Consider the following 68,982-nt stretch of genomic DNA (forward strand, 5'->3'; position numbering starts at 1 on the left):
ACAATAAACCAATCTTGTAAATGGGGTATATAAAATTTTGCAAAATCTTGGGTTCGGTTCTTAGACAAAATTGTAAACCGTCCAAATAGTAAGTTTTGGGCTAAAATTAACCTTTCCGTTAAATTTCCCCGGGGAATGAGGAAATTAAAGGGGGACAAACTGATGGAATGGAATGAAAACAAATTTAAGAAGAAATCATAAACCAATGTGTTTGGAGAAAGTTAAAAAACATTAAAAAAAGTAGTAAGAAAAATCTCCAAATATCCATTGAACGATTCCCATCCTGACCGTGTGACCCATTAATCAAAAAAAGTTGTCTACTAAAAATAAATACATGTATCAGCATAAGTTTCAAGGTTCCTGATCAAGTGGTTCACAAAAACTAGAAATAAAGTTGAGTTACACAAGTGCACTTGAAGTGCTACAACTTCCCCAGTTTATATTCAAAATGATCCCAAAAGCCCCGCTTTTGGGTCCCTTTTCCATGTAAATGTATAAGCGACAATGACCCTCAACTTAAATGCCCTTTGGCCCAAATGTTTAAAAATAGAAAACAAAAAACCCTCCCGAAAATGACTAATGGTCTTTAAAAAAAACATTATTTTTTCCTTTTGGCACCAAAAACACCCTAATTTTTTTGCTCAAGGGGGGAAGAAAAGGTTTAAACCTTTACTCCCCCCCGCCCAGACTAAATTAAAAAAGCATTTTACCCGGGTTCAAAAAATGGTTTTTTAAAAAGGGTTCCCCCTCCAAAATAAATTTCCAATTTCCAAAGATTTTTTCCTATCAACCCGAGCCCCGTTTTCTCACTCCCAAATCCATAAATTACCAAAAAAAATAGTTTCTATAATTTTGGCAAGTGAAACCTCTTAATAGTGTTTAAAACAAAACTGTAGGGAACCACATTTCTTCTAAACGTCATTGGCAGTTCCCGTGTGAATATTGTCCTCTGCGTAAAGAAAAACAAAATTTTTTTAAATAGGCAAACGCTAGTTTGTTTAAATAGTCAGATGAAATACTTGAAATTATAATAAAGTTCCAGATTTCCTTATTTCCCCCTCCCTTTTTAAAAAATAAGCTCCGTGAAGAAAGGAGAATAAATACGTGGTTTTAAGAAGCTAAACACCCTTGCCTCGGGTCCTCTTCATCAAAACGTTTCCAGGGCAGGTTCCCTGGACATCCTAATGTATCCCATGGGTTACAACTGAAATAAAATATTAAATTTTATGAGAGAATCTTAATAATGAATTAAAAGCAATAAAACAAAAATGAAAAGAAAAATGTCCATAATAGGGTCAAGACCTGCGGGGATGATTTACAATGATTCAGTAATTTGAATTTTGTAATTGATTTTGGATTGACTGTAATAGATTACATTCCCAAATGTAAAACTGGTAACCCCATAACAAAAAAATTAAAACTGTAATGCAAATGAAAAATAAAGGCATCCTTTGACAATTCAAATTTGTTTCCTGTTTAAATATCTGATAGTCAATGCGAAAATGTCAATCCAATTGTATCATAATTACTTTGACTGAAATTTAAAAGCGGCTGTAATTGATTAAATTTTTACAAATTAAAATTATAAAAATATAAAAATTTTTATTTGGTGGGCAAAAGGTAATTCAATTAACATGATTACGTGTAATCATGCCAAATCGAATTTAAAAAATCAAAGGGAATTTGTATTTAACAATTACCTCCGGGCTGATAAAAAGGTTTGAAAAATTTTTTACGAGGGGTTCCCCTTTTTTGAAAAAAGGGTTTTTAATTGGGCCTCCCGGGGTTAATTTTAAATAAGCAAGGCCCGGTAATACTTTGAAATAGTAATTAGGTTGATAATAAAATTTAAAAATTTATGATGAAAAAAACAAAAAGGAAAGAATTAAATTTAAAGGGCGGTTTTTGGGAAATGCTAGATTTTCTTGATTCCTATCAACAATCTTAAAAATGTATTTGCAAAAATAATAGTGGGTTTTAGATTTTTTAAAACATCAAAATCAATACCCCGGGGAATGAAACCCCCTATGTATCTCAAAAATTGGGGCATTGGTAAAAATTAAATATGTGAATTTTTCCGGGTGCACCAGATGGGGAAACATAACACCCAGATGTTTACTGGGAAAAAAAAAGGGCAATCGCAGGTAAAATTTTCATCTTTTTAAAACATTTAGATAAAAAATTTAATCCCTTTTTTAAAAAAATCGAAATGTGGAATTCTAAAACCCTCCTTTACCCCTCCTCTATATTACCCCAAATTTTTTTTTTGGACTTCATCGAGGGTATTCTTTTTCCTCGTGGGGGTTTTCTTTTTTTCCCCAAAACAATGCAATGTGAAGAAAGAAAATGTAAAATAAAAAGAACTAAAAAAAAAACCCCGATTTTTCGAAAAACTTCACTACCCGACCGGGTGCTTAAAAATTCCCGAAAAAAATCCTGATTTAAGGTACCCGGGGTCCCAAACACTAAAAATTAAAACCAAAAATTTTTTGCAAAGTAAAATTTTAAAAATTTTTTGAAAAAACATTTTTGAATTTTAAAATTTTAAGCATTAGTGCCCGAAAATTGTTTTTAAAAATAATAATTTTTACGAAAATAAAATTATTTTTTTTTATTTGCTATGCGGGTTAAAACCCGTTTAAAATTATCCCAAAACGTGCCGCCCCCAAATTTAGGCATCAATGAAACCACAATAAATCTTGAAAATTTCCGGATTGTATTTTAAATCGAAAAATACCCAGTTTAAGTTAAAATGTACAATAAAAATTTCTGGTACCCTTTTTTTAAAGAAAAAATTTCAAAACCCTTTGTATGTTAAAAAACCCTTTAAAATATCCCTTTCAAAAATTAAAGGGAAATTGGGCCCGCTAAAAGGTTTTAACATTTTAATTTTACATTTGCGGTTGAAGAATGATATCAGCCAAAAGGGTTTAAAAACCAATAAAGTAGCGCCTTTTATTCCAAAAGTGTGGGGGAAAATTTTTTTTCTCCAACCGTAACTGTTAGAAAATTTTATATTGGGGTTTAAAAGAAATTAAGTAAGATTCAAGGGGCCCTTGCCTTTTCCCCAATTTCCCAAAATTTGGTTTTCTAACAATGGTCAAAAGAAACAGACAAAACACTTTTTATGTGAACGCCTATATATGACAGGTGTCAAGTGTCCCTTACAAATTTCTAAAATATTTTTATGATAGTCGTTTCGGATGATTAATTCTTTATGAATCAATGAAAATGATATGAAAATATATTTTCAGTGAATGGTTTTTTGAATATCTTTGTTCACTAGTAAATCGAACACAATTTATTGTAAACTATGTCCCAGAAGAAAACTGAATCTATTTATGCTGTCATAGATAAAATTCAGGATAATAAAAAGTCAAGAACATCATCATCATATTGATTGAGAAATACCTTTTATTTCTATTAAATTATATCAAGCATTTTATATGAACTGATCAGACAAAAAATATATAACATCCCGTTCTTATTAATGCAACAAGGTTACATGCACAGACTTTAAAAACAAAGTCCTGTCAGGAGCACAGCTTTCCGTTCATCTTAATTTATATTTTAACGGAATTTCATACACGAATACACAGGCAGAGTGACACTGATATAATATTATAATAATAATGATGATAATAATAATAACATCAAAAGTGAAACAATATGATTACGGATAGCAGTACGAACGTTAAATGCATTCCATTTTATCCCACTGAGTGCCTCAAATTTTAACGATAGTCACGTGACATGTGCGACAGATACCAGATGGACAGTAAATCACGTTAAGATTTGAAGGAATTCTGCTATAAAATGATATTTATCAGCTGCTTTTTAATTGGTCAGATGTCACTGGGTCATAAAAGTTGTTAGAGTATGTATTACCACATCGTGTCACCCCCTTTGGTGTGATATTTGCGTGTTATACAATAATTTAACGGAAAACGTAGGGGTCTGACAGAGAACAGCCGATTTATGACTCTTCGTTTGATGCGCGTCAGACTAACTTTGAATCGGCATAACTTTTTTAATAAACAAGCAATTGTCATGCGGTTTAAAGCACATGAAAGGGAATTCAATTACGGAGGGAATCGTGTCAGGGATTTTTGTTTGCTCAATCAGCGACTTTATAATCTTTAATTACGTAATATGTATGGTGAAAAAAGTCGCATAAATTGTTTGATGTTACGTAATATTTTTTTGGGAAAAGATAGAAAAAATCTGAGACACGGTTCCCCAGATATCATAATTATATTCTAAGAGTTTGATGACAAATAAATAAAAAATGACTTTGAAATGACGGTTTAAAATTATAGAATTTTTTTATCAAAATCAATAATTTACAAAGGCATTTTTTCAAAAATGATATTTTGTATGAAGATCAAAGACACTTAATGCACAAAATTTAAATAAATAAGTTGGTTTAAATGACATTTATGGTATACCACGGAAAGTGTCCGTTGTCGCCTTAAACATTTATTGAGATTTAGCTACAAACGAAGGGAATCGCTGCTCAAAATTGCATTTGAGCTCCATATGTGCTGAAGAGATCCATATGTGCATAATATTAAAAATTAGCAACATAATTACGCATCACTTTCATAAAGCAATCTATATTTTATTCTAGTGTGTATCATTCTGTAATAAAACATTATTATCCAAAATAGACACATTTTCACGAGACGAGCTTGAATAACATAGTATCAATATAGAAAGAGATAAAAGACATTCTGCATACGTAAAGGTTTTGAAAATACGTAGATATGGTGGGATGGCCTTGCTTATTTTGATTTATTGACGTCATGTGTACTGCAATCATTCCTTTTTTATGCCGTCATGCATTAATCAATTTACTAATTATTCACTCGACTGCACTGTCTGCTAAATAGGGGAGTAATGTGAAGCATATTTGAATTTGTTAGGACGCTGTAAGAAAGCTATTGATAAACTTTTTGAAAATGATCAAAGAAACTTTGCATATTTATTTTCCACATCAAGGAACGTCCTTGCATAATATTTACATGGTTCACTTCATGCCCATAGTCCCAATTATGGGTCAATGCCTATTTGACTTATTTTATGCCTGCTCTGTAACTGATATAAATTTAAAAATCCATCTTTTGGCATGCCATTCAAAATGCTGATGAAACGGTCGTTACTGTAATACTGGCGCGTCCCAATTATTTACAGCAATGCAATTTAGAAACACCCAACTACTTCTGATTGGCTAATATGGTGTGGGGTTTACAATAACGGTCATTGACACTTACATAAAAAGTAACCGAGGTTCCGATTGGGGAATTAAATTAATGAAGAGAAGCCAATTATAAATTGAAATTTTATGTTTATTAAAATTCTAATTTCTGTTAATCATGCGATAAAACAGTTATAATATATCGAACTCGACTATTATTTCATGTACTCGGGCCTTTCAGTATTTCTAATGAGCGTAAGCTAATGAGCCGTCAATGTGGTGATCAAACACACTAATGTTAAAATTGAACTTTCGGCCAAAGCTACGATACCTTAATTGTTTCTATACATTTGCTATTTAATGACTATATAGAAGTGGTCCGTAGTTTTGTAGATGGTTTTCTACATCACTTATGGATCTCTTCAGCACATATGGAGCTCAAATGCAATTTTGAGCAGTTATTCCTTCGTTTGTAGCCAAATCTCAATAAATGTTTAAATCAGGATTTGTCTGAATGTTAAGCATTGGTCTGTAGTGAGATTTTGTAAAATCTCTGTTTTTTGAGTCTGTTTAGTGACACTTCTTCTTTCACATTGCATGTTTTGGACACATCAGAACCCACATGTGAAAGAATATCTCGATAAAGACTGCATAGAAATCCAAAACAAAAATGGGTAATATAGAAGAGAATCAGGAGGGTAGAATCATATTTCGATTTTCTTAAAAAATGGATTTAATTTTAAATAAATGTTTAAAAAGATGAAAACTTACCCTGCGATTGACCTATTTTTACAGTCACATCTGGTGTTATGCTTCACATCTGGTGCAGCGGAAATTCACATATAATTTTTACCGATGCTCATTTTTGAGATTCATATGGGGTTCCACCCCCGTAATATATATATATATAATTTTCATACTAAATCACTTCAAAACTATACACACATTTTTTTTTCAAAAACTATTTCATAAGAATATCCAAATGATACATTTATGTTGTTTTTATCACCATTTGGAATACATATGAAAAATGAGCCCATTGTAGACCAATTCACTTTAACCAAACTAAAAGTGATAAACCTTTGTCACCAGTGAAGTACCAGGTGCTTTAAAATATGTTGAAAGAAATTGTTGATAAAGGAAACACATCATGCGATCACAAGGGCTCACCAAGTCTTTGAGCACAGGATATGTTAATGAAAGTTACCTTTCATCTGCAAGTATGCAATTATCTTTCCAATCAAATTTCACTGGTAGAGAAGTTGTTGTGTTGTAAGCAGTGTTTATTTCTGGTTCAGTGGATTGTATGTCATCAGAGTCACGGTCCTCCTGTAAGTCATCTGTGTCAATACCTTCCCCTTGATTGTTGTCTATGTCAATACCTTCCCCTTGATTGTTGTCTATGTCAATACCTTCCCCTTGATTGTTGTCTATGTCAATACCTTCCCCTTGATTGTTGTCTATGTCAATACCTTCCCCTTGATTGTCGTCTATGTCAATACCTTCCCCTTGATTGTTGTCTATGTCAATACCTTCCCCTTGATTGTCGTCTATGTCAATACCTTCCCCTTGATTGTCGTCTGTGTCAATGCTTTCCTCTTCCTTGTCATCTGTTCCTAACTTGTTATCATTTTCTGTGTTTCTTTTAGCCTTCTTATTGTTTATCACTGTAACATTGTTGTTAGACCTCTTTACCTAAAAATATGATATTTTATTTAATTTTACCCATGCAATATGGTGTTATATCAGTCAAATATATTTCATATTTGTAAAAGATAAATATGAAATATAAATATGAAACTGGGTGGAGTCAAAATCATATTTATTTTAAGGGACTTCTTTTGCCATTTTGTTTAAAAAATCTGATATGTAAAAAACAACTTTTGTTGAATTTGGTTTTGAAAACTATCACAGTCATAGAAGTGGTCTAACTAAGAAAATAAATCTGAAAATCAATATCTTTTATTCAGTCATTAACGCTGTATAGACCTTGTTTATGTGATGCCACAATGTAATGCCAAACAGTGCGTGCAAATACAGGCAAAACAAGACAAAATTTGCATGATTAACAGTCTGAATGTAGACCTTAATGAAAAGTTCTGGAATATTAACAAAATGAATAGTCCATCATATAACCGCCTCCGTGGTCGAGGGGTTAGAGTCGATGACTTCTAATCCAGTTACCTCTCTGGCATAGGTTCGATCCCTGGGAGATAATTTGGTAGTTAAGCGTGGAGGAAGGTAGTCTAGTACTGGTGTAACTCTCCAGGAACGATGGTTAGGAAACTACCCGCCTATATGACTGAAATACTGTTGGAAAAAGGCGTAAAAAGAAACAAACAAACAAAACAAGTCCATCATATTTTAAAAGCAGATGAATGGATAAAGTACAACAGTAAGGATAAATGATCTGCTTATTTTGGTAATAATTGAAATGACAGCACATTTTAAGCAAAAAGAAAAGAAACTATAAGTCTGACATAATCTCCCCAACTTCTGGTACATGTAATATTAAATTCATTCTGCATTTTTAATAATCAAGTTCGTTATTGTTTAAAACTGTTTAGGTGCAGGTTTTAGATACTAAATATTGGGGAAACATACTGAACTTCCAAAATGAAACATTCAAAATGGCAAATAAAATACTTTCATATTGACAGCATTATTTAATTTCCATCCTTAAATTAATATGATTTAGAAGCTTTTTTTCAGTAAGACTCAGTACCTGGGCAGATCTGTTATCACTTGTAGCATAGAATGACTCCTGGCTAAGAGTTGTAATATATCCTTTCTTTTCTTTGTAATACTGAAATGAGCTGCAAAGAAAATAAAACATGTATGTATCTTAAACAAGATGGCCTAGATTGCTCACCTGACCAATCAAACTAATTTGAGCAATGACTTAGACAAGCATCCTGACCAAGTTTGATGTCAATTGAGTTAAAAATGTGACCACTAGAGTGTTCACAAGGTTTTACCATATGTGGGCCATACATGCCGTATCCCCCGCCAGGGGACAAAAACCCCGATTTTCAACAGTGTCTCCCGATCTCCCGCCGTGGGATCAAAATCCCCCGATTTTCAATTTGAAGTTGATAAGAAGTAGATAAAAAAAATAATGATCAGGTAATAGAAACTCAAAGAATCACAGATTAGCAATGTTTGAAACTATTATTTTTTATATTAAGTATTTCTTATTATGTAACTGTGATCTATGTTGTTGCAAAAATAAAATAAACTAGAACTATCACTAAATGTGATTAATACCCCCACAAGACTGCTTCGGAAATGAGGATGTTACTAGTAACAGAATACCTTGTAAAAGAATTGAAATATAGAGTTATGGTTGTGGGCAATTAAAGATAGTTATGGTTCTTGTATGTTACATTTCCTTTCAATGTGGTTGGCCATTGATGAAGTTTTATTTAATTACTCTGTAATAAGTCCAGAAAGACAAAGAAAAGGAACAAAGGGCAATAACTCTATAAATACTGAAGATGGAGTTATAGTTCTTGTGCACTACACTTCCTCTTATTGTGCTTGACCATTGTATGAAGTTGTTTCGAATTCCAACCAGTACCTTTTCAGTTATTCTCCGGACAAGTAAAAGTATGAAAGGGCAGTTACTCTGTATTTTGTCAAAATGGAGTTATAACTCTTGTGCACAGCACTTTATTTTAATGGCCCTGACATCTGTATGAAGTTGTATTGAATTCCAAACAGTAGTTTTCAAGTTATGCTCTGGACAAGGAAAGGTAACAAAGGGCAATAACTCTGTAATTAGTCAAGATGGAGTTATAGTTCTTGTGCACTGCACTTCCTCTCAATGTACTTGACCATTGTATGAAATTTATTGAATTCCAACCGTTAGTCTTCAAGTTATGCTCCGGACAAAAAAGCAATGGAAAAATAACTAAGGGCAATAACTCTGTAATTACTTTAGATAGAGTTATGATTCTTGTGCCCTGCACTTCCTTTTAATGTCCTTGACAACTGTATGAAGTTGTATTGAATTCCAACCAGTAGTTTTCAAGTTATGCCCCGGACAAGGAAAAGTAACAAAGGGCAATAACTCTGTAATTAGTCAAGATAGAGTTATGGTTCTTATGCACTGCACTTCCTCTCAATGTGCTTGACCATTGTATGTAGTTATATTGAATTCCAACCATTAGTCTTCAAGTTATGGTCCGGACAAAAAAGGCAATGGAAAAGTAACAAAGGGCAATAACTCTGTAATTACTTTAGATAGAGTTATGATTCTTGTGCCCTGCACTTCCCCTTATTGTGTTTGACAATTGTATGAAGTTGTTTTGAATTCCAACCAGTAGTTTTCAAGTTATGCCCTGGACAAGGAAAAGTAACAAAGGGCAATCACTCTGTAATTAGTCAAGATAGAGTTATGGTTCTTATGCACTGCACTTCCTCTCAATGTGCTTGACCATTGTATGTAGTTATATTGAATTCCAACCATTAGTCTTCAAGTTATGGTCCGGACAAAAAAATCAATGGAAAAGTAACAAAGGGCAATAACTCTGTGATTACTTTGGATAGTTATGGTTCTTGTGCACTGCACTTCCCCTTATTGTGTTTGACAATTGTATGAAGTTGTTTTGAATTCCAACCAGTAGTTTTCAAGTTATGCCCCGGACAAGGAAAATTAACAAAGGGCAATAACTCTGTAATTAGTCAAGGTAGAGTTATGGTTCTTATGCACTGCACTTTCTCTCAATGTGCTTGACCATTGTATGTAGTTATATTGAATTCCAACCATTAGTCTTCAAGTTATGCTCCGGACAAGGAAAATGCAACGGACGTCTGGACCGACCGACCGACCGACCACCGGGTGACTCCTATATACCCCCCCCCCCCCAAACTTCGTTTTTGGGGGTATAACTAGCTTTGTCTCACTGTAACCAACAAACACTGAGGGGTAAAAATCCATTTCAATCAGATAAATAATAAATAATACCTGTTTTAACACCCAAAGGGCCAAAATAATTAAGTCCAATTATTATCCAGTAGTCAGTATACTCCAAACAACCTTTACACAACCCTTCATCAATTACATAGTTTACATGTATACAGTACAGGTATCAAGTGACGTACTGCAGTAGCGTATAGACTTCCTACTGCCATATATGGTAAGCATGATGTAATCGATGTGTGTTAACAAATTGAGGTGTGAAGTACATAATGACCTGAGTAAACTGGATTAAGATTTGTGTCAGATTTTTTTCAAAAATTCTCCATGAAAATGTTGATACCTTTCATTTAAAGAGAAAAAACTTTACCTTTCATTTAAAGAGAAAAAACTTTGGCTGTTAAAGTATATTTATTGTAAGGATTTTGAATGCATCAAATTCAAGTTTATTTGTACTAAAATGATTCAATATTTATCTGATATAAAAATAAAAATGTATTTTATATGATATACATGCAATTAATTATATTTGTTTTACAGGGATTCTTATTTTATTTACATCAAATATTTAAGTACCTATGTTTATTTGCAATTGTTTACATATTATTCCTTCACACCGTCATGTATGTTAAAACTTGAAAATATCAAATGATCTTGTAAAAATGTTCATTTTCATAATACAAGAGCGATCAGTAATCACATGTGTCGCCTCATGATGGCCAATTTCATGTTGGGTCAAATTTTGTGACAGACGGACAGACAGATGGACAGTGCACAACTAGACTTGGTACTGATCATTCCTGTAAAGTTTGGATAAAATTGCACCAGTAGTTTATGAGGAGTAGTCCGGAAAACCTTTTGCGTATCTGGCAACACACAGAAAAAAAACACCTTTTTATCAAAGGGCCATAACTCGGCCAAAAATCATTCAACCGGAAAACCCGTGCAATATGCGCAAGGACTTAAGCTACAGATCTATCCTGTAAAGTTTCATTGAAATTGCATTAGTGGTATAAGAGAAGTTAGTCCGGACAAACTTTAAAAATAAAAATTATTAAAGGGCCATAAGTCTGACAAAAATCATTGAACCGGAAAATGCTGACAATATGCACAACTAGACTTGGTACTGATCATTCCTGTAAAGTTTGGATGAAATTGCACCAGTAGTTTATGAGGAGTAGTCCGGACAAGCTTTTGTGTATCTGGCAACACACAGAAAAAAACACCTTTTTATCAAAGGGCCATAACTCGGCCAAAAATCATTCAACCGGAAAACCCGTGCAATATGCGCAAGGACTTGAGCTACAGATCAATCCTGTAAAGATTCATTGAAATTGCATTAGTGGTATAAGAGAAGTAGTCTGGACAAACTTTAAAATTAAAAATTATTAAAGGGCTATAACTCTGACAAAAATCATTGAACCGGAAAATGCTGACAATATGCACAACTAGACTTGGTACTGATCATTCCTGTAAAGTTTGGATGAAATTGCACCAGTAGTTTATGAGGAGTAGTCCGGACAAGTTTTGTGACGGACGGACGGACGGACAGACAGACGACGGAGAAGTGATCCCTATATGTCGCCACTACTCCGTAGAGGCGACACAAAAATGGGGGAAATTTAATTATATGTTTGCATCGTTTTAAGATTACGACTGGTTTGTGCTTGCTTAAAAATCCCCCTACTTTTGGTCCAAATCCCCTGCTTTTTAAAGCCAAATCCCCCTATCTGGGTGGCTGGAAATATGGCATGTGACCTACTTTTTGACCCCAGGTGATCCAAATTCAAACTTGACCTAGAAATCATCAAAACAAACTTGCAGACATTTGGATAACAACAGTTGCCACTAGAGAGTAAACAAGATTTTCCTATTTTTAACTTCTGTGATCTAGTTTTTCATCACAGATGAGCCATGTTAAAACTCATCCAAGCAATTACCTAGACAAGCATCCTGGTGAAGTTTGATGACAACTGAGTCAAAGATGTGACCACAAGAGTGTTAACAAGGATTTTTCATCCAAAGATTTTAAGTAGTTGTGTGGATGTTGTTAACAGCTTATTTTCCTTTTTTTAGCTCTTGATGCCATTTTGTTCAGTGAAGAGCCATCATCATTCCAAATGACTTTCATAAAAGTCTGTGAAGCGATGTAATAAGGCAGAAATATTTATTGATAAATGATTTCATTATTTTTAGCTTGTACAGCTTATACTATAAATGTTATTCAGTAAAGGAAATTAAAAAAGAAGGGCCAATTTTCAACCCAATGATATAATGTGACGTATTTGGTAGTGGAAAAAAGACAATGCAACATGTCAAATATCAAATAGCTAAGCTAAACAAGAGCTGTCACAGGAGAGAGCTAAGCTCGACTAATAAAATACTGGACGCAGTAAGGAATACAAAACTATAAAAGAAAAATCATTTATGATATAAATATACTTCTTCTTATCACAAGAAGTTATTGTTGTTAACATGAATTCCAAGTTCAAGGGGGGGGGGGGGGAATTCTGGAAATAGTCACACTAGAGTTATGTATTTGAAGTTTGAGGAACATACCTTTAAAACTAAAGAAGTTATAGTAAAAAACATTTTTTAAGTAAAAAAATCTTAGTTAACTCGGAGATAATTCTTGCAACATTGGTACTAGTTATAAACCTTGTCATATAAGACGTGGTGAATGATAAGGAACATATAATTGAAGTATGAAGTTGATCCCTCCAATTTTATAAAAATAACAGTAAAATATAATATTTAATAATAATATTTAAGGAAAATTCTAAGTTCAAGGGGAGATAAATCTGAAAATATTGGAGCTAGAGTCACATAAGATGTGGTTGATGATGAAAAACATATATTTGAAGTGTGAAGTTGATCCCTTAAGAAATAAAGAAGCTACAGTCAAAAATAATATTTTTTAAGGAAAATTCTAAGTTCAAGGGGAGATAAATCTAAAAATATTGGTGCTAGAGTTATGAACCTTATCACATAAGATGTGGTTGATGATAAGGAACATATATTTGAAGTATGAAGTTGATCCCTTGAGTAATAAAGAAGTAACAGTAAAAAATAATATTTTTTTAAGGAAAATTCTAAGTTCAAGGGGAGATAAATCTGAAAATATTGGTGCTAGAGTTATGAACCTTGTCACATAAGATGTCGTTGATGATAAGGAACATATATTTGAATCCCTTAAGTAATAAAGAAGTTACAGTAAAAAATAATATTTTTTAAGGAAAATTCTAAGTTCTAGGGGAGATAAATCTGAAAATATTGGTGCTAGAGTTATGAACCTTGTCACATAAGATGTGGTTGATGATAAGGAACATATATTTGAAGTTGATACCTTAAGAAATGAAAAAGTTATAGTGAAAAATATTTTACTATAATTTTACTTTAATAAGAATTTTGTTTACAAGTTACAGAAATACCATACCTGTATAAGGAAGGAATATTTCCCCAATAAAACTTGGGATTATAAACACTTGGTAAGAAAAACTGTGTATCCCACATGCATGGTTCTCTCTGAAACAAACAAGACAAAATGAAAAAAATACATCTGGGTTAGTCTTAGAAATTCGACTCCTGGGAAAACCTAAAGTTATACTTATTTTATCCTTAGCATCATTTTCATACATAATTCTTTTACTTTGTCCAGTAAATATCTGGCAGTTGGATAATTTTTGTTTGTTTATTTGGTTGGTTTTTACAGCCATTTTTTATTTGTTTGGGTCGTCAGACCAAACAAATAATGGTAGCGAAATTTCAGAGTCTGATGCTGTTAATTGCAAATGCCGAAAGTAGGCCGCTTTTTTGAAGCGGTTACTTCCCTTTATATGTACACTAACGCCGAAAAAATTCAGGGGAGATCACTGCGTAAAGGGCGCATTAATTTTCAAGCAAAATAATTCCCGAATATTCTAATATTGTTTTATCCTTTATAGATATACATGCTTATAATAAGCTCCATGATTATTAACATCTGTGTTGAACAACAGTTAGCATCGAAATAATAAGAGTAACAAACCCTAATTTAGAATAATATGGTTTTCTTCAGACCCATTACATATAAGTTCACCGTGGCCGAGGGGTCTGGAGTTCAAATCCAGGAAGGCAACTCTTTTTTTTTCAAATTGTTTAAATCAAATAAACATTGAATTGAATATCAGTGTTGCAATTAGTCTTAAAGCCAATTAACTACAATTAAAACGCTGGAAAGCACTGGTGGCACTATACAAAAACAAATTGGTTTATAATCTCACAACCTTCACCTTTCTGACATTCTGAGACCCAAACAAATTCAGCGCCTTCTGTGCTTTGATTTAAATACATTTTTGGTCAACTCTCAGTAATCCACACCTAACTGAGGTTTCCAGGTAACCTAAACTAATAACCAGCTACTAATTGAATAAGTGAGAGACAAATGATCATTGAGGCAGTTAGATAAAAACATCAGCAGTAGTTATTCTGTCCAAGAGAAAAGTTGTATTCAGCACATAGCTGTATTTTATCTATTTGTGAGGGTGATGAAGGCACCCCTATAAAAAATGTTGAGCGTTCTTTACGTAAGTTATTCTTTGCAGTAATTTGGCGCAGTCACAGCCATGTTTTAATGAGAAAGAATAAAGGCACTGAATTAGCAACATATTCTTTTCTTTTTACTAATAGGTAAGTTTTTACAAGTAAGAGAAAGAAAAAGACTTTCCCCAATAGGTTTATGCATTGATATTTTCGTTTATCATAACTGTTATCACTGACATGGTATTGTTTAGCTTGCAATCATTTTTTAAGTTTAGAGTCATAATGTTTTCCCAGATAAATGTTTTACATACGTATTTTAATATTCAACTTTTATATCATTAAAACTTTAGTGTTTATTGTTAATAAGCATTTTACACGATAATTATGAACTTTTTATAAGTGAAATACAGTTTAATAATTGTTTAGACAATTATTTAGAAAAACATGTATTATGCCATATTTGGAAAGAGCTCGGTAAATGAACCCAAAGGCGAATAAACAACTTAAAGTCGAACATATAAAATATTGTTTTGAACATTGTTTATATGCTATTTTTTCAAGTTGAACATATAAAATTTCATTATTATCTTTCATCTACTGTTAAGTATAGACAGTTGTAAGTGCCAAATATATTGATTGTCAGTATTATCATTTATGCCAATAATTTATGTTGTTATTGTTTTATGCATAACAGTGAAGAGTAACAGTTTTGTAATCATCAGTTTAATATGTTCGAATGTAAATCAGATATATAAATAACAAGATATGTTTGTAGAACATGTATTCCCCTATCGACAGCCAATTAGTCATGTGATCAGGTTATTATGACTGACTTTTGACCTAGTGACCAAAAAATCAATAAGGGTTAATTACTGGTCATGACTAGTCACTAGGTAATTGTGACCGCAAAGGTTGTGTGCAGCAATTTTATGACAAAGTTATTTCAAATCTTACCAAATAATATATGCATAAATTTTATGAATCATGTAGGCCTCATTAATGACAGGCAAGTTGCTATACTACATAAGACCTTGAAATGTGTATACCAAAAGGATTTTAAAATTTAATAAAAAAGATATCAACCAAGGCAACTTGAGTTGTTGAGTTATTGGTCAGAAACAGTCTTTACATACAAGGTCAATACGACATTGACCTTTGACCCTTAAATCAATAGGGGTTATCTACTGGCCAAGACCAATGCACCTGTGAAGTTTGAAGGAAAGGGCCCATGAGTTGGGATTTTGATCAGAAAGCGTTGTTACCTATAAGGTCAATGTGATCTTGACCTCTGGCCCCTTAACGCCAAAAATACATTGAGGTCATCTTCTGACCAAAAGCAATGCATCTGTAAAGCTTGAAGAACAAGGGTCCATGTGTTGTCCAATTATTGATAGAAAACCATTTTGAAATACAAGGTCAATGCAACCTTGATCTTTGTTCCCCTGACCTCAAAATCAATAGGGGTCATCTTCTGATCAAGTCTAATGCATCTACCAAGTTTGAGGGCCAACAGCCCATGGGTCGTTAATTAATGATCTTAAACTGTTTTTGCCTACAAGGTTAATGTGACCTTAACAATTGACCCCAAAATCTATAGGGGTCATCTGCTGGTCATGAACAATCATCATATCAAGTTTGAAGTTCCTAGGCCTTAGGGTTCTTCAGTTATAGATCAGAAACTGTTTTTACCTACAAGGCCAATGTGACCTTGACCTTTGATCCCAAAACCAATAGGTGTCATCAGCTGGTCATGAACAATCATCATACCAAGTTTGAAGTTCCTAGGCCTAAGCGTTCTTTAGTTATGATTGGAAACCGTTTTTACCTACAAGGTCAATGACCTTGACCTTTGACCCCAAAATCAATAGGGGTCATCTGCTGGTCATGAACAATCATCATACCAAGTTTGGTTTGAAGTTCTTAGGCCTAAGGGTTCTTCAGTTATTGATCGGAAACCATTTTTACCAACAAGGTCAATGTGACCTTGACCTTTGACCCATTAATCCCTAAATCAATAAGGATTATCTGCTGGTCATGAACAATCATCAAACCAAGTATGAAGTTCCTAGGCCTAAGCGTTCTTTAGTTATTGATCAGAAACTGTTTTACCTACAAGGTCAATGTGTCCTTGACCTTTGACCCATTAACCCAAAAATCAATAGGGGTCATCTGCTGGTCATGAACAATCATCATACCAAGTTTGAAGTTCCTAGGCCTAAGTGTTCTTTAGTTATCACTCTGAAACAGTTTTTGCCTACAAGGTCAATGTGACCTTGACCTTTGACTCCAAAATCAATAGGGGGCATCTGATGGTCATGAACAATCATCATACCATGTTTGAAGTTCCTAGGCCTAAGCGTTCTTTAGTTATCTCTCAAAAACCGTTTTTACCTACAAGGTCAATGTGACCTTGACCTTTGACCCCAAAATCAATAGGGGTCATCTACTGGTCATGAACAATCATCATACTAAGTTTGAAGTTCCTAGGCCTAAGCGTTCTTTAGTTATCACTTGGAAACCATTTGGTCTACGGACCGACAGACCGACCGACAGACATGCAAAGCAATATACCCCCACTTCTTTGAAGGGGGGCATAAATTAGGTTGTGTTGTTAATCAGGTTATTATTATTCATTACGAACATTTTACATTGCAGTATTATCATTATAATGATTTATATTTTAATACTCTTTACATGTACCCCTAGACATGAGTAAAGTTGAAACATTGGTATTTTTTTGTTGTGAACAATAAGTTAAATGTTATTATGCCACATGTTGTTATGCAACGGCAGTCTCCGCCATGTTTTAATGAGAAAGAATAAAGGCAATGAATTAACAACATATTCTTTTCTCTTTAGACTCCCGTATCATATCTGCAATTTGACCCGGCTAACATATTTCAGGGTTCACTTAATTACTATTTGAAAACAAAACTGCCAAACAAACCTCAAAGAAGTTGGACAAGAGTTCTCTATACTTGGTCCTCATTGATGCCTTGCATTCTACTAACCAGTATACATCATTCATGCCCTTACACATTACTTCAATGTCCTGTACAATCAACCAGAACTTTATCATCATACTCCCTGTTTCATCTGTGAATATATCAATAAGTTGCTGAACAAATTTCAGGTTTCAACTAGCTATTGATACTAAGCTGGGAAATCAATTTTCACAACTGATTCACAAATAATGAATTAACTAGGTAACATCATTACTACTTGAACTACTTGAAGCTTATCAAATTTCTTTTAAAACCAAGCATGCTGGGGGGGGATGATTCTACCCATCAGTGGTGACCTTGAAGATCTGCCAGCACATCTGTGCCTTCTGGTCACATGACAGCACTTGTGATTTGCTAATTCAACCTGTACATAATTTGAAAAATTTCCTGTTAATGATGAATGCTTTTGTTGTCCAAATTGAAAAATGGAAAGTCCATTTAAAATATTTTGTGTAGTAAAGGTTTAAATATGTACTTGGGGCAAGGTTTAAATATGTACTTGGGGCATAACATAAAGCGGCATTAGTGTCTAGTTGCCTGTCCCGTTATTGTATGCCCAGTACATACACAGATGACATGTTGGACAAAATTCAATGGTTTACTGTCTTAAATCTTAACTGGCATAATTTTTTGTGTTTTAATGTGTATGTGTGTGCGTGCATGTGATATTGTAAGTTTGTTTTACTACAAAGTAATTGTTTGCTAGAAAAATAACTTACTGAACCCTGTTTGTTCCTTGTTAGTAACATCCAGATCATGACACGGTGGAAATGCCACAACAAGATCTATTGGACATAACTGTTTTAGCTGAAGCAAAATCAAACAGCATTAAATTCATTAATTGAATTCAATATGATATTTATTAGTAATAATATTATCACATGAATAAATTTATTACTGTTCCATGTTGGAACGAACCCCTTTAATGTTTTGCAGGAGAAATCGACGAAATATGGTAATTATAACAGCTTAACACTTAACAAACTAGAACTGCCACTGTCATGGCGTGAACCACATACCACCTTGTCAGACTCAACAGTGGTCATTTAGAGCTCAAGGACAACCTCCCAGCCAAATCTGAGGGAAGTAAGCCAGTGCATTGTTAAGTTATGTATTCTACATGTTTTTAGTGGCAAAGATCAAAGTGACCTTTACCTTTGACCTACTGACCTCAAAACTGAAACTGCCACTGAATGACTTCAATACCCCCCCCCCCCATTCATGCAGCTTTGCCTGGAGGTGTTTTATGATGAATATATGAGAACATAATTATATGCTTCAAATGTGAAAATGTCAAAATCAATACACTGTGGACAGGCATTCTTAAGCATTTGAGCAGACAAGCTTATTGTAATAAAAGCCCCTGTGACCTTGACCTTTGACACAGTCACCTAAAAATCAAAAGGGGTCATCTAATAGTCATAACCAACCTCAATACTAAATATGATTGAGCAAAGCATTCTTATGCAATTGAGCAGAAAAGCTTTTGAACTAAAGGCCCCTGTGACCTTGACCTTTGACCCAGTGACCTCAAATCAATAGGGGTCATCTACTTATCATGACCAACTTCCAAGCCAAATATGAAGACTGTGGGTCAAAGGATTCTAAGGTAATTGGGCGGACAAGCTTTTATTAGTCAAGGCCCCTGTGACGTTTACCTTTGACCTTAAAATCAATAAGGGTCATCTACTAATCATGACTAACCTCCATGCCAAATATGTAGACTGTAGGTCAAAGGATTCTTAAGTAATTGGGCGGACAATATCTTTTCACTCAAGGCCCGTGACCTTTGTCCTGGTGACCTCAAAATGAATAGGGGTCATCTACTTATCATGACTAACCTCCATGCCAAATATGTAGACTGTATGTCAAAGGATTCTTAAGTTATTGGGCGGACAATATCTTTTCACTCAAGGCTCCTGTGACCTTGACCTTTGACCTGGTGACCTCAAAATAAATAGGGGTCATCTACTTATCATGACTAACCTCCATGCCAAATATGAAGACTGTGGGTCAAAGGAATCTTAAGTTATTGGGAAGACAAGCTTTTTCCATTCAATGCCCCCGTGACCTAGACCTTTGACCTGGTGACCTCAAAATTAATAGGGGTCATCTACTACTCATGACTAACCTACATGCCAAATATGAAGACTGTGGGTCAAAGGAATCTTAAGTTTTGGGGCGGACAAGCATTATGAAGTCAAGGCCCCTGTGACCTAGACCTTTGACCTGGTGACCTCAAAATCAATAGGGGTCATCTACTACTCATGACTAACCTACATGCCAAATATGAAGACTGTGGGTCAAAGGAATCTTAAGTTTTGGGGCGGACAAGCATTATGAAGTCAAGGCCCCTGTGACCTTGACCTTTGACCTCAAAATCAATAGGGGTCATCTACTAATCATGACTAACCTCCATGCCAAATATGAAGACTGTGGGTCAAAGGAATCTTAAGTTATTGGGCAGACAAGCATTTTGAAGTCAAGGCACCCGTGTCCTTGATCTTTGACCTGGTGACCTCAAAATGAATAGGGGTCATCTACTTATCATGACTAACCTCCATGCCAAATATGAAGACTGTGGGTCAAAGGAATCTTAAGTTATTGGGAAGACAAGCTTTTTCCATTCAAGGCCCCTGTGACCTTGACCTTTTACCTGGTGACCTCAAAATCAATAGGGGTCATCTACTACTCATGACTAACCTACATGCCAAATATGAAGACTGTGGGTCAAAGGAATCTTTAGTTATTGGGCGGACAAGCATTTTGAAGTCAAGGTCCCTGTGACCTTGACCTTTGACCTGGTGACCTCAAAATCAATAGGGGTCATCTACCAATCATGACTAACCTCCATGCCAAATATGAAGACTTCGGGTCAAAGGAATCTTAAGTTATTGGGCGGACAATCTTTTTGAAGTCAAGGCCCCTGTGACCTTGACCTTTGGCTTGGTGACCTAAAAATCAAGTAGGGTCATCTACTAATTATGACTAACCTACATGCCAAATATGAAGACTAGGAATGAAAGGAATCATAAGTTATTTGACCGACAACCATTTTGAAGTCAAGGCCCCTGTGACCTTTGACCTGGTGACCTCAAAATCAATAGGGGGTCATCTACTAATCATGACTAACCTGTATGCAAATATGAAGACTTTGGGTCAAAGGAATCTTAAGTTATTCGGAGGACAAGCATTTTGAAGTCAAGGCCCCTGTGACCTTGACCTTTTACCTGGTGTCCTCAAAATCAATAGGGGTCATTTTCTAATAATGACTAACCTCCATGCCAAATATGAAGACTGTGGGTCAAAGAAATCTTTAGTAATTGGGCAGACACGCTTTTTGAAATCAAGGCCCCTATGACCTTGACCTTTGACCTGGTGACCTAAAAATCAATAAGGGTCATCTACTAATCATGACTAACCTCCATGCCAAATATGAAGACTGTGGGTCAAAGGAATCTTAAGTTATTTGGCGGACAAGCATTTTGAAGTCAAGGCCCCTGTGACCTTGACCTTTGACCTGGTGACCTCAAAATGAATAGGGGTCACTAATCATGACTAACCTGTATGCCAAATATGAAGAATGTGGGTCAAAGGAATCATAAGTTATTGGGCGGACAAGCATTTTGAAGTCAAGTCCCCTGTGACCTTGACCTTGGACCTGGTGACCTCAAAATCAATAGGGGTCATCTACTAACCATGACTAACCTACATGCCAAATATGAAGACTGTGGGTCAAAGGAATCTTAAGTTATTGGGCGGACAAGCAAAAACCGACGGACAGCCGGACGGACAAGCTTATTCCAGTATACCCCCCTTACAACTTTGTTGTGCAGGGGTATAATAAACTTTGTTGTACTAAATCATGGCCACTTTGAGCTAGGCTAAAGGCATTTTAACTAAATCTGTTAGCCTAAGCTGCAGGCATTTTAACTAAATTTGTTAGCCATGTTATGATAGTTAACTCAAGGCAGCAAATTATGGCATTTGTATTATGACAACATTTCTTATGGTTGTAGGTGTCCTTTTGCTGACACAGTAGCTGGACCATTTGTCAATGTGCAAATCAATATACACATATGTACCACCACTTTGAAAGTGGGGAATAATAAAGTCACTGTTTTCCTCCTGAGTCTCATCAAAATCTATCAGATGGTAGGCAAAGGACAAGATGTCATTTAAAAGTTTGTTTACTGTTGGCCCTTTCTATAATCTTGTTCAGCCTACCAAAACAATTTCTTGCTTTTTCAGTAAAGATCACTAAGGGATCATAGCTTTTCATCACAAGAAGCTATTTAGTGATTTAGACGAGACTACAGATTCTGAATAAGCCTGAACACTCACACTACTACAAAATGTATACCTTAAAGGCACATTATGCCTCAGAAATCTGTATTAATTAAATTCTTTATAATATTTGATTATTTGTTTGACAATTGATTTAAAGCATGTTTGATGTTTAACAGCTGAGAAAAGTAGCACTGAATGTGCAATATTATATGTCGTAAAGTTAGCAAAATGTAAACAAATGTATTTTGACTTCCATACAAAATACTAATTCACTATAACTAACAATTGCCAACATAGCAAAAGGAGCAAATACTAGGTCAATTATATGGCAAATGAGTATTTGTTTTGGAAAGTGAACAAGATACCAAAAATATAAAGTTTTTGAGAAATAAAAATGATAGCATTCCTGAAGCATACTGGGGTCCTACATAGTTACCGGACAATCAGTTTACCGGACAAATTCTATTCCTGTCAAATAAGGCTTTATTTTTTGTTTCGATTAAAAAATCATCTGGTCTGAATCCTACACACTTTCTATTTCAAAGTAAATAACAACAAAACCACTCTCAGGCAAATATTGTTGATTCAGTTCTTTATTTACTAACATACCCTTTTGTTTACTAATTATTCCATGACCTGGTCATGCGGGGAAATAATCTGTTCTGCGCATGCCCAAATATTGTGGCCCTTAATGGGTTATTTTAGATAGGTTTTACTTTTAATTCTTCTCAACATTAACTTAGGAGACAATCATAACATATTCTAATGATAAATTTAGTTCAAACAGCATCTCGTTGTTGTCTTTTACAAAGAAATTCAAATTAAAAAATATATGAGGAAACGGGTTACGCCCATAGGAGGAAACTCTACATGATATGTAAATAAAATAGATTTTATGGCTTTTGTAACACACTACATGATGACCAAAAGGAAACTTTATGACAAAGAACAGAATTCCATTTGAATATCAAAATGTTTCATACGTTTAAGATTCATGAAGAATCAATACGTTAGTTGAGTGTATAGTGTTAATTTCAATTACACCCCATATATTGGCTTCTTTGTAACAAGCATGGCTGCCGTGTCTAGTTTTGTTGACATACTGGTTTTTTCCAATAAATTTACCTTGCCTTTCAATAGTCGAAGTTTCTTTGCTGATTATTTAAAGATTAATTACAATTCAATACTTCAAAAATGTTGAAACGCAATGTCCGGTAAATTGAGCTGTCTACACGATTTTTTCTCTCTTATAATGCCCTACTTTAAAGACACATTTCTACGGTCAAATGTTTAATTTCATGATTGTTAAAGTAATGTTTTCTTGTATTAAGAACTCAAAATTATTGGGTCAAATTCCATTCTTTTTTTATTATTTTAAATAAAAGTTACAGCAAAAAAACATCATATTTTGTCCGGATATACGTAGGATCCCAGTACTGGGCATTTAAATACAAGTACAATGTGATAAGACGAGCTGATCTATAATCCAGTTTGTGTGACGTGACGTTTACACCATTTAACCAAGTTACCTTATCTTTCCTGAGAGCATACACATTGTCAACTACACAAAACAACTCAACATTGATGTCAAGTTCATCAAGTACACGTCTCACACGTTCCGCTCCATTAAACAAGACCAACACTCTCATCTTCCTTCTACTGACATCTCCATGCATCACAGTGACCTTAGAACAAAAATATTGCTGTTTAATGTTATTTACAGTAGAACTTCTTTCGGTATAATACCCAAGGCAAAATCTTGACATTGCAACATCTTAGGTGACCTTAACCTCTGACCTGGTGGCCTGGATCATGTGCATGAAACAAAGTCTCATGGTGAACATTTTTGTAAAAAAGAATCATGTTATTTGAAAAATAATCCTTGCACGAAGAAGTAATGGTATGGACAAATTTGGAGGCACATACAAATACAAAACAGCCATTTTGACAACTGTGTGGAGCTCAGTCAAGCGGACTTGACAAAAGTCCTCTTTCAACTAAGCATAATACTTCAAAGCATAAGCAAGATACAGTGCGGAGAAACAAATTTTGGTATTTTTATTTGACCTTTTGAGACCTTGACCTTCAATTTGCAAAAGACAACTCAACTCAACATGGAGAACATTTATTTTAAGTTATATTAAAATCAATCCATGCATATACACTGTAGAAGTTATACTTGCAAATGAATGTTTTATTTTTCATTTGACCTTAACCTTTGCTATAGACACCCGGAATTTTCGCGCTATTTTCCACCTCAATATGGAGAATATTTGTCCAAAGCTGTATGAAAATCCCTTCACGCGTGTAAAGTTACACTCAGGACACAGGTTTTGTGCTAAACCCCAAGTGTGACCATGACATTTGAGCGGCAGGCCTGGATTTTCTATCATGGTAAACATTTGCACCAAATTATTTTTTCATCCTTCAAAGAATGAGCTAGATATAGACTGGACAAAATCTTAACATTTTATTTGACCTTTGACCTCTTGTGACATTGACCTTCATTTTGCACAAGACAACTGTTTAGTTATATTAAAATCCATCTATGTATGTAGAAGTTATACTTGCAAATGAATGGGTTTTTTGTTATTTGACCTTGACCTTTGCCGTAGACACCTGAATTTTTCTCATGACACACGGCCTCTCTATAGAGAATATTTGGGCTACAGGTGCCATAAGTTAAAAATTTAAAATCTTTTACATTTGTACTAAGTAAAGGGCAAGAACTTTACAAATCCTGAATAAATCCACAAACAAACCCCAAGGTGCATAAGTACACATGCAGACATTCTTGTAAACTTTCAGGCCTACAGGTCAAATACTTTTTGAGCTATGCATAAACAAGTTGAAAATTACAAATTTATACTATGTCAAGGGCAATAAGTTATTAACTCTAACAAAACTGAAAAAAATCAACATGCCAAACCCCAGGTGCATAGCCTCACAGTGATGTTGATCATTACTCCAGTAAAGTTGGTTGATTCTATCTCAAACACTCAAGGAACAAATAACACAACATAATGGAATGGCTTTAACTAAGTCAAGGGTAATAACTCTAGAAATACTATATAAATCCACAAGTGAAACCCTAAGTGTCGAACTGAACATGCTGACCAACATTCTTGTTGAGTTTCATGACTCTAGGTTAAATACTTTTTTTGAGCTCTGCTCGACACAAATTGAAAATTGCAAATTTTTAGTAAGTCAATGGCAATAACTTTGACAAAACTAAACTAGAACTATCGCTGAATGCGATTCATACCCCCACCAAATCCTTGACAGAAGACCACTTGGAAAGGTGGTTAAGGGAATAACTTATGTGGCACAAATGGTGAAAAAAAGACTAATTGTACAGGTAATAGTATAAATATATATTATCAAATCATGTTCGAAACAGTTACAAATAACCTTTCATTTTCCCAATGTATTAAACATTTATTTATAAGTCAATTTTTGACCTTCAAGTGTGGCCTTGACCTTAATCTGGCACAAGGGTAAGATGGGTTTTGCACATCACCCAGTTTGGTTGAACATTTGAGTAAAGTTTGAAGAAAATCCTTCCATTAGTATAGAATTTATAGAGTAGACACAATATATTGTCTAGTATTGGTTGTATGTAAATTTGAAGACTTAAAAAGGGGCATAACTTTGTCAAAATGCAATACAGAGTAATGAAACTTGACCTGCATATCTTATTTGCCACACCTCATATATCTTTTAAGTTTCAAGCAAATGCCTGCGCTTAAGTTTCAGAATTATTCAAGTACATGTTAAAATTTAAGAACATTTTCTAAGTCAATTTCTGACTTTCAAGTGTGACCTTGACCTTTAGCCGGCACAAAGGTGACATGGATTCTGCACATAACCTTGTTGAGGTGAAAATTTGAGTAAGGTTTGAAGAAAATTCTTCCATTAGTATAGGATTTATAGAGCGGACACAACATATTGTCTAATATTTGATTGTATGTCAATTTGAAGACTTAAAAAGGGGCATAACTTTCGTAAAATGCAATACAGAGTTATGAAACTTGAACGAACAGCATATCGGAATTGTGACCCTTCAAAAATATTTTAAGTTTCAAGCAAATACCTTTTCTAGATTTAGAAATATTCAAATAAATGTTAAAATTTAAGAATATTTTCTAAGTCAATTTTTGACCTTAAAGTGTGACCTTGACCTTAAGCCAGCAAAAGAGTGACATCAGTTCTGCACATCCCCTGGTTGAGATGAACATTTGAGCCAAGATTGAAGAAAATCTTTCAATTAGTGTAGGACTTACAGAGCGGAAATGACATACTGTGTAATATTCGATTGTTTGATATTAGACCTTCAATTGTGACCTTGACCATAAGCTGACACATGGGCAACATGGATTCTGCACATCCCCTTGTTGAGGTGAATATTTGAGTTAAGTTTGAAGAAAATCTTTCAATTAGTATAGGACTTACAGTGCGGACACAACATACTCAGTAATATTTGATTGTTTGATATTTGACCTTCAATTGTGACCTTGATCTTGAGCTGGCACATGGGCAACATGGGTTCTGCATATACCCTTGTTGAGGTGAACATTTGAGCCAAGTTTGAAGAAAATCTTTCAAGTAGTGTAGGACTTACAGAGCGGACACAACATACTGTGTAATTGTGTAATATTTAATTGTTTGATATTTGACCTTCAATTGTTTGATATTTGACCTTCAATTGTGACCTTGACCGTGAGCCGACACATGGGCGACATGGGTTCTGCACATCCCCTGGTTGAGGTGAACATTTGAGCCAAGTTTGAAGAAAACCTATCAAGTAGTGTAGGACTTACAGAGCGGACACGACATACTGTGTAATATTTGATAGTGTTTGATATTTGACCTTCAATTGTGACCTTGACCTTGAACTGATACATGGGCAATATGGGTTCTGCACATCACCTTGTTGAGGTGAACATTTGAGCCAAGTTTGAAGGAAATCCTTCAATTGGTATAGGAGTTATAGAGCGGACACGAAAATGGAGACGGACGGACGGACCGACAGACGGACCGACCGACGCGACAAAGCGAATCCATTATAGCCCCCCCCCACATTTTGTGGTGGGGGTATAATAAATCCACAAGTGAACCCCAGGTGCACAATTTCACATGCTGATCAACATTCCTGTAGTTTCATGACCCTAGGTCAAAAAAACTTTTTGAGCTACATGCAAGTTGAACATTTCAAATTTCAAAAAATGTACAAGAGAAACTTAAGGTGCACAACCTCATATGCTCAGCAACATTCCAGTTTCATGACTCTAGGTTAATATTTTTTGAGATACGTGCAACACAAGTTAAAAATTGCAACTTTTTGGTAAGTCAAGGGCAATAACTCTGACAAATCAGAAGAAAATCTACAAGGGTAACCCCAGGTGCACAACTTCACATGCTGAGCAATATTCCTGTAAAGAGTTTCATGACTCTAGATCAAATACTTTTTGAGCTATGTGCGACACAAGTTGAAAATTGCAAATTTTTACCAAGTCAAGGGCAATAATTCTACAAATACTGAATAAATCCCCAAAAACACTCAACTACACATGTTGAGCAACATTTCTGTAAAGTAATATGACTCTACTATGTGTGACATAAAATGGACAGACGGAAGGACGAACGTCCTTAAAGTTTGGTATTCAAGTGGCTACTCTTTTGTTCTCTCTTGTTCTTTTAGCCATGTAAGAGAAAAAGTAACCACATAAGAGCTTACGGAATGAATAGCATCAAAGGAAAATTACTATAACCTATTCATTGTTCCCATAGCCACCTAAGTATCTATACAGACGGACGGACAGAAGGGTAAATCTAAATACCCCCCCCCCCTAAAGTGGGGGCACAAAAAGGCCAAGTTCAAGTTCAAGTTATAATAAAATTCATGCATACCATTCAATTATTACAATTTGTATGTCACCATAGAGAAGTATTTAGGACCAATCAAGAGATCATACCATTTAGAGGCAACAAAATTAAAGGCCACAATAACATTTTTATCATAATATGAAAGTGAATCAAAGAAAATGCACAGGAAAACAAACCTGATCAGACACTGGATTGAAAAATTTCACCAGCTCTTCTCTCCAATTATCTCTTGGAACAAGTTTTCCATGGTTGTATGTTTTATACTGGGTGCACAGCATACATAGCCAAGGATTTCTGTCCCCACAAATTCTGTCCCTCCCTTGAACCTGTTGTAATATATAAATCAATATCACCCTATTGGATATAAGCTTTTAGCTTAACGGGCAATCCTAGGGTAACATAAAACATACAGTCCGTCCCCAGTTATTCAACAGTTACCCTTTATTGGAATACCTGGCATTATCAGAAGTAGATTGCAGTCCCCCTTTTATCTCTATATAAATCTATATAAAACAAACATATTTTTCGAAATGCATTATCCAAATACCTCCTATTTTTCGAAGTTAAATTTCTGTCCCTATTATACAATTATGAAAGAATTTCACACCTATTATTCGAAGCTAGACTTATTGGCGCTGATCCACTAGCTGACAGTCCCTGGACTAACAACCCTGCATGCATTAAGACAATTGTAATAATTACACATTCTTTTTTTAAATTTTCTTTAATTACCGAAAATTACTTGCATGTGAGTGATTTCTCGTTTAATTATTGGACAGTTAAAATTCATTTTAATAATTTTAATGAAAGAAAGTAAACAATCTAAATAAAGAAATAAATAAAGAAGCAAACACTACCATGTATATTGGTTATGAATGCTGGAGAAAAAAAAATTCTATTTTAAATCAGTGCATTTTAAGCACAAGATGTCCTTAGATGTTGTGATGCTGTAATCCTGATGTGAATACATGTCTATCTTACCTATGATTAAAATTCTGCACCGTGTCCGATGTTGTGACAGTAAATGCTTGAAGATGTAACAGCGATAATGTTCATGTATGCGTTATATGTGCTACATAATATGGAATAAAATGCATATTAGTATTGATGTCTTGTATACCAATATTTTTTTATGCATCTTTTGTTTTTTCATTATTTTTTTCGATTGCTTAATTGAAACAAGGGTGTTGTAAACGGTACTTTTGCTATGATTAACGTATGGCCAAAGTTGAATAGTTGTCGTCTGTCACTATATTTCGGATTTAGGTTATTCGAACCCATCAATTATTCGAAGTAAATTTTCAGTCCCCAGCAATTTGAATTATTGAGATTCGACTATACTTCTTAGTTCTATCGTTATTTTTATTGCATTTATATGTGTTTTATATGCATGTTCATATATGTGACAATACAGTATGTGTTTATGTATACTTCTCTGAATAAATCAATACTCAAATACAAAATTAATGAGATGTATCAAGCAACTTTATAATTGCAACTAAATATGCATAATGATATGTACATTAAACACTACAATCAATCTGAATCTGTTTTTTCCATAGCAAGTTTTTGTTTTGTTTGTTTGGTTGTACAGCACACCAACAAAATTTGGGTCATTGGCGCCAAAATAGGAAAAATGACTTTGGCTAATCTAGGGTGTTACAAATTTAAAGCATCATCAGGGGTCAAAACCACCTCACCAGTGTTGCATAGAGATGCATAGACTTCAGTAATTTGAACCCATTTAGTCAACTCTTACAATCACACAAGATTAAATGGTGCTGATGCAATTCTGATGCCTCACCCGTAGAGGCAACCCCTCAGCCACAAGAGGCCCCAATTAGCAAGTGCTTCTAGCTAGAGGCCTCATATAGGTGAAATAGTTGATGCTGTAGTGTTTCCTTATTCACTGTATACGAAAATTGGGGATTGAATGTTCCTGATTGAGAATTTCTACAAAATAGATATTTATTCTGTTATTCATTGTGTCCCAGGAATTCTTGGTGATATATAACCTTAAGAAATAACAATACTAGTATCAAATGTTCACAGGCATATATACAAAAAGTGAGAGAATAAAAGTTACAACAGTTACTGAATAATATTTTTCGCTATTGTATTTTATATTTAAATGACTCACCATGTTGACACTCACATTCTCTTTCAGACATCTTTTACAGAATAATCTAAAACAATCAAAATTTAGTATATTGAGGCAACTCAATATTCTGGCATTACTATACCAGTTGGGCAAATTATTGTTTGAAATGTTACTGAAATGTTCTGTCAAAACAGAGCCTGATCTTAAAATATATCATTTTATTGTAAAGTTATGGCAGCATTTCTATAAGAGTGAAATATTAGCCTTCATTATAATATACAATATGATGTTACCTCCCACATGTCATGTCAGCACATCTATACATCTTGCAGCCTTTACCACACACACAACAGAACATCTGTGAACAAAAGTATACAATACGCTCACCTGTATATAGGCCTCCGCCCAACCCCCCCCCCCCCCGGGCCAATTTTAACCCAAGGGCTTTTATTTGAACAAACTAGGTAGACACCAATAAGATGTTTCATGCTAAACATCTAAACTCTAGCTCATTGGGTTTTTTCAAAGAAGATTTTTTAAGTTTTTCCTATACACATATAGTTAAAAACAATGACACCCCTTGGGCGGGGCCAGTTTTGACCCCAGGGCTTTTATTTGAACAAACTTTGTAGACACTCACTAGATGATGTTTCATGCTTAACATCTAAACTCTAGCTATTTGGGTTTTTTCAAAGAAGATTTTTTAAGTTTTTGCTTTACACATATAAGGAAAATCAATGACCCCCGGGCGGGTCCAATTTTGACCCCAGGGCTTTTATTTGAACAAACTTTGTAGACACTCACTAGAAGATGTTTCATGCTTAATATCTAAACTCTAGCTATTTGGGATTGTTCAAAGAAGATTTTTTAAGTTTTTGCTATACACATATAAAGAAAATCAATGACCCCCGGGGCGGGGCCAATTTTGACCCCAGGGCTTTTATTTGAACAAACTTGGTAGACACCCATTAGAACATGTTTCATGCTAAATATCTAAGCTCTAGCTCTTTGAGTTCTTTAAAAGAAGATTTTTTTAAGTTTTTACTTAATATATAGGGTCAAAATCAATGACCCCCTGGGGCGGGGCCAATTTTGACCCCAGGGCTTTTATTTGAACAAACTTGGTAGACAGTCATAAGAAGATATTTCATGCTAAATATCTTAGCTCTAGCTCTTTGGGTTCTTTAAAAGAAGATTTTCAAAGTTTTTACTATATGCATATAGGGAAAATCATTGACCCCCTAATGCGGGGCCAATTTTGACCCCAGGGCTTTTATTTGAACAAACTTGATAGACACTCACTAGAAGATATTTCATGCCAAATATCTTAGCTCTAGCTCTTAGGGTTTTTTAAAAGAAGATATTAAAGTTTTTTCTTTCGGTTGCCATGGCAACCAGAGTTCTTCATGGAATTAAATTCTTTGAACAATTTTTAAAGGTGACCACCAAAGGAACATTCCTGTGAAGTTTGGATGAAATTGGCTGAGAGGTTTATGAGGAGATGTCATTTAAAGTAAAAGTTTACGGGCGGACGCCGGACGAAAAGCGATCACAAAAGCTCACCCTGTCACTTTGTGACAGGTGAGCTAAAAATAGTAGAAATATGATGATAAATACTGCATAATCAGTCATTTATCGCACATATAACAGGTATTTTATTACTTGGATCTGAGAGGTGTCTGTCGACGAGTGGTTAAGGTCGTTGACTTCAAACCACTTGCCCCTCACCACTGTGGGTTCGAATTCCCAACAGGGTTTTGGATTCTTTCATGTGAGGAAGCTTAGTAATTCATCTAGCTAAAAATATGGAACGTCGGTGGTTCTACTCAGGTGTCCGTTCATGCCTGAAATAATTCACGGAAGAGCATCTGAGGTCTTCCTCCACCAGTGAAGCTGGAACATCACCAAATTAAACAAACAATAAACAAACATTACTTGGATCTTGAATCGTTACTTTTCTTAAAATCTTAGTACAGTCTGACCCCGGTTATTCGACAACCCTTTATTCAAATACCCGGCATTATCCGAAGTAGATTTGCTGTCCTGTTTTTATCTCTATATACATTAATATAAATTCAATCGATTATTAGAAATGCATTATCCAAAAACCTCCTCTTTTTCAAAGTAAAATGTCGGTCCCGATTATACAATTATGACAGAATTTTACACCTATTATTCATAGCCAGACTAATTGCCGCTGATCCACTCGCTGACCGTCAAAACATGTGAAAAATTTCTAAAAGCCATGCGTGTATTTTGACTATTGTAATAATTCCACATGTTTTTTAATTAACTTTAATTACCGAAAATTGAGTGTATGCGAGTGATTTCTCTTTTAATTATTGGACGGTTATTCAATTTAATAATTTTGATTAAAAGTAAACAATTTAAGTAAAGAAATAAATAATCATTAGCAAACACTACCATATTTTGTATACATTCTTTTTCAAAAGGGTGCATTTTATTAATGTCCATTATGTCTTAATAATGATTGTCAATGCCTGAAGACAACAGCGGTAATTTTATGTATATGTGCTACATAATGTGAAATAAAAGGCAAGTATTTACATCTTCGGTATCAATAAACTTATTTTTTATGCATCCTTTGTTGTTTATTTATTTTTCTCAGTAAATTAATGAAAACAAGTGTGTTTTTAATGGGACTTTTGCTATGTTTGGCGTATGGCTTAAGTTGAATAGTTTTCATCCATTACTATATTTTGATTTCGATTATGCGAACCCATCAATTCGTAAATTTTCAGTCCCCAGCACTTCAAATAACCAAGGTTGGACTGTATATTTTTAATCTTCATGAAATATTTTTGCTTATCTGAAGGCATGCAGCTTTAAGCTCTTACAGTCTGTTAATATATCAACAAACCTCTTTTAGATGGACACACTAATGTAAGTAATTCAAATTTACAGCTCAATATTTATAAATTTTCAAACATTTAAACTCAGGTTTCATAGTTTAACCCATAATGTTATATACACACCTTTTAACGCCTTTTTCACCCCCCCCCTTTTTGTTGTCTCAAATGGTGAAAAAATGCCTTATTTAGGCCCCAAACACTTGTTTTTGTTTGAGAAATGTTGTTAAAAAAAGTGACTTCTTTTTCGGCGCGGCCCCCCAACCAAAAGATTTGGGGGGTTTGAAGGGGGTGGAGTCCCCCTCATCGCCAAGAAAATTTTGGACTTGTGAGAGGCTATAAATGACCCCAGATTGATCATAAGGTAACGTGTAACCAACTCTGAAAAGCATTTGACTCTATCTCAATCCATTGAGAAGTTGCAGCACTTTGAAATCAATTTTGATGGTAATAATCAACACAAAATAGTGATTTTTGGCAATTTTGAGATGTCCCCTCGTTGCCATGGTAACAGAAAATTTAAGCGTGAGCATGTTGTTGCAAGGGCAATGGTCCAGTCAACATTTGTGCCAAGTTTGATTAGTGTTGAAGCAGTTTTTATAGTATTATAGCAATTTGAACTTGTAACGGGAGACTTTTCAATGAAAACAGCCATTTTTCACAAAATGCTCATGAAGTAATGGGTTAAGAATTATATTTGTAAACTTACATATGTTCCATCTCTATTCTTTGTAAGGAGACTTTCCATCAGTTTGCCCTGAAAAAGATGGAATCATAAACTTACATATCCTTCTCTTGTAGTAATGTTGTTATCAATACAGTTATCAATACAGTTTACAAAAATATTTCATAAGGTAATATTATTATTCCCTGTAAGGAAATAATTTTTTTTTGATTAACCTATAGACTCTGCATGATACAAATCACTAGATAATTACTTATTTAGATGAAAACACACACACAAACACACAATATTAGGCTTTATAAGTACTGGACAATATAGACTGGATGAAAAAACTAATACTGTTTCACTTTATTCCCTGTACCTTGTCCCCCAGCAAAGGTGAACCGAAAATAGTCTATTTCAATATCCCTTATCTGATTTTTCCAGTTAGGGATAATGAAATCATTCAAACCCACCCTTAGAACTATAAATATAGGGTCAGTGACATGACCATTTCTCTAAAGACTGATAAACCATGCTACTAGATGCATCTGTACTATCCTACACGCTCAAATGCATCCATTAAATTTCCATTCATTCTATGTAATAATAAAACAGATATTTAGAAAATATTTACCTTGCATTTACTGCAAACATATCCTTCAAACAAAGGATGGTGACAGATAGCTTTCTCTTTAGCACAGGACAAACAAACTTCTGTCAAAGAAATCAGAACAATAACTCTTATTCAACTAATATCCAAGATTATTGTCAGGTCATTCATTTACCAACTTTTATACTGATCATTTTACTCTATTTATGCATTATATATATTGAACATTTTTAAGTATTCATGTAATTAAAATTAAAAGTCAAAATTAAGCAAGGTAAAATTAAGAAATAATAATATTGGTCTCATTAGTGTTCATCAACTTTTTAACACCGGTTTGGTGTTAAGATGCCTAGGCATTGACCACGAAGGTGCCTTTATGAATGAGTTGCAAACTTAGGTTGAAGTCATTATGCTGATTTGTCCAATATAAACTAGAACTATCACTAAATGTGATTAATACCCCCACAAGTCTGCTTCGGAAATGAGGATGTTACTAGTAACAGAATACCTTGTAATAGAATTGAAACATAGAGATATGGTTGTGGGCAATTAAAGATAATTGTGGTTCATGTATGTTGCATTTACTTTCAATGTGGTTGGCCATTGATGAAGTTTAATTGAATTACTCTGTAATAAGTCCAGAAAGACAAAGAAAAAGAACAAAGGGCAATAACTCTATAAATACTGAAGATAGAGTTATAGTTCTTGTGCACTGCACTTCCTCTTATTGTGCTTGACCATTGTATGAAGTTGTTTCCAACCAGTACGTTTTAAGTTATGCTCCGGAAGAGGAAAAGTATCAAAGGGCAGTAACTCTGTATTTTGTCAAAATGGAGTTATGGCTCTTGTGCACTGCACTTCCTTTTAATGTCCTTGACAACTGTATGAAGTTGTAATGAATTCCAAACAGTAGTTTTCAAGTTATGCTCTGGACAAGGAAAAGTAACAAAGGGCAATTACCCTGTAATTAGTCAAGATGGAGTTATGGTTCTTGTGCACTGCACTTCCCCTTATTGTGCTTGACCATTGTATGAAGTTGTTTTGAATTCCAACCAGTAGTTTTCAAGTCATGCTCTGGACAAGGAAAAGTAACAAAGGGCAGTAACTCTGTAATTAGTAAAGATGGAGTTATGGTTCTTATGCACTGCACTTCCTCTCAATGTGCTTGACCATTGTATGAAGTTATAATGAATTCCAACAATAAGTCTTCAAGTTATGGTCCGGACAAAAGAAAGCAATGGAAAAGTAACAAAGGGCAATAAATCTGTAATTAGTCAAGTCAAGATGGAGTTATGGTTCTTGTGCACTGCACTTCCCCTTATTGTGCTTGGCCATTGTATGAAGTTTTTTGAATTCCAACCAGCAGTTTTAAAGTCATGCTCTGGACAAGGAAAAGAAACAAAGGGCAGTAACTCTGTAATAAGTCAAAATGGAGTTATGGTTCTTGTGCACTGCACTTCCTCTCATGTGCTGGACCATTGTATGAAGTTATAATGAATTGCAACAATTAGTCTTCAAGTTATGGTCCGGACAAAGAAAGCAATGGAAAAGTAATAAAGGGCAATAACTCTGTAATTACTTTAGACAGAGTTATGGTTCTTATGCACTGCACTTCCTCTCAATGTGCTTGACCATTGTATGTAGTTATATTGAATTCCAACCATTAGTCTTCAAGTTATGGTCCGGACAAAATAAAGAAAGCAATGGAAAAGCAACAAAGGGCAATAACTCTGTAATTACTTTAGATAAAGTTATGGTTCTTGTGCACTGCACTTCCCCTTATTGTGTTTGACAATTGTATGAAGTTGTTTTGAATTCCAACCAGTAGTTTTCAAGTTATGCCACGGACAAGGATAAGTAACAAAGGGCAATAACTCTGTAATTAGTCAAGATAGAGTTATGTTTCTTACGCACTGCACTTCCTCTCAATGTGCTTGACCATTGTATGTAGTTATATTGAATTCCAACCATTAGTCTTCAAGTTATGCTCCGGACAAGGAAAATGCAACGGACAAAAAAAAAAAAGCAATGGAAAAGCAACAAAGGGCAATAACTCTGTAATTACTTTAGATAGAGTTATGGTTCTTGTGCACTGCACTTCCCCTTATTGTGTTTGACAATTGTATGAAGTTGTTTTGAATTCCAACCAGTAGTTTTCAAGTTATGCCCCGGACAAGGAAAAGTAACAAAGGGCAATAACTCTGTAATTAGTCAAGATAGAGTTATGGTTCTTGTGCACTGCACTTCCTCTCAATGTGCTTGACCATTGTATGTAGTTATATTGAATTCCAACCATTAGTTTTCAAGTTATGCTCCGGACAAGGAAAATGCAACGGACGTCTGGACCGACCGACCAACCGACCACCGGGTGACTCCTATATACCCCCCCAAACTTCGTTTTTGGGGGTATAATAATATCGACTGATATTGATCAAACCTGTGGCATTTCTGTATGTGAGATGTTAATTTAGCATAATGAAAAGAAAACATAATAAAAACGGAAAATAACTTAAAAAGCTATGTATTGACGGAGAAAATTTTTTTAAGACAGCTGCATGCACATGTAGTCCCTAACCTAAGTGTTTACTGGCAATTTAATGTCAGTCTTTAAAATAAAAACAAGAGCTGTCACAGAACGTGACAAATGCCCCCAAAGGATTTTTAGGTTATAAACCACCTATTACATGTTAAGTATGGTGGTAAAAATTGACAAAGTTCAAACCCCAGCAGTGACCTTTAAGTGAGACAAAGAAACCTGGGTCTTGTTCACAACACATTGTTCATCTATGGTGACTTTAATAATATTTCTAAATAAAAATAAAAAGAGCGGACACAACAACCACCATTTATATGTATATAACATAAATATTGAAAAGGTTTTAACTCCAGCAGTGAGCTTGAACTAAGGCGTAGGAGCACGGGTCTGAACACATCATACATTTATGATAATTTCATATTTGAAATAAAAAAAATAAAATCCTTTCATTCATATAAGTTTCAGAGCAGACAAGACCATCTCTGCCTATATGTATAGTAACATCAAAATTGACAAAGTTTGAACCCTCACAGTGACCTTGACCTATATGCATACTGAAGTCATCGAAACCAGTCTTGTTTGCAACACCATACATCTATGGTTATTTCATATATGAAGAAAAATTAAAATCCTTTCATGCATACTGAAGTTTCAGAGCAGACATGATCACCACCATCTGTATCTTTATAACATAACAAATGACAAAGTTTGAACCTCCACAGTGACCTTGACCTTAGTTGTAAAAACTGGAGTCTTATTCGTGGCACACCATATATCTATGATTATTTAATATGTGAAAGAAAAATTAAAATCCCCTCATGCATGCTGACAGGACCACCACCTTCTATATTTGTATAACATAAAAAAGAAAAATTAAAATCCTTTGATGCATACTGAAGTTTCAGAGCAGACACGACTACCACTGTCTATATGTATAAAGCGGGATGGAATGACGGACTGAAAAACTTCCTTACACCAAACAAAAGAAAATAGCCACATAAAAGCATTACGGAATGAATGACATCAAAGAGAAAGAACAGTTACCTATTGTCCCTCTAGCCACATAATAACTGTCCTGTGAGTGCGGACGGACAGACTGACGGACGGAGGGTAAACCTAAAGTCCCTCCGGTTAAACCGGTAGGGAACTAATAAAACGAAAAATATGTCATTATCAGTTAAACTTAACATTCTGGTTATAAAACATGGACTGGAATTATTTCAGTCAGGATTATGTCTTTTACATGACTGTAAAAAGCCGTTTTTTTTTAAATTACTTAAAAAAACATGCTAAAGAATTATATTGAATGAGGTTAGAAATGTATATTCTTTGTATAAAAATTTAAGGGGTCATTTATTAGGTGATGAATATTTGTTGGAAGGTATAAGGTATTTACACATTGTGATATGACAACAAAACTAGCAACAAACCATTTATCATCACATTTTCATGTTCCCGACTTCCCGCAGCAGTATCATTTAGTACCACTATCTGTTCTTCTTTTTGCTGTTCTTTCTTCTCCTGTTCACCTTTCTGTCCTTTCTCTCCCTTTTTTAGTTTATCTATCTCCAACTTTTTCTTCTTCTCTACTTCAAGTCTGACTATGTCACTTCTATTTTTTGCTTCCTTCAGGGCAGAGACTACTTTATTTGGGTACTCAAAACCTTTTTAAAAAGTAATCATTGATTTTTATTTTAATCAATTATCTGCAGAAAAAATGCATATAAAGGGCAAAATACCACAGAAACTGAACCTGTATTAACATTGGTTGGGGAAGCAACACTACCCTTAATGGGGGGGGGGAGGGGGGTGAATCATACGGTATATTTGGAAGAAAATAAATTATGCAAATTCAATTTTTGGGGAAAACTGCATCATCAATTAAAGAATTTATTTTTGGGAAAGCCACCCTTAAATGGCCAATGCTATAGAGAAAAAAAGCATCCTGTACATGCACATCTTTTGATGGGCCTGCACAATTAGCAAAGCAATTTATGTAAATATGGTTTTTAAAGCAGGAACACCAAACATACAAGGCCATCTCAGAACCTCACATGATTATGTTCAGGAGAGCTTATCTTAGACAATAAAGGGAGACAACAATATGCCAACCAGTTCTTAAATACAGTTTACAATACAGGTAGAAGAGAATCAACAAATAATCAATCTAAATCTTGCTAATGCCAGTGATTTTAGTCCCCTATATTTTACAGCTGAATAAAGGCTGTTTCCCCTATCCTAAAATAAAAAAAAGGGCAACATTGTTGCAATATACCCCTGTCACAGAAGCTTTTGACAGAGATGTGGGCATTAACGATAAGCATATAGGAGATATTTTCTGGGCAATATCCAGAAAACATCTGGATATATTATCATCTCTAGTGATTTTTTTATCTGAATTTTGACCCCTATGTGTGACCTTGACCTTGGCCGCAGGGACCTAAATTTGGCACACGACACTCCCCCTCACAATAGTGAACATTTGTGCCAAGTTATATTGAAATCCCTCTATGCATGTAGAAATTTTGCTCTGGACAAGCGTTTTTCTATGACCTCTAAGTGTGACCTTGACCTTTGACCTATAGGCCTGGTTCATGCGCACAACACGGCTTCTTATAGTGGTGAACATTTGTATGAAGTTCCATTAGAATCCCCCATATGTGTAGGAGATAATTATTCTCTGGACAAAATCTTTATATTTTATCATCTTTAGTGACCTTGACAATCATCTTTAGTGACCTTGACCTTGCATATATTAACCTAAATTACATGTTTCACACCAGTAGTCATGATAATGACCATTTATGTTTCAATCCCTCAATAAATGATGACTAAATGGTCCCAATACACATTTTCATATTTTATCTGAACTTTGACCCCTATGTGTGACCATGACCTTAGCCTCAGGGACCTAAATTTTGCACGCGACACTTTGCCTCACAATAGTGAACATTTGTGCTAAGTTATATTGAAATCCCTCTATGCATGTAGAAGTTTTGCTCCGGACAAGTGTTTTTCAATGACCTCTGTGTGTGACCTTTGACCTAGAGGCCTAGTTTATGTGCGCCAGATAACTTCTCATAGTGATTAACATTTCTATGAAATTTCATTAAAATTCCTTCATGGGTGTAGGAGATATGCTCCGGACAAAAATCGGACGCCCCCAGCACACCTTTCCATGACTTAACAGCAGCTGACTTGTATCAGCTAATTGATGAATTTAATTGACTAAATAAGACAGAAAGCTGTCCCTATAGATAGCCTCTGCTATGTACCAGATGCATATTACATGTAAATGTTAATGGAACTTCATTGAGGCCCTAAACCCTTAACCTTTTCCCTTATATAAGCGTGTTTCGACGGCTTTTTGCCCCCCCCCCCCTTTTTGAGGCCTCAAACAGTGAAAAAATGCCCTACTCAGGCCCCAAACACTGTCTTTTGTTTGAGAAATGTTGTTAAAAAAAGTGACCATTTTTTCGGCGCCGTCCCCCATCCAAACATTACATCAGGGGGTTGCCAGAAGGGGGATGTGCCCCCTTCTGTTTGGGGGTTTGAAGGGGGGCGGAGTCCCCCTCATCGCCAAGAAAATTTTGGACTTGTGAGAGGCTTAAAATGACCCCAGGTCGATCATAAGGTAACGTGTAACCAACGCTGAAAAGCCTTTGACTCTATCTCAATCCCTTGAGAAGTTGCAGCACTTTGAAATAAATTTTGATGGAAAAAATCGAGGCAAAAAAGTGATTTTGGCAATTTTGAGATGTCCCCTCGTTGCCATGGTAACAGGAAATTTAAGACTGAGCATGTTGTTACAAAGGCAATGGTCCAGTCAACATTTGTGCCAAGTTTGATTAGTATTGAAGCATTTTTCATAGTTTCATAGCAGTTTGAACTTGTAACAGGAGGCTTTTCAGTGAAAATGGCCATTTTTCACAATATGCTCATGGGGGAAAGGGTTAAAAACATAGAAAAATGAAATATTACTTACACAGACCAACTTTGACACTTAAGACAGAAAGATTACAAAAGATTTTAAAAAAATGTACTAGCAATAAATTGAAAATAGTATTTTTGTGTTATTCTTAGCTTGATTTGAGTGAAAAGCATTGCAATGGTTTTCAATATTCATATTATTGGGTCAGTTTTGCCAAAGAATTGAAGCAGCAAATCATGGATTACAAATCTCTCTTGTTATTATGCTAAGAGGGCACTCAGCTTAAATCATTTACCTGATTTAGGTTCAAAGGTATCTCCTGAAGAATTTACAAGGTCTATAAATCCTTCTTCAACTAATCCCCATTGCTTGATGTTGTCTATTGATAAACCTGCACGATGTGCACAAACCTATAAATATCAAACATATATAATTATAATCAAAGGGCTGCAAGCTCTGTGGTATTTTCTGATCTTTGCAATCTAAATCGTACTGTATATCTGTATGTGTTTTCCTGTATAAGTTTATTTTTGGCGTCCGCGCCAAAGCGCGGCGCTTCTTATGGAATGAAATCAGATTTTGTGAAAGGGCGACAGCAACTTCTCGAGCCTTTTAGTCGGACATAATAAAAGCCGATCAGTATGAGGGTGCTTGATTATTAATTAATAATGAAATGTCGCGATATATACAATGAATAGCAAACTAGAGAATTTCGCAATGCAAACATTTTCAAATGAAATAACCTTTTCCGTCAATAAATCGCGCTCTTCGGGGTATTTTTATTTATCATTTTGTAGTACACAGTGGGTTATTATGGTACATGTATCCGAAAGCTGAATAGAATGATGAGTTGATGACCTAAATATTCCGAAAATCTATATATAGAGGGATGTACTCCTATCGGTAATTCCATGTCTCTCCTGGTCTATTTTGACCGGAATTTACTAGTGACCGGCGAATAGTACCACACGTTTATTGTCCGGTCTCTCCCGGTTTTGGAGTAGATGTTTGATATCGTTACAGAACAGAACAAATATTTTACAGTTTATATAAGTTTTTTTTCATCACTTAGTTTGGTTACAATAATTAATAAACACAGATCAACTCTCAAATTTATTGATTATTATTATACATAAACATACAATTCGAAGAAAAAAAAAACCCAACAACAACAATAGCATGTTTTATTTTATCTATATGAGATAAAAACAATAAATATGTACAATAATTTAGAAAAAGGTACATTTTTATGGTATTAATATGACACTATCAACTTTGAAACATTTTATTTAATTTGTTATTCGTGTTTAGTAAAGATGCCGAGGAATTATTCAAAGTTACAAATTAGATTTTAGGAATTATTCAATTGATTGATAATTTAAAAAATGATAAAGAAAAATACAAATGTACATGTATATGGTTTAAGAATAAACAATATTATATATTGAAAGATTAACCATAATTTACTGACTTTTTCCAGTTAAGTTTTTACTTATAATCGTCGGTCAATATGACATTTGAATTCTTAAAATAGTAGTAAACGTAAAAACTCATTATTAAAATAGCACATAAAACACAAAAAAGAAAAGAAAACAATATTCATAAAATCTGTATTTTTTTTATTAAATTAGATATTACAATTATTGAATAATAAACAATTATGCTCAACATGATCAACATGGTAATGTAACCAGTGTCATATTGTTAGTAAGTGTGAACAGATACCTTAATAGGGGTTCTTCGCTAAAAGCGATAACATAATAAGGGACAACTACACAAGTGTGGTGTTGATCATGCATTACACATATGGATTATAAATGATTGCATACATGTATATCCGTTGCTATTAATAACCACGATCATAAAGAAGTAAACAAGTAATATTCTAATCTCTAGTATGCCAAACAAAGTTAATAATGAACAATGTCTTTCGTCCGTTCATTCATAAGTGATATACAATTCTGGTAAAAACCAATTAACCATTGGGAAGTTTATAATCATATATCTACTAGTTCATCTTCACCTGCTGCATTTCTTGCTTGGACGCCCTTTGATGCTTTGCATCAATGCCTTTCTTGTTATGTACTATAATTCATCTTGCAGGACACCAGAGTTTGATACATACGGAATTTTGCATAACTAGAGTTGCATCAAAAAATCATTTATGTTTTTTTTTATTTTTATGTATTTATCCTTGCATATCGTGGCTATTTCCTTAACAAAAACACTAAAAAAAAAGAATTATAAAAAATGTTGTCTCAACTGGGATTTGAACTCCAGACCTCTCACACACTAAACGAGCGCGTTACCCTTGCACCACGGAGAAGTTATAACAAGAGGGCCATGATGGCCCTGAGATCGCTCACCTGTATATAGGCCCCTGGAGCGGGGCCAGTTTAAACCCCAGGGCTTTTATTTGAACAAACTTGAAAGACACCCATTAGAAGATGTTTCATGATGTTAAGTTTTTATGACACACATATAATGAAAAACAATGATCTGCCCCTGCTGCTCCCTCTCCCGGCAGGGCCAATTTTAACCGAAGGGCCTTTATTTGAACAAACTTGGTAGACACCCATAAGAAGATGTTTCATCCTAAACATCTAAGCTCTAGCTCATTGGGTTTTTTAAAAGATGTTTTAAGTTTTTACTATACACATATAGTCAAAAACAATGACACCCCTGGGGCGGGGCCAATTTTGACCCCAGGGCTATTATTTGAACAAACTTTGTAGAAACTCACTAGAAGATGTTTCATGCTTAATATCTAAACTCTAGCTATTTGGGTTTTTTCAAAGAAGATTTTTTAAGTTTTTGCTATACACTTATAAGGAAAATCAATGACCCCCGGGGCGGGGCCAATTTTGACCCCAGGGCCCCAGAGCTTTCATTTGAACAAACTTGGTAGACACCCATTACAACATGTTTCATGCAAAATATCTTAGCTCTAGCTCTTTGAGTTCTTTAAAAGAAGATTTTTTAAGTTTTTCTTATATGCACGTAGGGAAAATCAATGACCCCCTGGGGTGGGACCAATTTTGACCCCAGGGCTTTTATTTGAACAAACTTGGTAGACACTCATTAGAAGATGTTTCATGCTAAATATCTAAGCTCTAGCTCTTTGGGTTCTTTAAAAGAAGATTTTTTAAGTTTTTAATATATGCATATAGGGAAAATCAATAACCCCCTGGGGCGGGGCCAATTTTGACCCCAGGGCTTTTATTTGAACAAACTTGGTAGACACTCACTAGAAGATGTTTCATGCCAAATATCTAAGCTCTAGCTCTTAGGGTTTTTTAACAGAAGATATTTAAAGTTTTTTCATTCGGTTGCCATGGCAACCAGAGTTCTGCATGAAATTAAATTCTTTGAACATTTTTAAAGGTGACCACCAAAGGAGCATTCCTGTGAAGTTTGGATGAAATTGGCTTAGTGGTTTATGAGGTGATGTCATTTAAAGTAAAAGTTTACGATGACGACGGACGGACCGACGACGGACGAAAAGCGATCACAAAAGCTCACCCTGTCACTTTGTGACAGGTGAGCTAAAAACAGAGGCTGAATAAAATCAAGTCATTCTAATTTAGAATTTCCATTGCATTTCGGGTTTTTAAAGCAGCACAGGCTGAATAAAATCAAGTCATTCTAAATTTAGAATGTCCATTGCATTTCGGGTTAGGGTAATTTCGAGGTATTTTGTTCAGGGTAAACCTGTTGTTTAAAATTGAAGTAAATAATTTAGCAAAAATCTTCTCGCCCAAACAATCCAACATGTAGAAACTATATATTCAACTACTCGGCAGTCAAGATTTATTTGTGTAGTATTCGGTAATCGACATCGCTAAAAATAGCATTTTCATTGATTTAAATCATATTCATCCGCGTAATTTGTGAGTGTGCATTTATTGACAATTCTATAAGCCAACGCTACTTTTAAAGTTTGAATGTGTAGTAATTTGTTGGACACTTGTCACACAAAATTGTTCTTTCTTTTAAATTGCTGGTTTTTAAGCAGTTTTGAGTGAGAAATACTTTGCGTTGTTAGGTCTGTTAGGAAATTTTGTGTTAGACCGTGGATGTTACCTATGTATTTACTGATCTGCGATCAGAAAATACAAAAATCATTTGCTACCATTAACACTTCCGGATATCTGATTTAATACAACTCAAATACAAAGGCAAACTTTACACTCTCATCGTCCCTGAAACAAGTATATGTCAGAAAACTATTATTATAGTAAAGTTTGGAGGGCGCTTGAAAAGTCATTTCAGTTAATAAACAGCAAAATATGGAGATGCTTGAACAGACATTTCAGTTTAAACAGCCAAATGTACAACATGTATATTAATTCTATGTTGCTAACATTATCACATTCACATAATAATTATATGTACTTTAGATGTATTAGTTGTGTTTTCAGGTAACTACATGCACAACAATACATGCCATGCCCAGCATCTAATGCATATTGAACATCAGACAAATATAAAAGTTCATCTTTAACCCTCTGCTGAACATGAAAACTATCAGCCTTTGCTTGCCAGTACAGAGAAACAGGTTGACCTGTGCATCTTTGCATCCTGGCACCTCTAGAAATTTAACAATGCTCTTATACAAAAATGTTGTTGTGGTGTTGGTAGTTTAACCTCTAAATTACGGCAGTAAGCTGCAGTGAATTAACCAGAGCTGACAGTTCAACCACAGTATCTACCTGGGCAGGTTGCCAAGCAGTTTACCAGTACTAGTTGTCTTAACTTTTGCAAGGAGCTAATAACTTCAGTACATGCCAGAGCAGAGATACAGTGCAAATGACTGCAGAAAGGATTTTATGGTCAATCACAATGAAAATGATGAAACAAAAAATGAAAGTGATGATTAAACCCAGGTCGCCTGATTCACTGTCAATGCTCTACCTATTAAGCAAACCGGGTGGCTTTTTTCTTTACAAAAAACTAGAAATGTGTCCATAGGACACGGATGCCCCCACACACCACTGTTCTGTCAATCTTATGACTCTAGGTCAAATATTTTTTGGACTACATGTGCCACAAGTTGAAAACTAAAAATCAACAAAGGGCCATAATTCTGTTAAATTTGGTCGCAGCAAAAATTCCAACCTTTACTACCATCTACACATTAAGGTTGTTAATCCCTGGAAGTTTAAGCAAAATCTGCCATCCGGTTTAAGAGGAGTTGCGTTCACAAAATTTCTACATAGTATATAATGAAAAAAACAACAAAGGGCCATAATTCTGTTAAATTTGGTTGCAGCAAAAATTCCTTCCCTTACTGCCATCTACACATAAAGGTTGTTCATCCTTGGAAGTTTAAGCAAAATCTGCCATCCGGTTTAAGAGGATTTGCATTCACAAAATTTCTATATAGTATATAGTGAAAAAATCAACAAAGGGCCATAATTCTGTAAAATTTGGTCGCAGCGAAAATTCCTTCCTTTACTACCATCTTCACCTTAAGGTTGTTCATCCCTGTAAATTTAAGCAAAATCTGCCATGCGGTTTAAGAGGAGTTGCGTTCACAAAATTTCTACATAGTATATAGTGAAAAAATCAACAAAGGGCCATAATTCTGTTAAATTTGGTCCCAGCAAAAATTCCTTCCTTTACTACCATCTACACATTAAGGTTGTTCATCCCTGTAAGTTTAAGCAAAATCTGCCATGCGGTTTAAGAGGAGTTGCGTTCACAAAATTTCTACATAGTATATAGTGAAAAAATCAACAAAGGGCCATAATTCTGTTAAATTTGGTCGCAGCAAAAATTCCTTCCTTTACTACCATCTACACATTAAGGTTGTTCATCCCTGTAAGTTTAAGCAAAATCTGCCATGCGGTTTAAGAGGAGTTGCGTTCACAAAATTTCTTCATAGTATCTAGTGAAAAAATCAACAAAGGGCCATAATTCTGTTAAATTTGGTCGCAGCAAAAATTCCTTCCTTTACTACCATCTACACATTAAGGTTGTTCATCCCTGTTAGTTTAAGCAAAATCTGCCATCCGGTTTAAGAGGAGTTGCGTTCACAAGATTTCGGGACGTACGGACGGACTGACGGACGGACGGACACTCGGACGGACAAGTGCAACGCTATATGCTCCCACTCTGTGGGGGCATAAAAACTGTAGAAGCTATAAAGCTAGACCCTTTATGTCATATTCAACAGATTTAGGGTTATAAATCAAGTACCTCAAGTGCTTCAACTACAGCTTGTTCAAGAGCCGAGGAATATTTTCCTTTTCTATGTTTCGTAAAATTACTGGCAAAGTTCTCCAACTTGTTGAATTTCATCTGAAATAATAAAAAAATATTTTCAAGAAACAATGAACAATGATAAATTATTTCAAGGGTATTTATAAACATACAAGGGCAATATTTATATTCAATGGGCTTAACTGCAAACATTTCTTATTTTGGATTTGTGATAAATAAAATATTATATTTGTGTTGATTCAACACTAAACTTATTGGATTCGTTGAATAAAACAATATTATGCTTGCCAGCGGCTTGCATAATTTGATTTTATTCAGCTTCTTCAATAAATACAATTTTAAATCTTACACTCATTTAATATCCACCATTATAGGAATGCAATTAAATCAAAAGTACCGACAAAAAAAATTTGTTTACCTCTGAAATCTTAAGGTCCTGTAACCATATAACCCAAACTGCTCCTGGTTTGGCATGGCTTTTTCCAGCCATAGGTCCTGGAAACACTAAAGCAGGCCACCATGAAGACTTTAAAATATGTCCCCAAACTAGTTGTCCATTTGAAAACCTGTCCTAAAACATAAGAGAAAGAAAATTTGACGTTGAATAATGCAGCTCTTTCTTGAACTGTTATTCTTTTAATTGTTCCCAAATCTCCACAAAAAAAATTTGATATTTTATTTTTTATCTTATATTTTTTTTTCTTTTCATCAAAGAACTATTTATACAAAACTTCAGATATTTATACCTCTGTCGCAGAAACAGTCAGTATTTTTTTTTTACCAGGATATTAAAGTGTTAGTGTTTTATATAAAACTGGTAACACCAACAGTCATTTGCTGGATATTATTATCCCTAAGGCCATGACTCACATTCAGATCACACAGTGTGGGACTTGTAGGGTGGGACCAAGTCCCCAAACCCCTGCTAAGATCCTATATACAGACTATCCTACTGCAATCAACATCACAAATTTCGCATCAACTCACCACTAATTATTATTTATTCTACATTTTTCCCTATTGAACATAGAAGAACCAAAAGTGTGTGTTATTTTGCTATAAAATCACTGTTTGACGTTCTATATTTAGACATGTGACGTAGTATACACATGACTTGTGACGTAACCAATAAAAATGTGACGCGCTAACAAATAAGTACAAAAACAAATCAGGCGCAATTCAGGTACGGCAGCATTTATTTGTTGATGTCGTGTTAGAACCGAAATAATATATCCAATGTGTGATTTTATTGCTTGATAAAATCACTCTTTGTCCTTCGGATGCGCATCATTATATAATTCCCCGCATCCGAACTCCAAACAGTGATGTTATTGAGCAATAAAATTACAGTTTGGGATATATTATTTCTTAAATATTTCACAGTAATGGCATATTTTCATGATGGTCAAAATTTACATATTTTAGTCATACACATAAATAACAAAGTTTTTTGTGCAAAATATTTCAAATCTGTAGATTTTTATGTAAAACTGAACAACATTATCATGTTAGCCACAATGCATATGTCTGAAACAATCATCATTTCTAAATGTTCCCGTCAGTTGAAAAAATAAATTTTGAGTTTCCAAGTAAAGACAGTTTTAATATTTAAAATTGATCAATGTAACATTTAGTAACTTAAACTGAAGCATGAAAAAACTAGTGTAGCACCATTTAGCATTCCTTTCTACGCCATTGTCAATCAGCTGTTTGATATTTTGTAACGAGTCTTCTGATTGGCAAATAGCAACGAAACCGCAACGTTTCACACAAGGATGCCTAATGGTGTAGAAAGCGATTGAAAGACCGTGGAAAGGTTTGAAATTCGAATATTGCGTGTATCAGATGATACTGACGGTTGTGAGTGGGTGGTCCAACTTAATGTATTTAGTAATATTATTTAGTAAATTCAAGTAATTTTGACCCGTACTCTGACAAATATGTATTAGGCTATGTTTACGTACAAGGCCTTCGTCGATGGTCGGGCCGGTCCGGTCTTGGCCGGACCAATATTTTGGCCAAAAATGAGTAAAAAAAAAACAACACGCATCGCTGATTAGCAATTTGGACTAAATTACCACAAGCACAATAAAAATGCCTTTCACCCTTAAAATTTACGACACACTTAAATCTGTAAAAAATTGTTGACATACTACTATAACTTGTACAAGGGCAGGTTGTAAACTGTGCCAAATATACTGGAAAACGCCCCTGAGAGCATCCTAGAATAAAAAATTTTCCGGGGGAGCATGCCCCGTACCCCCCCTAGATTCTACCTAAAACCAATCAAATTGGCCGCACAAATCACAAAATCGTGATGACGGGCCTGACGTACCGAATCGTTGTGCCGCAATTTTGTCTACAAAGGATTTTTAGCAAGAATTCGCTCGTTTCCTGATAGATATTTCATGAACGGGAAGGGCTAGAGACTTGGGGTCGGTCTCATTTGGAAGCTTAATACAAACGTGAAATAGTGATAAAAGTTTTTTTTAATTGTCTGGCCAATTGTTTTCACAACGGCCCGGAAAATGAATCCCTTGCTTGTAGCAGGTACGTATACATACCTGCTTGTAGGCTCGAATCTGGAGTTTCCGGCCTTCTCTTAACTTATAGTATATTTTTAAGGGGGGTCATAATTTACAAATTTTTTTTGGTTTTTGACAATTTTAAGATGAACACAGGTGTTTTTTTTTTATCAATATGGTCATATTTTTTCTTCCCAGGTCCGATACTCGTGCCTGTGGTTTGACAGTAAGAAAAAAAGTCTGTAAAATGGGTCAAACAGTTCAATTAATTAGGCTACATATAAACAAGAACGTAAACACTAAAGAGACTCTACAAGTGCTAATCTAGCACGTGATCAAGCGCTAGAGCTCCCGTGCCCGTGGCCGTTAGAAGTTGAGATCTAATTGTTTTTGTTTTCTAAATACATAAATGATCGTGTATATTTTATAAAGTTTCAACAATTAAATGCGTAAATCAAACAAAATAGATCAAGTCCTTTAGAAAAACAACTTTTTCATTTATTTACCATAATTATGTAGACGCTCACAAAGCACGTAAAACACCACGTGACCACAATGGTATTTCGGAACACCTCCTCTAGTATTCATAATCATGAAAGGGCCGAGAAAATGCGGTTGGCTTCGACGGAAAGGAATTAAAGGAGCGAAAAGAACTGATTAATTGGCGTCCGCGCCGAAGCGCGGCGCCCTTATGGAATGAGAAAGGGCGACAGCAACTTCTCGAGCCTTTTAGTCGGTCATAAGAAAAGCCGATCATTCCGATCGGTATGAGGGTGCTTGATTATTAATTAAGAATGAAAGGTCGCGATATGTTACAATGAATAGCGAACTGGAGAATTTCGCAATGCAAACATTTTCAAATGAAATAACCTTTTCCGTCAATAAATCGCGCTCTTCGGGGTTTTTTATTTATCATTTTGTAGTACACAGTGGGTTATCATGGTATGTTATTGTTGTACATGTATCCTAGAAAGATCAGTTGATGACCTAAATATTCCAAAAATCTATTTATAGATATATCTATCGGTAATTACCGGTCTCTCCCGGTCTATTTTGACCGGGATTTACTAGTGACCGGCGAATAGTACCACACGTTTATTGTCCGGTCTCTCTCGGTTTTGGAGTAGATGTTTGATATCGTTACAATTAGAAAAAAAAACAACAATAGCATGTTTCATTTTATCTATATGAGATAAAAACATGTGATATGTACAATAATTGAGAAAAAGGTACATTTTTATGGTATTAAAATGACATTATCAACTTTGAAACATTTTATTTAATTTGTTATCCGTGTTTAGTAAAGATGCCGAGGAATTATTCAAAGTTACAAATTAGATTTTATGAATTATTCAATTGATTGATAATTTAAAAAATGATAAAGAAAAATACAAATGTACATGTACATGGTTTAAAAATAAACAATATTATATATTAAAAGATAAACCATAATTTACTGACTTTTTCCAGTTAAGCTTTGACTTATAATCGTCGGTCAATATGACAATTGAATTCTTAAAATTTATTTTACAATTTTAATAAAAAAAAGTAGTAAAAACTCAGTATTAAAATAGCACATAAAACACAAAAAAGAAAAGAAAACAATATTCATAAAATTTGTATTTTTTTTTTTTATTAAAATTAATAGATATTACAATTATTGTATAATAAACAATTATGCTCAACATGATCAACATGGTAATATAACCAGTGTCATATTATTACTAACTTAAAGTGTGAACAGATACCTTAAGAGGGGTTCTTCGCTAATAGCGATAACATGATAAGGGACAATTACAAAGGTGTGGTACGTGTTTATCATGCGTTACACATATGGATTATAAATGATTGCATACATGTATATCCGTTGCTATTAATAACCACGATCATAAAGAAATAACAAGTAATATTCTAATCTCTAGCATGCCAATCAAAGTTCATAATGAACAATGTCTTTCGTCCGGTTATTCATAAGTGATATACATTTCTGGTAGTTTATAAGAATATCTTGTCATCATATGTGTACTAGTTCATCTTCACTTGCTGCATTTCTTGCTTGGACGCCCTTTGATGCTTTGCATCAATGCTTTTCTTGTATTTCATTATAGCAATTGCAACTACTCGGCCCTTTCCGTCAGTCTTCGGATAAGGACCTCGAATACACAGAACGGATGCGGTATTTCGGTCTAACCTACGCTAAGAAACTAAACATGTAAACAAATAGTAATTTAATGCTGGGAGTTGTTGACAAGTTTATTTCCAATATATGTAGTAAAAGTCGACCTAAAATAAGTGAATTCATAGGTACAAAAGCAAACAATACATTATTTATATATTTATTAAGTTATAAAGTTGAAGAATCCGAAAGTACAAAAACCAACCTGTTGACATTTTGTTTAAAATTGAACATCAGTGGGCATATTTAAATTACAAATTGTTGTCAGACATATTTTCAAGCATAAGAGTACCGGAACAGACATGAGATGTCAAATATATACATTCGTTTTACATTATATCTGTTTCTGTTTACATCTGAAACCACGTGGTAGAACTACTTTCAATCCGTATTGTTTCCGAGGTTATTATAGATAATAGCCGAGGCAGTACCGAATGTCATTTTAGTTGATTGCCTTTATGTAATATTTTGTATTTCATCTATGTGATATGTGAAAAATAAAACTAATTGTGTTAGAAAACTTCAACATGATCATGAGTTTATGTATTAAGTTTAAACAATATTTTATTTATAATCATTACATTTACAATAATAACTTGTACGGATTCATGGGATTGAGTAGGAAGCTTGAAAAGCTTTTTTAGAAACTCTCTCCGTAAGTTTATGTATTTGTTCAAGTTTTAATTCTAGCAAAGTATCATCAATTTTAGTTTCATAAAACAATGAAAATATTATTTAATCCTGATCCTGTTCTTTTCTTACTGAACACGGGCCGGGGTTTTACGCAGAGTGTTCTCCGGCCATGTTGCGCTTTAATAAGCAATGCCAGAACTATTGGGTACGAAGTCTCCGTCTTAGAATACTCAAATGCAACATTTGTGGTTGAATGACCGTCCTGGTTTGATTGAAACAATACGGAGCACTTTAATGATGGTGTTGCATTCAATCCTCACTTTCAAATTCGTGCATACATCGTACGGCAGCCGTGCGGCAGCCTTGCGAATTCTTGTTGGGCGTGCTGTGCCCATGCGATTTTTTTCAATGTCGTACGATTGCCTTACGACTGTCTTAGCAATCGCACGTATGTTGCACGGTCAGATTGCGACGACCGTACGAAATGTTGTTGGTATTTGTACAACTTTCAAGCATATAAATATCGTGAGAACAATGCGGCCGCCGTACGAACAGCGTACGCCTGCCTTACGATCTACGAATCTCTCTAGATATACTGCGAAATTGCCTGCGACGTTTCTACGGCACAGATTTCTCAACAAATCGTACGAACCAAATTTCGTGCGGCTGATGTGATAGAGGCTTTACCGGTCTGCGACATGTCTGCGACATGTCTGCGACAAAAAGTAGCCTACGACGTGTCGTAGCGCGTTGATAAAACGGCCTCCAGAACACTATCATTTAGATCTTGTTTGACTACGTCTTATCCGACTAAGAATCCGACTGGAATAAGATGTAAGTGTATCGACAGTGAAAGAGAAAGACGGGATCAGGGCTTTACTTCCATGTTTTTATGTTACATTAACACCTTAGGGAACCTGTTACAGTATCGCGTTTTCCGGTTACAGTATAGAATTTTAAAGATCGGGGATTATTTGTTGGGAGGACAGGTAGGTGATTTTTATTCCGGTCCATACTACAAGTAGTTTAGTTTCTAAAAGATGTTTTTGTGCTTTGCTTGTAAGGAACAGAATCCGATATCTAGTCATATATTTCTTCAGACACTGCACCGCAGATTTATCTCTATATTGTCTCATAAATATGCAGATTTGACAGTTTGAAAATTTGAATCGAGAGACCAACGCATTTTTCTCCAATTTCGACATTATTTATGCATGCCTAGAAAAAGTAAATCTGCAAAACGTTAGTCCTTTATGTTAGGAAACGTTTATAAAAGTAATGACCAGTTGAAACTATTTTCCTGTTCGTTAAATGCGTTTGAAAAAATAAACAATGTTACAGTATAGAGTGAGGTGATTTGAGCAGGGATACAGCATAGACCTAGCGATTTTTATCCGATTTTGTTACAGTTTATACCCAGATTTCGGTTACAGTTTAGACTTCGATATTTCCTATATATACTAGGTAAAATGTATGAATGCTACAAAGATTTTAAATCTCTGTGAGCTTATTGGCCCGATGGTTATTCGTCCGTCTGTCGTACACATGTGTGTGCAATCTCATCCGCTTAGTAACTACTTAACTAAATGTGATGAAATTTACATGACTTTCTACAGGGCTGGGAATCAAAACTGCGTCGTATCCTACAAAATGTAAACAAAAGCCGCCATCTTGGAACGAAAAACGTATGTTTTTGTTTATAACTTTTTTGTTGGAAATGACAGAAAACCATATATATTTATTAACACGCTACACTATTTTCCGCTTCGTTCGGTATATGTTGCTTGCACAACTATTTTGTAAAACAAAAGTTATAGCGAACTTGCAACTCGAAGCGGGGCAGAATTTTTTATGAAAATGTGTGGATAAGACGCAGTTCATATTGATTTATCCATCGTTTTTCCTTCAAATCAATTATATATTTGTTTTAGAGTTCACCATAAACTTCGAAATATAATTTTGCATCATTTACTAAAATTTCATTTAAAAGAGATGTTTATTTTCTTAGAAAATAATGATTTTTACGAAATGATACGACGTAGTTGAAAATAAAATATGATACGACGCAGTTGTATTTTGGCAGTCTTTTCAACAGGGATAATTTTGGCAAAATATGTCTATTTTATGGAATAATCACTTGTGCTAGAAAAAATCCCCCAGATCATTTGCGGTGTATAGCAATGTTCTGTTGCTTTTGATTATTTAGAATACATTGTGTCATGTCCAATATAACATTTACTTTGAAAGATTACATTGCGGAAGCTACTTTTCAGTTAAACATGTTACCTAATTGATCATAATATCTGAAATAATTTCTTACATTTTCCTGTATGTTCAATATTATCCCTATTTTTTTCGCAAAAAATATAGAAATCTATCAAATTGAAATCATGTTGGCTAGCTACGCTCTAAGTTTACTATGGTTCTGCATATTCTGGGTAATGACTGCTTTTTTTGTGATTTGTTTTCAAACTTTCACTCTACACATTAGCTTTACTAGGGGCGAGGACCTCAGGTCCGCCTTTGTGCATTATTTCAGGCAAAATGTTGCACCTGCAGAGAACCATCGACATTTTTAAACTAGCTTGATAGGTTTTCCACACGAAAGAATAAAAAGTCCCTGGTGGTTTTCGAATTCATAGCAGTTCAGTTCAAGTGATTTGAATTCAGAAAACATAAACAGCTCGGCCACGGTCGGACACACCTGTCTGATTTGTTTTATTTTTTTTCAACAAAATTTGTTAACGTCAGCTGTACAAATAAGCAGCTTTTTTATTAACTTCGGGCGTGAAGTTATGATTATAAATATTTGAATTAATTATAAAGAGAATAACATTTAAATTTCTCATTTCGGTATGACTAGCAGAGAAATTTTCAATGTAAACAGGGGGTAATCCTCTGTGAAGTCATTTTCTGAAAACCTTTGTTTAAGTTTTCAGGCTATTCATTATCAAATAAAAATCACACTTTAGTATGAAGGTATGTAAAGATTTCATGTCTCTAGTCTGTTGAAAATTCGATGCGATAATCTGACATTAATTTTCTGTTCAATATTGTGAAAACCTCTTCAATACTGTTGAAAGATCATGTCTGCCTATATCTGTATCAAATTTATCGGTGCACAGCGTAAAATACCTTAACAGAACGGACACCTTCTTAACAAAATAATCTGTAGTTGTATCATATGTGAGTCGATTTTGAAAATTTAAAGTTTTTTTTTAATGGAGAAGAATGATACTTAAGTGCAAATATAGAAAATACATTCCGTAGACCTTTCCTCATCGGCGATAAAGAAATGCGATACGACAACATCAGAGCTAAAGTTCCGCGGCACTGAACATAAAATGACTAAACGGAACGCATAACCTAAAACCTTGCAAAAATATATTGTAGCTTAACCATTTATAATATAATTTTAAAAATTTAATGTTCAGTTTCAAATAATAAAGCTCATCTGTTCTCACCGATTATTAAGAAAATGAATACAATAAAATCGGCACGTAAAAGACATATGTAAGAACGGAATTGACGGAAATTATTGCTAATTACAAGTAAAAAAGGTAGGCATGCAATTTGCGCATAGCTCTCTTCCGATAGCAAGAGACATTTTCTAAATTTGTAATTCATTCTCTCTTTTTTTTAAAAAAAAGGGTCATTCCTGATTAATACTAGTACAGGGTTCAGGAGAGGTTACACTGGAATATTGAATTTTGAATCAAAAATAGTAATCACTCCCATTTTGAACTCACGGGAACAATTTTAGAAGCATGCTAAGGCAACACTGGAACACGTTGTGATATGGTTGTGCGATCACGTGTTTATTGCACAGTGTATATTGCATTTGATACAGTTTTTCGGAATTTGTAGATGCTTAATATGATAGGTACTTAAATGCGACCGAAAAATGCAGCCTTAATAGAATCCATTTTTATGGAACCAATGAGTGACCTCTGCTTTTGACTTAAGTTGTAAACAAGAAATGTTGTTGGACGTTATTAGCATACCTAGCACATAATTTAAATAGTTTAAAACCAATATGCAGCCTGCAATGAAAATACAACTGCGTCGTATCATATTTTATTTTCAACTGCGTCGTATCATTTCGCAAAAATCATTATTTTCTAAGAAAATAAACATCTCTTTTTAATGAAAATTTAGTAAATGATGCAAAATTATGTTTTGAAGTTTATGGTGATCTCTGAAAACGAGTATATAATTGAGTTGTAGGAGAAACGGTAGATTAAGCAATATGAACTGCGTCGTATCCACACAATTTCATAAAAATTTTGCTCCGCTTCGAGTTGCAAGTTCGCTATAACTTTTGTTTTACAAAATAGCTGTGCAAGCAACATATACCGAACGAAGCGGAAAAAAGTGTAGCGTGTTAATACATATATCTGGTTTTCAGTCATTTCCCACAAAAAGAGTTATTAACAAAAACATACATTTTTCGTTCCAAGATGGCGGCGTTTGTTTACATTTTGTTAGATACGACCCAGTTTTGATTCCCAGCCCTGTTCTACCAATTAAGTTGTTCAAATGGTTTCGGTTGCAATCGGGGATACGAAAACCCAAAATATAGATTTTGAAAAAAGGCAATGTTTAAAGACCCTACTCATCTCGAACCAAAAGCATTCAAATCAAATCATGATCATGGCGTTTTTGTTGAAGTTACGATTATTTTGTCATCATTAAATTAAAAGTCGTTTTTTTTTATTTCAGACATCCTGTATAGAAGTTTAAACATGTTTCTGAAAAAGAAAATAATATTGAAAGTTATAGAGTATTAAGGTCAGACAATTACAATATCTTTTCTAGTGAGCCTGATGGAGGTACATAATAGTGGCAGGGTAGGGATAAGGCCGTCGACTTCAAATCATCTTTCATTTACTGCTGTAGTTGAAATCCCATCATGACTGGATTCTCTGTATGTGAGGAATCTATCAAGCTAATTTACGGAAGGTCGGTGGTTCTAGTCAGGTGCCCGCTCGTGTCTGAAATGTTTCACAAAGGGTATCTGGGGTCTTTCTTTACACTAAAGCAGGAATGTTTTCACATTACCTCAGTGTCGTTGAAACTTAAAATCCAGGAAAGCCAAACGTAACAAACCCTTTTTAAATACTTACAAAATACATTATGGAAACTCCAGTATTGCTCATTTAAATACTGTTTAATCACCTTTAGGGTATTGCCTGCTTGTTAATTGTGTCTTTTGACAGCTTATCTGTGGTATGCAGGCTTCATTATCTCCATATGAACACATCCACAGATGTTAAAAAATCTAAAGTGTACCAGTTCATGTTTAATGTGAATTCTGCTGAAGCCGGTGTTAGGAGGTGTGGACGGTAGCTTGCAGTTACCACTACCGTCCATGAACAGGTTTAATAAAACTGAGCCTGCAACATTTTCATGGTTTCCGTGTTGGACTTCTTTTAAGGATTCTTTTTTTTCTATTTTATTACTAACAGGCATTATTATAATGTGTAATGAAATAAATCAAACTGATTTATTTCATTACACATTATAATAATGCCTGTTAGTAATAAAATAGAGAAAAAAGAATCCTTAAAAGAAGTCCAACACGGAAACCATGAAAATGTTGCAGGATCAGTTTGATTAAACCTGTTCATGGACGGTAGTGGTAACTGCAAGCTTTCTTCTCTCATTACAATTTGATACAAGTTACTGTTGTCGTCGTGAAAACAGTCTTTACTTAGGACATTACTTATTCTGCAAAAAGTGTCAGTCTGAAACTTAAAGTAAGGAAAATAGCAAACTATAACTTTTCTGCGGAAGAAAAAAAGTAATGCAACCTTTCAATAATGTATTAAATAGAAAGGTATGAGTTACTTCATAAAAGTAATGGATACACGAACTTTGTTTAAAATCAATTAAGTATCTAAACTGTAACCGAAATCTGGGTATAAACTGTAACAATATTGGATCAAAGTCGCTAGGTCTATGCTGTAACCCTGCAGAATTAACCTCGCTCTATACTGTAACACTGTTTATTTTTTCAAACGCATTTTACCAACAGGAAAATAGGTTCAACTGGTCATTTACTTTTATAAACGTTTCTAAACACAATTAAAGGACTATAGTTTTGTAGATTTACTTTATCTAGGCATGCTTCAATAATGTCGGAATGGGAGAAAAATACGTTGGTCTCTCGATTAATTTTTTTAAACCGTCAAATCTGCACATTTATGAGACAATATAGAGATAAATCTGCGGTGAAGGGTCTGAAGAAATATATGACTAGATACCGGATTCTGTTCCTTGTAAGGAAAGCACAAAAACATCTTTTAGAAACTAAACTACTTGTAGTATGGACCGGAATAAAAATCACCTACCTCTCTTCCCATAAATAATCCTCCATCACTGTAACCGAAAAACGCGATACTGTAACGTTCCCACGGTGATTAAAAGATACATAAAATAGTCTTCCGAGAAAAAATACCTATATGGTGGTCAGGGCTATTGATTAGTACAATGGCAATGTCACGCAATACAAACACAAAATATCGTTGGTGTTATCCGTTACTTAGGAACCGCGCTTATTATAAAATTTTAGATAATTTTGAGATTGTCCCCTTATATAAACTGTCCTCGTTCCTCATTATAAGCCGCAAACGTCTAGAAGGGATACGCTAGTACGATGATTTTTCCGTAGCAAATTTTTGTGCATCAAGAATCGCTACGGATATACGAGGACTACTAGGATTGAATACGGTTACATTACCACCGAGTCCAATCGTTCACTATGTTTCCCAGGCGGAGAACTCATGAAGAGATCAATTTTACAGGTGGAAAACTGATACTGTGGTAAGAAAATTGTCTTCAATTTCTTTAAAAATGCATATTTCACAAAACTTTATAGCCTATTCTGATCTCGTATGATTACTTTATCCGACAGGCATCTCAAACTCGCCAAATCTTTGTTAACTTATTAGATCATTATCGACAACTGCACAAGAAAAGTCACAAAATTGGTAAAATCGCTCTTTGATAGCCAATAACTTGACATCCAAGCAAACTTCTAAACATTTGTATCGCTCTAAAGGTTCTTTATTAACATATCCTCATCCACCAAAAGCCTGTTCTATTTCTATTCCGTATTTTTGGAGTATAATATCGTTTAAGCGATTTTTCAAAATGAACGCATGAGCCGAACTTTTCATGTGGTTTCATAGTTTTGCAAAGTGAACGCATGAGCAGGTGGTATTTTTAAAACTCCAGTTTTTCCTAATTATCTAACAAATTTAACATATTCAAACTTTAAAAATTTCAAATTTTATTCCAAATAAATGAGAGACACTTCCTTTTACAAATTAAAATATACTTTGTACGCTGTATATATTTCCATGCTTATGATTTGGTAAGAAATAATAATTGCACTGTGCAAATTGTCTTGTACATAATATATACGGAATTGCTGTTGTACTTGTTAAACAGATAAAAAAATTGCGTAGAAGAGAGTTGATCCATTTCACCTAAGAACACAAAAATTATCACTTCTAGAATGAAGTGTATTTTTTTATCAATATTACAGAATATGGAAGAATACGACGCCATAATACCCGTGGAAGAACCACCAGTGCCAGCCATGGCCAAAACTAAAATCTGTGAATAAAAATAACACATATTATCAGCTTTAATGAACAATCTCTTATTGAATAACTTAAACAAATGAATATTATTTAATACATAAAACGGAGAGATAACTAAGTCTTGTCATGTTGAATAAAATCAACAACTGACGACATTAAACTGATTTATATAATAATCTTACATGACACTTTGGAAAAATCCTTGATTTTTGCACGCATTGTAAATGATTGTTTTACAAAATATGTACTTTGATAATTAAATCATGAATCCTGAATAATTGTACACAATTATTATCATACATGCATAATATTAAACAACAAATACAACAAAGGACAAATGACAAATAATAGCGTATGTATACTCTTTTAAAGTCCCTGTACCTCAAAACTTTAATAGTCTAATAACTCAAATAAAGAATTACAAATATTACAAATCTTACATAGATATTATCGAATTTAACAAGTTCTGTAAATAAAGGGAGGTAATTAGAAACACATTTTGATAAATACTTTGCCTATTCTGTATTAAAATAAAAAGTGTATGATTTCTAAAGGAAAAACTTATAATGAACCTAAAAAATATGTGTTATTTCAACATTTTCTTGTATGTTCATTTTGTTGTAAGGAAGGTGATATATATATTCTTGCTTAAAGATCCTGTATGTTATAATTAAGGATGTAACATCCTTGCCAAAGTTGTATATAAAGTCAGTTCTTATGAAAAACATATACTTAAGAAGTTGACATTATTAAACACATTATATGATATTTCTTGAGGAAAAAAGGTTGTGAAATTTTTATTTAAATGCAAAACTGATTTTTTTTACCAAAAACAGATTTCTAATTATCTACTTTTATTATCGGATTTTTTTAATTTTGGCAATATCCTTATCAAAAAGGTTTTCTGTAACTTTAAACATTGTTAATTCTTTATTTAAGCCAAAGATTTTTCATATAAGAACATAAAATTTTGAGTCACAGGATCTTTAAGTGTATGTTACATCTTTAATTATAACATACAGGAAATTTAAGTCCCATCAACCAATGATGTTGTATTTTGCAAATATTTTACTCAAAGTTTTAGCAATGAGGATTTATTATATTTTCACAGAACCGAACAGACCTTCATCTATTGCTTATAAGCAATTCGTCATAAGGTATGAAAAAAGGGACTTCTGTTTGCTCAAACATTGGGAACGAAATTTTTGGAATTTAAAGGTTCAGTGATCTATAACATGTGAGATATCCATGAAAACTGGAGTAACCAAAAAGTCCGCCTGCTCATGCGTTCATTTTGCAATCTGATGAAACCACATGAAAAGTTCGGCTCATGCGTTCATTTTGAAAATTCGCTTAAACGATATTATACTCCAACAAGAGCTGTCGGTAGGACAGCAACGCTCGACTATTCTTAGTGCTTGATAGTAAAAAAATGCTTGATAGAGTTACCTCCTCCTGTTTACAGGTTGGGGTCATGATGGTGAACAAGTGTGCAAAGTTTCAAAGCCATATGTCAATGGACTTTGAAAATATTTGAACTATTACAAAAACTTTAACGGAAATTCTAAGTCGAAAAAGGGGCATAATTCTGTCAAAATGCTTGATAGAGTTACCTCCTCCTGTTTCCAGGTTGGGGTCATGATGGTGAACAAGTGTGTTAAGTTTCAAAGCCATATGTCAATGGACTTTGAAAATATTTGAACTATTACAAAAACTTTAACGTAAATTCTAAGTCGAAAAAGGGGCATAATTCTGTCAAAATGCTTGATACAGTTACCTCCTCCTGTTTACAGGTTGGGGTCATGATGTTGAACAAGTGTGCAAAGTTTCAAAGCCATATGTCAATGGACTTTGAAAATATTTGAACTATTACAAAAACTTTAACGTAAATTCTAAGTCGAAAAAGGGGCATAATTCTGTCAAAATGCTTGATAGAGTTATCTCCCTCCTGTCTACAGGTTGGGGTCATGATGGTGAACAAGTGTGCAAAGTTTCAGAGCCATATGTCAATGGACTTTGAAAATATTTGAACTATTACAAAAACTTTAACGTAAATTCTAAGTCGAAAAAGGGGCATAATTCTGTCAAAATGCTTGATACAGTTACCTCCTCCTGTCTACAGGTTGGGGTCATGATGGTGAACAAGTGTGCAAAGTTTCAAAGCCATATGTCTATGGACTTTGAAAATATTTGAACTATTACAAAAACTTTAACATAAGTGGTTACGCCGACGCCGACGCCGACGCTCGGGTGACTGCAATAGCTTTACTTATTCTTATCGAATAGTCGAGCTAAAAATACGGAATAGAAATAGAACAGGCTTTTGGTGGATGAGGATATGTTAATAAAGAACCTTTAGAGCCATACAAATGTTTAGAAGTTTGCTTGGATGTCAAGTTATTGGCTATCAAAGAGCGATTTTACCAATTTTGTGACTTTTCTTGTGCAGTTGTCGATAATGATCTAATAAGTTAACAAAGATTTGGCGAGTTTGAGATGCCTGTCGGATAAAGTTATCATACGAGATCAGAATAGGCTATAAAGTTTTTGTTAAATATGCATTTTCAAAGAAATTGAAGACAATTTTCTTACCACAGTATCAGTTTTCCACCTGTAAAATTGATCTTTTCATGCGTTTTCAGCCTGGGAAACATAGTGAACGATTGGACTCGGTGATTACGGAGCTGAGAGCTACATGTAGTAGCTACGGAAGATGCATTAATCCGTGGGGCTTCTTTCGAGTGTGTCCGAGTATTACGTGAAAATGTGAATCGCTGTGCGAAGCAATTATTCTACTATTTCATACCACTCATCTATATTGTTTGTTTTCTATTCCCGACGAGAACAATTAATTTGTTTATTATATATCGCATAAGATAGCATTATTGTTGACACAATCTAGTACAAAGCTGTAATATTAACTACTCTTTAACTATAGTATAAATATTCAATCTCACATTGCATCGGTACAGACACTAAATATTATAATGATTTTAAATTATAATTTTACATATTCATGTAGTATCACGCCGAAAACGATAGAATCCAAAAATATAACTCACAGTTGTTTGGGAAATAAAAATGGTAGGCATTTTTGAGGCATAATGGGCCTTTAATACTCTCTCTCTCTATTGGCTGAATATTTAGAAGAAAGTAGTCCGGCAAAACAAACACGTAAAAACTCAACGAGAGAGATGTATTCACGGGCAAAGTTGAAAAATAATCTTGTATGTATTTGACGCAAGTAGAAAAAATATCACGACAAAGGAAAAATGCCGCATTTATCTATGATTATCAATTAAAATTAAATTCATTAAAAATAATAAAATACAAATATATTCGGGTAAAGTCAGTTATTATCTTAAGATTAGAATATACATGTAACTTAAAACAGTTTACGGAGAATAGTGAGTTAAATTCATAAAGAAAATGGACGTACTCACCTGTTAAATCACTGAACTTTGTGTGGTGTGCGAGTGATATATTTCGAGAGGAATAACGACAGTGGTTAAAATGATGTGTAGTTATTTCACATGTGAAGGAAAGGGGTTCGAACACACCCTGAGATTTAAAAGTTAAACACATATTTATTACGTTTATAAAGAAAGTATTATATTACTGAGAGTATGATATAACATGTACATGATGCGATGAATAAAATGAGGCAAAGGAAAAACGGAGAGTTCAAGTAACGATAAAATACAACCATCCGACACCAAACAGGAAGGGTACTTAACAACAAAAAGTTTTTCTTTTTAATTGTAAAAGTTATGGTTTAATATCGTTTGAAAGTGTTTCACATATGTAAACATTCAATAAAATGACACGGCACCGTTTGATCCTATGGGTCAGCATAACGTAACCGACACTTGTACTGTCGCTCTTTCTCCCATCCTTCCATCTCACCTCTTTCATTTATGATACAAATAGTAGTGCATGTATATTATTAGTAAGCAGAGAAAAATAAAATAAAATCAGTAACGGACCAGCCATTTCTTACATAATTTGCTAAAAAACAAGTTTCAAACAACGTCTTGTTTTACTAAGCATATTCAATGATATAACTTCCTTTAGCATAGATTCAATATTAATTATGACTTACTAAAGCATAGCTAATATTATGACTTACTAAAGCATATCCAATATTATGACTTACTAAAGCATATCCAATATTTTGAATAATTTAAGTATAATCCTTAACATGGCTTACTGAAGCATATTTAATAATATGACTTACTTCCGCATATCAAATAATATGACTTACTTCCGCATATCAAATAATATGACTTACTTCCGCATATTAAATAATATGACTTATTTAAGCACATCAAAAAATATGACTTACTTAAGCAAACTTTACCTCTTGTATAGAAATATTTGACCTTTGACTTGTTTAAAGAATATCACTCATCAAAATTCATTTTAATTAGGCCAATTTCGAATTTCAAGTGTCAAAATAGTTCTTTGCAAAATAATGTCAAGTTGACAACAACGATTTGTATTCTGGTCACATTGAAGGTGAACTGATATCTATTACGTGTAAAACTACTATCCACTAGACTGTCGATAAATGCCGTATTTTTCTTATGAACATCGTTTATTGAAATGCAGTTATTAAAGTATTGTACAAGTTGATGCTTTGGCCGCCTTCTGCATTCTTTGGCGGACATTACGTCTGTGGTTTTCTATGACGTCCATTACTTCCTGACACTCCTCTTCCTCCGCTACATCGTACGCTGTCTTGTCATGCTGAAATACACAAAATATAAATTTGGTGGCTGAAATACACAAAATATAAATATGGTGGCTGAAATACACAAAATATAAATGTGGTGGCTGAAATACACAAATTATAAATGTGGTGGCTGAAATACACAAAATATAAATGTGGTGGCTGAAATACACAAAATATAAATATGGTGGCTGAAATACACAAAATATAAATATGGTGGCTGAAATACACAAAATATAAATGTGGTGGCTGAAATACACAAAATATAAATGTGGTGGCTGAAATACACAAAATATAAATGTGGTGGCTGAAATACACAAAATACAAATGTGGTGGCTGAAATACACAAAATATAAATATGGTGGCTGAAATACACAAAATATAAATATGGTGGCTGAAATACACAAAATATAAATGTGGTGGCTGAAATACACAAACTATAAATATGGTGGCTGGAATACACAAAGATATAAATGTGGTGGCTGAAATACACAAAATATAAATATGGTGGCTGAAATACACAAAATGTAAATGTGGTGGCTGAAATACATGAAATGTAAATATTGTGGCTGAAATACACAAAATATAAATATGGTGGCTGAAATACATGAAATATAAATGTGGGGGCTGAAATACACAAAATATAAATGTGGTGGCTGAAAATACATGAAATATAAATATAGTGGCTGAAATACATGAAATGTAAAATATTGTGGCTGAAATACACAAAATATAAATATGGTGGCTGAAATACATGAAATATAAATGTGGTGGCTGAAATACATGAAATATAAATGTGGTGGCTGAAATACATGAAATATAAATATAGTGGCTGAAATACATGAAATGTAAATATAGTGGCTGAAATACACAAAATGTAAATGTGGTGGCTGAAATACATGAAATATAAATGTGGTGGCTGAAATACATGAATTGTAAATATTGTGGCTGAAATACATGACATGTGAATATGGTGGCTGAAATACATGAAATATAAATATGGTGGCTGAAATACATGAAATGTGAATATGGTGGCTGAAATACATGAAATATAAATATGGTTGCTGAAATACTAGTACATGAAATGTAAATATGTTGGCTGAATTACATGAAATGTAAATATAGTGGCTAAAATTCATGAAATGTAAATATGGTGGCTGAAATACATGAAATGTAAATATAGTGGCTGAAATTCATGAAATGTAAATATGGTGGCTGAAATACATGAAAAGTTGTTTTGAAGTCAGTAAAGCGAGTTTTAGTCGAATGAACAACATAATCAGACATTGAATTAAAGCCATGATTCCTACATGATTTGAATATATTTTTTTAACTTAACCAAGTTGGAACCAAAAAGTTTTCGGGCCTTTCCGTCAAAAACTTCGGGTAAGGACGTGATTGTGTGTACACGGTGAGGTATTCCGAATAGTTTATTTACTGCTCCCTAGTGTCACGATTTTTACTGAGTCAAATTGTAGAGATTGAAAAGTAAAATCATTATTTTTTAATACAAGCCACATCCATGTGAAAATTCATTCGTGAGTTCGTAGTTCTACCGTATCATTATGTAATTATGCAATTACTAACCTTATTTTTAGCATTATAATCACATTTATGTGTATCTAGCAGGACCTGGGCCTCTTCGTGTTGGTTTTTTGTTGCTGTTACATGCAAAGCTGTGCTCTCGCTCTGAATAAATAGACCAAATAGGTTCGTATAATAACATTCAGGAATAATAATTATATGAAAGCACTTTATATCATTGTTCTTTATGACAAATTTATAAGCTAATAACAATCGTATTTATTTATTTATTTAAGTCTCAATAACATATATGTATATATCAATCAATATTAAATACAGGATAAAACAAATGGCATTCATAAATGAAACCAATCAAATATTTGATTTACTAGAGACTATTAAAATACTATACATTTTCACATTACAACTTAAAAACTATCACATATTTTAATGACTACTCACTTTATTTTCATATACAGAAAAAGAATTGAAATTTCATCTGAGTTTGTTCTTAATCATAACTTTGGCAAGTCAAAGATCTTGGCAAGTATGTCATATTTGAGCAAAGTTAAAATTCAAACTAATCTGCCTATCCCATAGAAAACGGCTAAAAAATTTAATCATAAACAAAATAGTTCAGAGATTACAATTTGTATTGTGCTAAACTGTATAAAGACCCGAATATTAATGTTCTATAACAACAGTGGTTGTGTAAAAATTATGACTTGGCATTGTATAACTAAAAACAAGCTCTCCTTATTTTACGGTTCTAAACTATATTAATTTCTTTACCATATATATATACACATATTCTAAATGCTATGACCTAGAAAACTCTTCTTAATGATAATCTATCGTTTTTGTTTTTCTTTTTTATAAATTAAAACTTAGAATATCGTTAAAAAACTGAATTCAATATAGTTTTTAATGCTCGACATTACATAATGGTAGCACATGTCTGATCTAATAAGACATATAGATTATTAACAAGGTTTTCTAGAGCAAGATAAAATGTTATCATAAATAAAATACCATATGAACTTTATGGTTGTCCAATGAAAGTCGACGTTTTAAAAATGTTTAGTATTCTAAAGTGATATTTTGTCCATCCAAGAGAAAATGGTGGGTGTTCAGTATATTTTAGGCAGTTTTTATATAATATCCAAAACATTTGTTGGTTACATTTTTTTTCAATCGCCATTAAATAAGTTAGAAATAATCAACTAATTTATCTCAGATTGACAGTGAAAAAGGTAAACATACTGTCACTTAAAAATCAAATATACATACGTTTACTGTTTTCTGATTAATGTCAGCCCCGGCTTCTATAAGACTTCTCAACATTCCGAGTCGTTCTTCCTCGTCTTCCATTTCACCACGGATAAGAACGTGGTGAATGGGATATAGCCCGTCCTATAAATTTCATGGAAAAATCCGAAAAAATGAACATAGACAGACAGAGGCGATTACTTTTTGTATTAATAAAATTTATGAGTTTTTTTATTGTGCCGAGGCATTCAGTTGTTTCGAGATGATTTCAGTTCAATTATGAGAAAGAACAAAATAATGAAATATAAAAAGGGATCCTATCTACGGAAGCGTCCTGGTGCCAATTCATAATGTTCTATAAAAAAATAAACTCCTACGTAGGATATAAAAAAGCCTAATTAGGAGTTTGTAACTCCTACGTAGGACTTTTAAACTCCTACGTAGGACTTTGTAAGTCCTACGTAGGACTTTATAACTCCTACGTAGGACTTTGTTACTCCTACGTAGGAGTTTATAACTCCTACGTAGGAGATAAAAAAGCCTAATTAGGAGTTTATAACTCCTACGTAGGACTTTTAAACTCCTACGTAGGACTTTATAACTCCTACGTAGGACTTTATAAGTCCTACGTAGGACTTTATAACTCCTACGTAGGAGATAAAAAAGCCTAATTAGGAGTTTATAACTCCTACGTAGGACTTTTAAACTCCTACGTAGAACTTTATAACTCCTACGTAGGACTTAATAAGTCCTACGTAGGACTTTGTAACTCCTACGTAGGACTTTATAACTCCTACGTAGGAGATAAAAAAGCCTAATTAGGAGTTTAAAACTCCTACGTAGGACTTTTAAACTCCTACGTAGGACTTTATAACTCCTACGTAGGAGATTAAAAAGCCTAATTAGGACTTGATAACTCCTACGTAGGACTTTGTAACTCCTACGTAGGACTTTTAAACTTCTACGTAGGACTTTATAACTCCTACGTAGAATACATATCAAAGAACTGAAGGCACAGAGTTCGACGGACATGTATGCTAGGGTATAACTTAAGATAGCATATTATGTAGGAAAATAAATTATATGAGCCGCGCCATGACAAAACCAACATAGTGCATTTGCGACCAGCATGGATCCAGACCCCCGCGCATCGCGCAGTCTGATCAGGATTCCATGCTGTTCGCTTACAAACCCTATTACAAGTAAGAAACTGATAGCAAATGGCATGGGATCCTGATCAGACTGCGCGGATGCGCAGGCTGGTCTGGATCCATGCTGGTCGCAAACCCACTATGTTGGTTTTGTCATGGCGCGGCTCATATGTGTCAAGTTGTAATTGTGGCAAGCCACTTTAGTAAATACCTTTAATCTGTAGCCAGAGATGATTTTGTCATTCTCTGCATATATTAAACGATGATTCTGTATTATGTACGTTTAGTTATATTTATTATACACATGTACACAAAATGTATGGGTTAAACTTTGGAGTTATAAAGTCCTACGTAGGAGTTAAAAAGTCCTACGTAGGAGTTAAAAAGTCCTACGTAGGAGTTTAAAAGTCCTACGTAGGAGTTATAAACTCCTAATTAGGCTTTTTTATCTCCTACGTAGGGGAGTTATAGTGCCTACGTAGGAGTTATAAAGTCCTACGTTGAGTTATAAAGTCCTACGTAGGACTTTGTAAGTCCTACGTAGGAGTTATAAAGTCCTACGTAGGAGTTTAAAAGTCCTACGTAGGAGTTACAAACTCAAA

General features: G+C 34.3%; 2 protein-coding genes across 2 annotated transcripts; both read right to left on the minus strand.

The window, feature by feature from the left end:
- Nucleotides 1–6,267: 6,267 nt before the first annotated feature.
- Nucleotides 6,268–49,907, minus strand: LOC132735136 (DNA (cytosine-5)-methyltransferase 3B-like). The gene is made up of 16 exons (XM_060722040.1): nt 49,792–49,907; nt 47,179–47,331; nt 46,737–46,838; nt 40,831–40,945; nt 38,035–38,268; nt 34,093–34,172; nt 33,501–33,548; nt 30,215–30,279; nt 29,961–30,006; nt 27,997–28,146; nt 23,464–23,619; nt 18,364–18,451; nt 17,587–17,735; nt 13,555–13,643; nt 7,923–8,013; nt 6,268–6,892 (listed from the first exon to the last, which is right to left on the minus strand). The coding sequence occupies exons 1-16, from the start codon at nt 49,792–49,794 to the stop codon at nt 6,401–6,403; spliced, it is 2,061 nt and encodes a 686-aa protein (XP_060578023.1). The 5' UTR covers nt 49,795–49,907; the 3' UTR covers nt 6,268–6,400.
- A 13,500-nt stretch (nt 49,908–63,407) lies between these two features.
- LOC132735147 (uncharacterized) lies at nt 63,408–67,371 on the minus strand. The gene is made up of 3 exons (XM_060722052.1): nt 67,251–67,371; nt 66,024–66,125; nt 63,408–64,453 (listed from the first exon to the last, which is right to left on the minus strand). The coding sequence occupies exons 1-3, from the start codon at nt 67,329–67,331 to the stop codon at nt 64,319–64,321; spliced, it is 318 nt and encodes a 105-aa protein (XP_060578035.1). The 5' UTR covers nt 67,332–67,371; the 3' UTR covers nt 63,408–64,318.
- Between the last annotated feature and the right edge of the window lie 1,611 nt (nt 67,372–68,982).

The sequence above is a fragment of the Ruditapes philippinarum genome, unplaced genomic scaffold (genome assembly GCF_026571515.1).
Source record: "Ruditapes philippinarum isolate M1 unplaced genomic scaffold, ASM2657151v2 ctg4449_1_1_1_1, whole genome shotgun sequence".
NCBI lineage: Eukaryota > Metazoa > Mollusca > Bivalvia > Venerida > Veneridae > Ruditapes > Ruditapes philippinarum.

Coding starts and splice junctions, on each gene's coding strand:
- LOC132735147 (XM_060722052.1), bottom strand. CDS start 67,331: ATGGAAGACGAGGAAGAACGACTCGGAATGTTGAGAAGTCTTATAGAA. Junction 66,126..67,250: donor TTAATCAGAAAACAGTAAAC/GTATGTATATTT, acceptor CTATTTATTCAG/AGCGAGAGCACAGCTTTGCA. Junction 64,454..66,023: donor ATTATAATGCTAAAAATAAG/GTTAGTAATTGC, acceptor TGTGTATTTCAG/CATGACAAGACAGCGTACGA.
- LOC132735136 (XM_060722040.1), bottom strand. Junction 40,946..46,736: donor CTGTAGTTGAAGCACTTGAG/GTACTTGATTTA, acceptor TGATATTTATAG/GTTTGTGCACATCGTGCAGG. Junction 30,280..33,500: donor AGAATAGAGATGGAACATAT/GTAAGTTTACAA, acceptor TTTTGTTCACAG/ATGTTCTGTTGTGTGTGTGG.